General features: G+C 33.7%; 4 protein-coding genes and 4 long non-coding RNA genes across 10 annotated transcripts; 6 read left to right on the top strand and 2 right to left on the bottom strand.

The window, feature by feature from the left end:
* Positions 1-16,154: 16,154 nt before the first annotated feature.
* LOC148176369 (THAP domain-containing protein 2-like) lies at positions 16,155-16,782 on the top strand. Its single transcript, XM_088034685.1, has 3 exons — positions 16,155-16,328; positions 16,382-16,553; positions 16,624-16,782. Exons 1-3 carry the CDS (start codon positions 16,282-16,284, stop codon positions 16,729-16,731), a joined length of 327 nt encoding a protein of 108 aa, XP_087890811.1. The 5' UTR covers positions 16,155-16,281; the 3' UTR covers positions 16,732-16,782.
* Positions 16,783-18,371: 1,589 nt separating this feature from the next.
* Positions 18,372-19,722, top strand: LOC148176368 (uncharacterized). 3 transcript variants are annotated; one of them, XR_015769978.1, is made up of 4 exons: positions 18,372-18,502; positions 18,556-18,788; positions 18,856-18,991; positions 19,045-19,722. It is a non-coding gene; the product is annotated as an uncharacterized LOC148176368 (long non-coding RNA). The 3 variants fall into 3 exon arrangements; XR_015769977.1 differs by having other exon boundaries at positions 18,556-18,871; positions 18,923-18,991; positions 19,045-19,720; XR_015769976.1 differs by having other exon boundaries at positions 18,556-18,991; positions 19,045-19,719.
* A 19,536-nt stretch (positions 19,723-39,258) lies between these two features.
* Positions 39,259-40,155, top strand: LOC148176367 (uncharacterized). The gene is made up of 3 exons (XR_015770067.1): positions 39,259-39,330; positions 39,838-39,994; positions 40,053-40,155. It is a non-coding gene; the product is annotated as an uncharacterized LOC148176367 (long non-coding RNA).
* Positions 40,156-45,539: 5,384 nt separating this feature from the next.
* LOC148176366 (uncharacterized) lies at positions 45,540-47,713 on the top strand. The gene is made up of 3 exons (XR_015769982.1): positions 45,540-45,756; positions 45,803-45,958; positions 46,018-47,713. It is a non-coding gene; the product is annotated as an uncharacterized LOC148176366 (long non-coding RNA).
* A 10,193-nt stretch (positions 47,714-57,906) lies between these two features.
* On the bottom strand, positions 57,907-59,209 carry LOC148176365 (zinc finger MYM-type protein 1-like). The gene is made up of 2 exons (XM_088035064.1): positions 58,004-59,209; positions 57,907-57,933 (listed from the first exon to the last, which is right to left on the bottom strand). Exons 1-2 carry the CDS (start codon positions 59,207-59,209, stop codon positions 57,907-57,909), a joined length of 1,233 nt encoding a protein of 410 aa, XP_087891190.1.
* A 1,275-nt stretch (positions 59,210-60,484) lies between these two features.
* Positions 60,485-61,829, bottom strand: LOC148176364 (uncharacterized). Its single transcript, XM_088035063.1, has 3 exons — positions 61,201-61,829; positions 60,707-61,031; positions 60,485-60,655 (listed from the first exon to the last, which is right to left on the bottom strand). Exons 1-3 carry the CDS (start codon positions 61,827-61,829, stop codon positions 60,485-60,487), a joined length of 1,125 nt encoding a protein of 374 aa, XP_087891189.1.
* Positions 61,830-62,861: 1,032 nt separating this feature from the next.
* LOC148176363 (uncharacterized) lies at positions 62,862-64,699 on the top strand. Its single transcript, XR_015769952.1, has 4 exons — positions 62,862-63,235; positions 63,284-63,472; positions 63,786-64,155; positions 64,205-64,699. It is a non-coding gene; the product is annotated as an uncharacterized LOC148176363 (long non-coding RNA).
* A 588-nt stretch (positions 64,700-65,287) lies between these two features.
* On the top strand, positions 65,288-66,846 carry LOC148176362 (uncharacterized). The gene is made up of 3 exons (XM_088034229.1): positions 65,288-66,183; positions 66,235-66,674; positions 66,762-66,846. The coding sequence occupies exons 1-3, from the start codon at positions 65,389-65,391 to the stop codon at positions 66,829-66,831; spliced, it is 1,305 nt and encodes a 434-aa protein (XP_087890355.1). The 5' UTR covers positions 65,288-65,388; the 3' UTR covers positions 66,832-66,846.
* The last annotated feature ends 5,243 nt before the right edge of the window (positions 66,847-72,089 follow it).

The raw sequence follows: 72,089 nt of genomic DNA, 5'->3' as shown, positions 1-72,089 counted from the left end.
ATTACGTCAAAATTGGGAACTACGTTTACACCGGTCTGTCAACATCTTGTGTCACAAATGACATCTATCCTTTGGCTCGCTTTAGATTGTAACAAAAGTCTTACTTGGTGAAATTGTAGCTTTATCAATGTTAATTAATGATTTCTGGTGTCCATAAAGTGCAACATGCCCGTGTTAATCAAAATTAACTTTTATAAGAGTGAATGAAGTGACTTGTGAAATTTTGGTGTAAACGTAGTTTGCCGCTGCGCTGTCATAATTTTGAAACTAACTTGATAAAACAGCGTTTTTTTCGCAAATTTTAAACACAATTTGCATTAGATTTAAAATAAAAACTCAGATGTTTGTATCACAGTTATGTTGAAAAAAAATTGAATTCGCGAATATTTCCGCAAAAACTCAAAAATTGCTAAAAATTATACTTCTTAGGCGTCGCGACGCCAACCAAACCGTGATAAAAAATAAATTTTTGCGTCAGCTTCTAGAGCTTTGTCAACTATGAGCGTACCCAAATTTTCAAAATTGTAACTTTAAAATTAAAGACGATTTTGGGGGTGGACACAAGTGTTGCCGGACCCTGTATATAGGACACTGAGCGGATTCATGTAGAAACGTTCATTAAATAAATAGAGGTAATATCGTGTGATTCATTAAATTTCCATTCTAGGTAGGCCGTGTATTTTGGACGTGCGTTGACTTCTTGTTCGATAACTAGCAAATCTCGCAAATATTAAGTCAAAACTACTGTAATGGTGTTAGTTACGACATGATTTTTTTTGTCAAAGCCAATTGCAAATGGAAATTTAATGAATCACACAATATATTTTACTGACCAATATAACATGACTCAAAACCTTCTATGTTGAGTTGTATATTATATTTATAACAAAAAGGATTTTTTTCATAAATTTTTCCCTCACCCCTTATGTTAGGTGCAACCCCTAGAATCTGAACTTCATAGTTTCGCAACAATTCTTCGAAAATCAAAAGCGGCAAAAATTTTGTGGGATAGATTATATGTATAAAATTTGTGTATAGATGATTGTTATCATGTTATCATTATTGTGTTATTATCTAACTATTATTTAACTATTTATCTGGTAACCAGTCGTATTGTTCAATCCCTCTCATAATTGGTAAGAATTTTTTTAATACATGATTGGCAATGTCCGGCTTTTTTTCTACTACCTCTAACCTTAAAGGCTTATTTGGAAAAAATTGAGATTAAAAACTTGCTCATTCCATCAAATCGGTGATCATAAGTACCTTTTTGTAACAGCTTATGGTTCTAAGTGTAATAAATTTTAAACTTTTGCGACTCAAAGTTTTTTAAAAAATGTTACGAGTTACATTAGACATTTGGAAGTCTTTTTGATCAACCAGAGTTGATTTTTGCTTTATTTTTATGTCCAAATTTTACCATGTATGTCAATTTCTAGGTTTCCAAGTATATTATATAATCATCCCCCCTCCCCTATGAAGACTATCATCCCCTTTATAGTTAAGAATAAAATTGTTTGCATTGGTAAAGCAATATGTAAAAATTCGACAAGAAAAATATGCGCAGGCATACTTCTGTAAACTTAACGAATCCGCCTCATGAATTTGACATCAAAAAATCACAAATAAATCACTTAGTAATCTCCCATATTGCGTATAGCCCCACCACCCGTCAGAGGGTGGCAATCTCAACCACTCAAACACCGCCTCTGACTGTTTGTAAACATAGGCAATGTAGCCCGATCAAGTACGTCTCGAAAAATCACAAATAAATTACTTAAAGGTCAATTCTAAATCAGTGCCGCAAATCGGTTACGCAGCGGCAAAGTTGCCGCACTGTCAAATGCAAAATAAAATGAAGCACAAGACGCTAAAGCATTGTCGAGCGTCGATATTTTTTAAAACATGGGGTAGACAAGTAGTTGACAAAACGACTTGCATCATCTCATTCTTGTAGTGCTAACCAATTAATCTAGATTTAACTGCAAAATTTGGGTAAAATTAGGCTGAATGACAGATGCCGCAGTATCCATGGTAACCATGGTTTGCGTTAACGCAAAATCGAATTAGAATTAGGCCCTTAGGGGTCAATTTCAAGTCGTTTGCGACGTCGCTATTTAGCGACGTTGCTAAGGTAGCTGTGATGTGATTGACGTTGCTACGTCGCAAACACCTTTAGCGACGTCGCTAAATAACTTGAAAATGACCCCTTAGGGCCTTAGTAATCTCCCATATCGCGTAGCGCTCCCCTACCTTCGAGAGGGTGGCAATCTTAACCCCTTTCCACAACTTTCAACTTTTTTCAAAAAACTTTAATTTAGTCCGATAAGATTGCTATAAAAATGTCTTATATCCAGTTTACACCCTCCAACTGTCGGAGGGTAGAGGTGTACTTGTCTAAACAATATAAATGCAATGCACTTTGTGAAATTGCAGGTTGCATTCTAAAAATTTTTATTAAATTTATGGCCATTGTGTTCTTGACTATGGACCAGTATTTTTTTAAAGTAATTCCTTTATATGAGATTTTTCAGGAGAATACGTTAAATTCGATATTTTATCTGAAACTGCAGAAAGCCCGCTTTTGCCGTTTAACTTTATGCAAAAATTCTCGAGGTTTTCTTTAAATTTTCCTTAGACCCGATTGCAGAAACGCGGATTAAATTTTTGTTTAAGAGTAAAGCTTTAATCTACGATAATACGTCAAATTCGATTGCAGAATAATATTTTTCTATTTCGCGTTCATAATGAAGATATTTCGATACGCGTTTGAGCGTATTTCGGTATCGTAATAGACCAATCCCGTGCCAATATTTCCAGGAACTTATATTTTTCTTAGGTTTGCAGCAGACAAACCGTCAACCTGCCGTCAACGTTGACAATTTAGATTTTGGTTTTGATAAACCATGATAAATCGATCAATACACCATTATTTCTTGTTGTACTTAGCTTAATAATTCATCGGAAAAAAACTCTTTGGATGCAAGAGAACTATTATGATCGTCGTGCCTTAAAAACGTGCGTGCGGCAAAATGTTCATTATGAAACGCGTTTCATAATATACTATTTAAACATTGATAATAAACTTTTTTTCGATTTTTTTTTGCGGAAATTTTTTCAAAAAACATTACAATAACGCATACAAAATTACAGATGCCCACTACAATCGATCTTCATATGAAGCACAAACGCTTTTCAGTTTTCATTAGAAGCCAATTCCACAATTTCAACGAATACTTTCGGGAAAGCTTACAGTTTACCAAACGCTCTAGTGCGGTTATGGCTTTGACTTTTTAAAGCGTTTACAGCCACTTTACCGAAAACCCTCATAAACATAATAACGCTCAAGTGGTTGGATTTCATCTGCCTTGAAATAAACCGTAATAATAGTATATTACGCAACGTGTGGGGTAAGAAGCCAATTACCCACGAGGGGAAAAATTGTGCGCGAGGCGAAGCCGAGCGCAATAATTCCACGAGAGGGTAATTGACCTTACCCCCGAGTCGCGTACTATACTTTTTCTACGACTCCCTTTCCCGCAACCTTCTAATTTTTGTTTCGATATTTTAGTTTTGCTATCAGGTATTTTTACTATAAGGTTTGATTCTGAATCTTCTATATCAGCGAGTCTCATTTTTTTCAGTTCTTGTGTCCTGCAAGCCCCAGTAATTTCAATAATCAGGACTGCTTTTGTAAACAGGTGTTCTAAATCAGGAGCATCCTTCAGAAAAATATTAATTTCTTGAGCCGTTAGAATTTTTGATTTTTTACTCTTGAATCCATCTGATTGTCTCTTTAAGAAATTCCGTAATTTCTGGTAGTTTGCAATATTTACGTCGTGTTTGATGCTTGGTTTGAAATCTTGTTTCAACTTGCCAAAATACGCGAGTAAAATATTTTCGGAGAAAGATGCCACTCCGTTGTCCGCACGCCAGGCGATGAATTTGCTGTACACCGACTCGTACCGCTCTTTTGACTTTTGCGGAATCAGATCATCAGTTGCACTAACTGCTTGTGCTGCAATTTCGGGGGGCGTAGCTTGCAATTCACACTCGGAGTCACTCATCATGATGAAATATACAAACACAAATTGCAAATGTCAATTTTGACAAATTTTTATGACATCCACAGCAACTGCTATTCCTCTGTACTATTATGTAATTATATATATTACCCACTGGTCATTACATTGCAGTGTGTGTAACCATGGATTTACTTAGAAGGACAATCGTTTGTAATTCATAGATTACTATAACAGGAGTAGAAAAATATTTTTACCCAGCTGGTCAGTTTTACAAATCGAAACAATGAAATTAATCAAACTAGCTAGAGTTAATTATTCTGATAGAGCAGTTATTTGAAACTTTAGGTACAATTACAATTATTCTTAATCCTACAAATACAGAAAAAATTCATAAAACGATTCTTTTTGAATAAATCATTATCGACATTAATTTATCTAAAGCGATGAATGATTATCAATTATCATTAATTTTTGAAACTATCTGATTTTAGACGTCTATTTATTGATTGTTATACTTAATCGAGCTGACCGTTGTTTTTTTGGCCGCAAATTTGGACCGTTACAATTTCTTAAAAATAAGTTTGATATTATAAATCTAATTAAATGTACAAACCATGTCACACTTAAATTAGTATTAAACACTAATATTCATTATTATTATTTATATAATTATATTATTATTTGGTGATTTTTCGTAACAACTTCAGGTAACTTTTTAATTAAAATTTCGGTTTAGTCCACAAAGTTACTAGGAAAAAGTCACTTTACGGACCAATCGATATAAAGCTCTCTTTATCCCTCCATTAATTTCAATAAAATTAATTTTTTCACTCAATTTTTGAAATTTCTGAATTCAGGTTTTATATAATTCAACTAGGTGGCTCTCGGAATTCTGTAGATCTCGCTTTTTTCGTGGACCTCGCTTTTCCGTGGTCTTTGATTTTAATTTGGGATTTCTTATTTAGTATACTATAAAACAAATATGGTCACGGAAAATTTCTTCAAATTGACTTTGACGTTTGAAAAAATAGTAGATTTTGTTAGACGGCTGAAAAGTGGTACTTTTTGTCGAGCAATTAAGGTGGCTCGGGAGTAAATCGGAAATTTCAATTTCATCTTACCAGAGCAACCAGCAATACACTGGGACCGACCCAGATGGTCAGGTCAGATGGTCTGTCCTGACCATAATTTAAAATCGCTCATAATGAGGGTCTATTTATGATTTTCTACTGAACTCACATCTTGGAACTAAGCTTTCCCGAAAGTATTCGTTGAAATTGTGAAATTGGCTTTTAATGAGACTAAAGAGTTCTATTCTAATCTAATTTAGTAATTATGGAAGAGTTCTAATAGATACTGAAAAGCGTTTGTGCTTCATATGAAGATCGATTGTAGTGGGGATCTGTAATTTTGTATGTGTTTTTCTAATGTTTTTTGAAAGAATTCCCGCAAAAGAAAATCGAAAAAAAGTTTATTATCAATGTTTAAAAAAATGTTAAAAGTGCGCAAATTTCGAAAACGTTGTAAGTCCATCTACTAATGCGCGTCAAAACATTGTAAGTCCAGCTAAGGTAGACACTTTTTAAAAATCGTCTTTCGACGAAAAATCGAAAAAAAATCGAAAAATCGACTAATATTGTGCCCCGGTATTTCTCGACACTTTTTGAAGAGTTCTTCTACACTTGTCTTGGTTTCTGTTTCGATTTTTACCTTGATTTTTGCTTGGCTTATATTTAGGACGTTTTGACTTTCACACTTGTATAATTTCAAATATAGCAGATGTTTAGCAAAACCACTTGCAGCAAGACATAGATTTAGCATTATACAACCCAAATCCAAAGAAATTCTGTTTTTCCGTAAATTGGCACGTTTTGGAATGGTAGGTCTCAATTATGTTCTTGCACAAATTAATTTGCAATTTAATGTCCATAATTCCCTTCTCCAGTCCAATTTTAAAAAAAGTGGAATCGAGTCTTGTTATATTTTTACATTATGCTATTAAAACAATTTAAATTATTTGGAAGCTTTGGGAATACCTAGGTCATTAGGTGCCTGCCTAGCAATTTTAAAACCTTTAATTGACATTCCCCTACATTTGCCCACCCACCCCCTCCCCGGCTATCATAAATAAATATTATAAATAAGCGAAGGTACGGATTTAGTTCTTTTAAATTTCTGTTTATGACTAGTTCATACTGAATTTACTATTTGCGATTTTTTGTGTTTGGTCCAAAAAGCTCTCTATGATGCAAAAAAAAATTTGTAGCATTTAATAAATTTTATTCCATTTTTGATTTTATTTAAAACTGATTTTTATTTATATTACAAAAAAATATATCACAACTAAATTTGAATGATCAGTAATATGTAGGTACGCCACAAAAAGTATCTTTTTCAAGGGAAAAAATGTGCTATTCGTCTCAGTAAATTAGGAGTTCATAAAACGATTATCGTTATGGTTTTGTGAACCGAAGCAGGTAATATTTTGGGGTCCGTAAACTTCGAAACTTCTCTTGCGCCACCAGCGGTAAAACAGGCAAACTAACTGCTCAAATAACTTCACAAACAATCATTCATAATAAAAAAACGACAGGTTTATAAGAAAAAAATTTTGGTGGATTCAACGTAGATAGTTTTTTCTATTTATTTACCCAAGATTACACGCTTTTAGGTATTTCTTTTGAAGACATTATGCATTTTGTAAAATAATTAATATTTAAACAAATGTTAAAGATTACAATGATTTGTCAAGTTAGCGCGCCCTTTATATTGACATATCAAATGTTCATACCAATTACAAATCAATTTAAGTATTTTGTTTAAAAACCAAAAATTTATGCGTACATACATATATGCCCCATTCATTAACTTAATTCAGTAACTTCGTTATTTTTTAACCGATTTCGTTCGTTTTAATAGCTTTTGAAAAAAAAAAAATCTCTAGACCACTTTTTGACCAAAGTTTTGATAAACGTATTATACAAGACCCTACACTGGAAAACCTATACAAGGTAAAAATTGAAAAACTAACTAATTACATCAAATTCTAGGCATAAATTCTCTGTAATAGTCTGGATACAATTTTAATACGAAATGTACAATTATGTTTCTAACTTTTTTCCTTTATCATAACTTTTTCCTCACCGTTTTAATTAGTTTTTAGAGCACAAACTCGAGAATAAACTTATTCTAAAATAATGTACAGGTTGAGGTAGTAAATTATGAATAATTTTTCAAATAAAAATTCATTTCTATGATTTGAAAGTCTTGTTAGGAAAAATGTTAGAAATATCGCTATTTTTCCAATAATTCGGTAGTTTTTAGTAACCCCCATAACCCCTAAGTCAGGCGTAGATCTCCAAGCAATATAAATCTTCTACTTACAGTAGTGTCACAGTTGGTACATATCCAGTTAAAACGACATTTATAACCTGTATTACAATATTTACAATAGAAATAATTTTAAATGTAGGTAATTTTTTTGTTTTCTAACCTGCAGTACCCATTATTTGGATTAATCCGTGAAGTTACATGTCAAAATGTGGTTCGGTCACAATCAAAAACGTTTCATCCTGGATTACGTAATCCCATTAACCACGTTTCTGCAATAGGATCAAAATATAGTTCAGGACTAAATTTAATCCAGGATTTTATAGTCCGTTGTTTAATCAGCGTTTCTGCAATCGGCCCTAAAAGATCTAAAGTGGTGCTAATGATCGCCTTTATTCCATCGGCTGTAGACCGAGTTAAAAAATATTCCGGTTCTGCACAAGACATCCACAACTCTAAAAAAAAATAAGAAATCTTCTAATTCCCTTTGATTATCTGAATTTAGTTTAAGACCATTCAAAGGCAAATTCGAGTTTAGAATGACGGCCAAATTATTAATTCGTTTGCATAACTGAACTGTTGCGTCAACATCTTTAAAGCCTGGAGTGTTTTAGCATTTCAAAATTGTTAGAGCATCCGTAACAGTGTTGCTGAAAAGCTGAAATGTGAACCGACTTGTCATATTTTCATGATTTTGGGGATCCACATGTTTTACTATCAGTTTGGGGGCTAATTTGAATTCATGGTTTGCATCATACTCCAACAATCTTTCAAAGTGAGCCAATTTGGAACATAAAATTGCTTTTTTGCAACAAGCCTATTTCTGATGCATTTCAATAAATGAACAAAATCAGAACAGATTTTTAATCATCTATGTTCATTGCATGAATGCATGCACCACGGTGAATCAAGGTTTCTTGCCTCCAAATGCTTCCGCATCGACCGGTTCTATGTGGCTCTATCCGACGTTACAACATCCACAAATACTCCTGCTGCTTCACACAGAGTTGTTGCTTCTAGAAGAAGTTTTGAAAGAATATTCTCTGAGATGTTGGCTTTTGTTAAGAAACAACCAAGGGTTCGCATGTGCTTTTCCGCAAGAGACTGGAACATAATCACAAGCACATAATCTCCCAGTTAGTCTCTCATTTCTATTGGCAAAACCCATAACTGGTGTCAATGTGCCGAATGTATCCTGCTAACGTCCTTGTAGCAGGCAATGGCTTTTCGATAGCAATGCTACCATCATCAGTTTAATCATCGCTTTGATGATGGTAGCATTGCTATCGAAACGCACATCAGCATGTTTTGACAAAATTTGGTGTTTGGGAATAAATTGTAATGTTGATAACTAATACATAGGTAATACAAACTCATTGACGGCGGATCGGAATATACAATGGAAAATAATTGAAATGGAAATATAATATAAAAAGTGAAGACTAAAATATTAACATTATGTACATAATTTACCTGTCACGAATTGGCATCGACCTTTGTTTCCTAGAGTCAATTAATTCCGGCAACATGTGATCAAATTAAAACTTAATCAATTTTGGTTCCATTTTTTTTCTTTCCAAAAAGTTGAACACATTTTTTTTCGTGTTATTCTTAACTGCTCTTGGATTTGGTAATACCAATTATGATTTGAATTTATAATGTATGTTCCATTTTTTTCTAGTTTCTAGAAGTCAACCTTTTTATTCTCCACCGCATCTTTAAAGTTTGAATGAAAAACTTTATACGGGCATTTTATTTCAATAATTCCGTCTTCCTCAAAAAGACCGTCAGGCGTGGCTCCCAAAAATTTATATTCTTCTCAAAGGAACAAAATTTAGTGGGTTTTTCAGTAAAAGTTGAACCGGCCGGCGACAAAATGAAAGAAAATGAAAGAAATTGTCATTACCTAGTAAAACCCCGGTCAGTTTCTTCGATAAACCCTAATCCAATATTGCAAACATCAGGTAAATTCCATCCGGTCAGGTCGCTCCATAGAGCCATACCATTCAAAACAATTTTGTTTCGTTCAACATTATTCATTCATTGATGAACTTTTAAATTTTAGTGAAATAAGAAAGACATAAACATAAATAATAAAATATGTAATAAGAAAAATAATAATAAATTACTATTTAATGAAATTTTATTTTATAAATTTTACGTCCAAAAAACGTGAAATAATCGAGAAATTAATTCGTGTGTCATTGAAAGACTTTAGTTTAAAACATGACTGTAAATTGAATGAATGTTCATACTACATAGTTGTTTCTATAATTTCATACATCAAGCATTATGAAACTTCGTTGTGCTTGTATTTATTAGCACTTTTAATAACCCTCTTCTAATTGTAACCATTTTATTATCCTCTGTGCGAAACAGGCAGGTAAAAATTTTAGAAGAAATCCCTTGATTTACAACTTCCAAAGCTGGTCAAGAAACCGCAAATGAGGGTACGCTTATAAATCAGCCTAGTCGTAAATTATCAGCAAAGTTCAGAGCTTCGATTGAAAATTTTTTAGTTTATCTCTTTCATAACTAGACCAATTTTAATGATATCGATTTAAACTTAGCGGGAAAGTGTTTTTGAAAGTGTTCTTTACTAATTCTAAGTTTAAAAATTAACAAAAATCAGACATAAACTTCTATTCGTAAAACTACCCCTAAATTATAGAATTTTCAAGTCATTTAACTTTTAAATTAAATGTTTTTTCCAATGTTTGATACTTAGTTTTAGAAGAAAATGTGAATACAAGCAGTTGAGACTAAGAACAAAACTGATACATCAAAAAATAAGCGAAATATTTAGACGATACATTACATGGCATTCTCCATAAGAAAAATGTCTTGGCACTCGCCTTAAGGGTTTAAATTAATAAAAAAAAAACTCTACTTGGGTTGGCGTTTAAGATGTATTGAAATTCGATACCTTATTGTAATGAAAATTGAAATACAATGAAAACATTCTAATTGATTAAATAATTCAAAATGATACTATGTATAATTTATTTTGATTCTTGTGGCCAAGATACTGAAACTTAAAAAATATCAATTTATTTAGAAACGAGGTAATAAAAAAAGAATACAGCCCTAATAATCAACCATGTGTGGTCATCTCTCTATTTTTTTTTTAAATTGACGAGTAGTAAACCCACATCTTACTTTCAAACTTGATAAAATCAATGTTGTTTAAACAATTATCAGGAACACCTTGTATGTGTGATATTATTTGTCCTTTACAAGGTAATTTTTTTAACAACTCAAATTCTTCTTTATCAGGATTAACTTAAAAAAACTTGCTTATTAATTTTAAATTGAATTGTAGATAATATTCTCCTTTAAATTTAGGGATATAAACTTTTCCAAGCAAACAAACATACATATAGTATAATAATTTTATTTATCATTTATGAAATTATCCAAATTACAACTTCATGGTGCAAAAATAACTAGATACCTCTGTAATTATGGATCGCATACTAGGCTCCTCTGCGACCATATCAAAATCCTGCACATTGTATGCACAACGAGCAAGGGCATAGCTTACTGATGCGTAAACTGTATCAATACTATTTTTTTTCGACCACAAGCATTCCAAAAACCATTTCAGTAATACGACGAAACATTTTTTTTAAATCTTCCTCATTATCTGGAAATGGAAGGCTAATTTCCGTTCTATCCTTGATTTTGTAAACGACTCTATACACAAATGCTGGCTGGCAATTTCTTTTCCAATGTGTGATTTCATGTATCGTCACATCTCTGTATAAGCTACGCAAAAAAAAGTTCTTGACGGCCTCCATGTTTCCCCTATGTGGACAACCAATTATCCACGACAGTTCGTCTAAATTATTTATACATTATAAAAGACAAATAGACACATACAGGTGTACATTATCATAAATTCTTACATTAATACAAATACAAGAAAATTTTGAAAAAAAAATGCATTTTGAGTGATTTGGGGTTCCTGAAGGTCATTGCATCGTACCTCGTATCGTTGTAGAAACAAAATCCCACCAATAGTCCGATGATACAGTATCACGGTGGTGCGCAAAAGTATAAAAAAAAAAAGTTAATTCTGTTACAAGCAAAAATGATAATAATATGGCCTGACATTTTTTTAAATAAATACTTAATAAAATAAAGAACCATATAGTTTTGAATTAGTTAGACATAGGTTTAAAATATTACAAAGTTCTAAGTTGATTCAATTTACTGTTTAGGTTACAAGATCAATAACAATTCATAAAACAATTCGTTTTTTTAATCAAACTTCGCTAACAGAAATTTCATATAATTTTGGTCTTCTTGCGGCATCCATCGGTAGCTAAACTTGATGTCACTCAGCTTTCGTTCATTCAATGTGGCCGTCTGGTAACTTGTAGCAATATTAACAGCATCAGTCTTGCTTCTCGTTTTTGAATCTGGTCTTATATCAATTTTTGTAACAGGCGATAAAGTTGAATGATCTGTTTTATATTTAATGCTCCACAAATCATTCTGTACAAATTGTATTTGTGCGATTTTAGTGTATGGGACTTTATTATACCCCAAACATTTTGCAACATTCTGGTAATTTTTGAGATGATTAGGTTGCAATTCTATGATATAATATGCTTTTGACTTCCTTCTTTCCACCCGTTTTAAAAAATTAATAAAGGATAATGGAGACCAAATATCGCAACTTTTCATGAAACGTTCTATTCTATAGTGTACACTATCCACCTCTTGCACGCATGAGTGACCAGGAACGGAAAACTTCATTGTTATACATTTTATATTGACATGTCTTTTTAAGTCCATCATTGCAACAGAAACCAGAGAATTTCTATTTTGGACCACACAGCTGTCACTCCAAGTAATTGTTTCGTAAATGTTTGGATGTTGCTTTAAAATTTCTTCCAAAATTTGAATAAGAGCGCTTGCCAAATCATTTCCATGAACGTCCAGATATTGCTTCATTCCAAATAGCACAAAAGACTTGTCCTCTGTACCAAGCAGTTAAATTATAAACATTTAATTTTTGCTTATAAAATATAACTGAAACTTCTGATTTTGGTAAGCTGACAACATTTTCCAGATCAAAACAAACTATTGCACAGTTTGGGTTAGTGTTCATTCTGTCATTATCTTTTTCCAACCGCATTGATGTAACTTTAAATCGGTGCTGCTCATAATTATTTTCTAAACAAGGCGTCAAGGTTTTTTCTTTTAGTGCAAGATTTAAAAAAAAAATTTAAATTATATTCATAATTAAAAATATTGCGGTATGAGTGAAGCTTTTGTGGTTTCTTTCCTTTTTTTCGGCAATATTCTACGTAGAGGTCATACATTTTCGGTAGATTTAACTCATTTGATAGATGTTTTTTCTTAGTTTTCTGTCGAGAATAATGGGCTTCAACTAGATTCTTATCTTCATCTTTTATTCACTTTTTGATATGTTTGCCGCGTTGATTGGATTGAGGAATGCCAATGTAATTCTTTTTTAAATGAGTATTATACACTGGTTTTTGACTGATTGCCAACACTCCAAAAAAAAACTTTTTACAAACTCTTTCGAGTTTTGAAAATTTGTCGAAGTAATATTCGAAGCTGAACGATCTATAATTCTTTTTAGTGTCCTGTTTTCTTTTGACGAACATTTTTCGAGTATTATGCAACAAAAAATTATATTTTTGATGTTGATCTAAACTGTAATAAGAAGACTTAATTTTTTCTCTAAATTCAGCGTCAAATTTTTCGGTGCATTTGAATCGGCATGTTCTATTGCAAAGATTTTTTATTCTTCTTTCCGGTGTAAGCATACCTTTAGAGTTAATATGACTTTCTCCTTTTGGGTGCTTTTGTTTTCGCACATTCTTTTCCCATTTCTCTGGACATCTTCTTCGCTTACGAGTGTTCTTAAACTCAATGTCAACTGTTTCATCTTCCATTTCGCTCGAACTGTAAGGTACTAACCGAATATTTCTACAAATTCCCAAAAATTAACATAAACAGTAATTATTTATGTCAAAACATACCTTTTCCTGTTAACACTCAACTTTAGTTTCACATATATTTCACATCCCAGATAAAAATCAAGATAATCCATATACATTTAAATAATTCTTGTAAAGTAATGTTATCATCACTCTCGTCCGTCATTATTATTTATACTCGTATCGTTACAAACTTGCCAAATAAATTTTCGAACTGCACTTGAAACCTTATAGAAATTAAAATTTCTTACAGATTCTACTTGAAACTAAAAACTTTTTGACATATCTTCATAATTACGTCAGATTCAAGAAATTATTTTTGTTTGTTTGGTGATGGTTGCCACGAAAACTTTCGCTACTAGATTAAATCAAATTTAGTGAAAATGTTAGTTAGAACCTTATAGCTCTCAGCTCGCGATGTATTAAAACTTCCTACTACTCAAATTTGGATAATCTCCATATAATTCGTCTTTTTAAAGATTCATTATTATAATGGCGGACACAACAAACTATAAAACATACTAAAGTAAACCCAGTTGACATATACCGTAAATTTTATGACCACATTATGAGAGGGCCGGGCAGTACTAATCCTTGCGATTGGGGACCACAAATGAGCACGAAATGAGTCCGGGCCTATTCAACCATTGGTCAACCCTCCACCTAGAAATTTGTCGGCTGCAGTTTACAAGACCCAGTTTTATTTCTATAGGTGGTTTGACTTAAGCCATAAAATTTTTACTAGGTATATGTCAACTGAGGTTACTATACACTACTGGAACTACTGGACAAGTTCATTTCATTCATCGTTTTTCACGGCAGCTACGCATAGACGCACACGCAGTAGAGAGGATAGAAAGAGGAGCACATTGGTTATTTTTTTCTGTGGGTTATTTTATTATTCAAATAATCTTTTGGTGACATGTTTGTGGGAAATGAATTAATTAAGAAACGATGTTAAACCAATTCATTTAATAAAATTTTTCTATTTCGCGTTCATAATGAAGATATTTCGATACGCGTTTGAGCTTATTTTGGTGTCGTAATAGACCAATCCCGTGCCAATATTTTCAGGAACAAATTTTTTTCTTAGGTTTGCAGCAGACAATCCGTCAACCTGCCGTCAACGTTGACAATTTAGATTTTGGTTTTGATAAACCATGATAAATCGATCAATACACTATTATTTCTTGTTGTACTTGGCTTTATAATTCATCGGAGAAAAACTTTTTTAATGCAAGAGAACCATCATGATCATGATCAACATCTTCGCTCTCTTGCCCCCCGTGCGCTCTGGTAACCTTAAAACATCACACCTGTCAAACTGACTGAAATTGGATTTGGCTACTTCGAATTTTTTTTTCCGAACATTTTGCAAATGCCAATTACCCTAAAATTCCCTAGATTTCGAAATCAAGTTTTTTCGTTTAAAATAAGGCGAAATAGAAAAAATAGCGTATGATACTTGTTCATAATGCATTTTGCCGCACTTACTACTTTATGACACTCCTCGCTGCGCTGGTCGTGTCCTAAAAACGTGCGTGTGGCAAAATGTTCATTATGAAACGCGTTTCATAATATACTATTTCGGTTGTTCCAAACTACCTAAGTATATTAATGAATAAAGTACCAAAATAAAATTTTTCTTCAACAATTAAAAATAAAATTTATTATAATTACAGTTAATTATTTCCGAGATTTATTAGAAAAAATCATCTGAAAATAATCACAGACGATTAATTAGTTTTATTATTTGATCAACAAGACCACATTTAAAACCAGAAACTGTCAAGTTAAATTTATCAGATTTTACTAATGTATTCGAAATATCATCAAATTCATAATACATTTTATCTTTAAAGAAATATAAATTTCTATATCTGAATGCTGATGTGCTTATATTTACTGACACGGAACTGACACGATTAGATTAGGTTCAACTACAACCCGTTTGCTGCTACATTAGGGGTTTCATTACACCCAACCTAAGGTTGCAATATTAAGTACAGGAAAACCTCTTCATGTAACGAACAACATTTGTGTGTTTTTCCCAGATTTATGACTAAACGTTGATATTCTAGTAATCTGTTGGAAAGTTTCTGTAAAATTGTGGTTTTTCTACAGAGAGAAAAACATTTTTTCTCATAAAACGACGTACCCAACCAATACTGGCTTGAAACTGATCTCGAGAGATATTTAAATCCTGAGCAATTCGCAAACCTTTAATTCAAATGGCGTTTCTACATACAGGCATTGCTTTGCTTCTTTATTCTTTATTCCATTGTGCAACTTCTTGGTCGATTCTGTTGAATCGACCACCACGCGGCCCATCAAATGACTTTTTAATTTTGAATACCGCATTTCAAGATCATAATTTGTGAAAATGGTAGAGCTCTACTGCAAATTTGAGAGGATTTATGTATTGACTTGAATCACGAACGGATCTTTGGGTGTTCAAGTAGTCGTTTATGTTCAATCCAATGTATAAATCTTCTCAACTTTGCATTGTTCTTGAATTTAAGGGACTCATATGTTTTATATCAAGTATTCAGCCCAGTCGGAGACAGAAAATCTTAGACGTCAATGTCATCTATTTGTGTAAATAAAACGCCACCATTAATCAAACACTTTAGATGAGAAAGTTCCCCTAAGAGGGCCGAGATTAAATTTGGAAGGTTTGAAACTTTGCTTAAACTTTCCCCCACAATTGTGAGATAGAGCTGCCGTCGCTGCAAATTTACAGTGGCTTTATTTAGAACAGTGGCGACACGCGAATGTGTCATTTTTGATTGGTTGTTACGGTCACGTGGTAAAAATCGCCATTTTGGAGCGAACTCTCGTTGTTTACGTTGAACGCCCGTAAGCTTTCTGTGTGATTTTAAAGCTATTTATTGTTTGTCACGGTGCAAAGTGAGCGAAATTCATTAATTTGAAGACTTATTAATTACATGCGAGTGAGTGTATTTGTGAAAAGTCATCCCTTTCGCTTAAAACGGTAGTATAAAAACGTACTAGAGGTTATGAGTTTGCAACTTCATTTGTTTATAGTCAGTTTAATTGTACGAAAATGCCGCGATGTGCTGCTGTGCGATGTTCCAATTCTGCAAAAAAGAGGTTTATGATGAAACGCTTCCCAACAGACCCAAAAAGGCGAAAAGAATGGGTCATCAAACTGAAGCGAGACAAGTGGATACCAAAGATTAGTTTAAGTTTGTGTGAGGTAAACTTTCTTGTTTTTCTTTATTTAACAACAGCATGTGACAATTTAAACAATGACTAAATAATTGTAGGTTCATTTCGCTCCCGAAATGTGGGAGAAAACACGTGTAGATGGGGCACGAAAACTGAAAGCAAATGCAGTACCTTCAATTATTCAGTTTTACTTCAACTACATCTAGAACACGAAAGCCTCCCTAAATACGTAAAATGAAAACTCCAAGTCATCCACATGAGCAAAATTTGAGAATTGAAGGTGGTTATTGAGTAATTAATATCTAATTGTTATCAAAGTTATGTATTTGTATATTTTACAGATGAACCTGGAATATCAGGTTTCAATTTCAGAACAAGTAGAGACACTTGAAATAGGTCCAATTTTTAGAACTTTCTCAAAGTTCACAATGATCAAACGTTTGAAAGAGAATATTTTTTTTGTAACGAAGCAACGTTTTGTTTTTTTTATAGAAATGGAATCTATCTTCCAAAAGTACATTGATCATATTCAATGTCAAAATGTTGCTATTAAAGATTTTTACATTGAAAAAATGTTACAAAATTTCTTTTAATCTTCCCAATTGTTACAAACTAAAAAATAAATTAATTAGTAGGTTTGTAACAATTAGATATAGATAAACATTTAACTAAAACACATGCTAGCAAATCGGTGGCAGGTCATGTCATAAAGTAGTTTTTTGTAGCTTTACGAAGGTTCAATTTCATACATGTTAAAGGTTTAACACATAAGTTATCTTTACAATACTTATTAATACCAGCAAACTTACTGGTAATAGTAATAGTCTGAAAAAGCTAATCAAAACCAAACAGTATGAAATAACAAGTTTGTTGCAACTTAATAATGTATCTATTTTTGGACCTTAATCCCTAACGATGTTAATGGATATTCACTGCTTAAGTTTGCTAAGATGTAGGTGTCAGGATTTAGTGGGTAGTCCACTACTGGCTTCCCTTCCCAGTGTGCGTAAATGCATTTTTTTTACCTCAAAAAAAAATCACCCCTAATTCAAATATTGAGCGAACCCCTGTTTTGAAGTGAATTTTTTACTTCAAAAATATTAAAATCATGATTCAATCGGTTTCCGCACTTTTATTTTTGTCGGGGGCAAAAGTGACCAAAAAAGTAAAAAGCAAGCCTTACATTCAAAGGAATGTAGCAGAGTAAGTATTACGCCAAATGATTAGCTAATAGCATAATTACACAAGTTCCAATGTTTCCAGTCACAAACTGATCAAATACTCTGCATTTATGGCTTTAAAAATTAATTTGTGCTGTGAACTATCGCTGTTGATCAAATGTTATTTGAGGTTTTATTTTATATATTTATTAAGTTAAGTTGCTATTTTTTTATGTATTTTTAGGAAAACCAATAACCTTTTTATTTCCCTTAGAGGCAGATTTAATTTTGCACTTGTATTGTTGGATATTTTGCATTTAAAGACTACATACATTTAAATTCCCGCCAACAATTAGCTCCATCGTGGCGGATGGGCGGAGCTAAACTGCCTCGTGTCGCCACTGTTCTGAATAAAGTCACTGTATGCAAATTAAGGTCACTAGATCAAATTGTCTGTTTTATAAGGTACCGCTGTTAGTTTTCAGTGCGCAATTCAAGAGAGACAGACATAGTCCATAAATCAATGGGTTAGAACGAGACGCAAGATTCTAGGGAATTGTCATAAAATTGTTGACGTAAAATTTGTCATTGACAAAATGTAAGGTTATCTTAAATTTATTTGTTTAAAATACACTTAAATAAACCGTGGGTACAAAAGAAAATTGGTTCCAACATTATAGCAGACTATGTGAATACGTAAGAGGTGAGCGAACCGACATTAGAACCGATTCCATTTTAGCACGTTAAGGAGGTGCAACACTCAGAAACGGTCTCGGACTTCAAGCACTGTCTTTTCTAATCTCCAACGATTCGACTTGTATGCAGTAACGCCCTAATTAGAATATGCTATTAGCACTTATTATATTGTAGCTTCTCCCGACGATGTAGTAACAATGATGAGATGATGTTAAAGTAACTGAGAGAAAGCATTGCACAAATGGAAGTAGCAAGTACATGAGCAGAAAATGAAGTACATGAGATATTTTAAAGGGGCTATTAAGAAGAAAGAATTTACAAGTTTGAAGAAGTAGACATGTTTAAGATCTTGAATGAGTTTATGCAAAACAACTGCAACAAAATGAATATCAAGAACAAATATTAAGGTTATGTTAAAATTATTTACTTAAATCACCCTGAAATACAAAATTACATCTATTTTTAACTCTACAGGAGACCATTTGAATACGTAAGGAGTAAACTAACATTTCGAAATTGAAGTGCGAATAATGTATTTTAGTGCTTTGTTCGAGTTCTTGAGCCTCCAGCGTTGTATTTGGCAGTGTTTCAACGATTCGACGTGTATACAGTAAGAGCATAAATGTAATTTGTTATGAATACTTTATATATTGTGTACTTTAGCGAGAATGTAGAATTATCATATCTAAAGAAGAACTGAGAGCAATGGAACATGGAAAATAGAAGGGGCACATATAGTGAAGAAATAAATGAGCAGTATATGAAATAGTCAAAAGAAGAATTCTGAAACAACAACCACAAATGCAATCAAGAAGAAGTAAAGAATGTGGAAAGAAATTCAAGAACTTAAGGATGAACAACACTGTATCCAGATTGTTGCAATGAAACCTTGGAATTTTCATATAAAGTAACAAGAACCAAGTGCAAGTTTATAAATGAATAATGAGACTGATATTAGTCATAATTGTGAGTAAAACAATAAGATGGTGTAGAGGAACTGCTCAGTAAGTGAGAAATATATGTATTCACTAAGAACTGGGGTAGCAGTAGTTAAGAGACATCAAAGTTTAATTGGTTAATTTTGGGTGTTTATTTATTCCAACACTTTTTTTGATTGTATCGATATAAAGTGGGATATTAATTCTACGTTTACCGTTCTTGATTAAATGAATAAAATACGATGTAAACTGAAAATGCCCGATAATAAACCTTTTATTAAAAGTAAATTAATTGATGGAATGTTAGAAATGGGATCAAGACATTTCAGGTAAAATGAAGATTCAACGATGTATCCAAAAACGAAAGAAATAGTGCAGCATATAACTTAAATACATTAATTTTAATCAATCTTTTATTCTACATTTTCTCTATGAATGTATAGCTGTGAGTTAGCCCCCATGCGTTTAAGGACCTTCGTGCGCCACATTAAACTATAGAACTAGTTTTGCATATCTTATGTATGCATTTCATGTCCCATTGCATTTTCCCATTCATTATGAGGAAGCGGCTTCAAACAAACCATCTTCTGCCGCTGATGTTGAAAGCGATGGTGTGTCTTCCTCATGAGACTGTGTATCTGCACTGTTCAAGTGATGAGTGCAATGACTGTGTCTTGTCCACCTGCTAGTTTATGAGGCCCCGCTGTTACATTAAGGATAACAGTCAGTTGGTCCTACAACACATTTTGAGAACGTTTACCGTTGAGGCCGATATACTTACACTTTACAATATCATTGCTTGTGTTTTAGGCATTTGAAATAATATTTCTGTCCATAACGCAGGTTTTGTGATGTACCACATGTGAGTGGCCTTTCTTCTTCCATTTTCTTGCCCATAGATTTGATTTTCAACTCATATTAACAATAAGATGAACGAGTTATTCGCCTGAATGCAAGAAGTTCATGTTGGTATTGGGGCTATTGAAACACAAAAGCGATTGAAGACAAATTGGGGGAACATTATTTAAATTTAGTTCACGGAATTCGTAAACTAACAGGTACAAAATTCCATAACCTTATAAGAAGTACTCAAGGGTTCATATACAAAAACCAACTTTAGTATTCCCCAAATACGTACTGCTTAACCAATGTCACAATGATTGTCGGCTTCGATAAGGCTTCCATCTACCTTCTATTTGGAGTTTTCTGAAATTTGTGGAAAGTCGTCGTACATAAAACGTCAAATAGTATTTACTTACGGTGGAGGAAACAAAAACACCATAACGATTCGTGTTGAGAAATCGCACATTCAAACCATTTTATTACAAACGATATTTGACAAGAATTGACAGTTCATAAAGCAATGTGTCCACACAAACAACATTTAAATTTAGTGCGCATGTAGAGATAGACAGAAGATATCGTTGTCTTTCTTTTTGTCACTAACAGCGGTACCTTACAAAACAGACAATTTGATCTAGTGACCTTACTGCAAATGCCACGTGAATGCTTCGAGTGATTCTCATTGGCCGAACTGGTTGCTAGGAGCATTGAGTTGTTATGGTTGTTACAAACATACCTGTGAAACATACCAACTGTGCAGACAAATGTGTGGTGTTGTCACACTATCATTCTCCACAACGTTGAAATCAGTTGTAAATCCCAGCCTAAGAATTGATTTAACACAAATTGAAGCCACAGGACATCAATATTCTACATTACGTACATCAGGTCTAGGTACGATCATCATATACAAAGAATAAACAAACTGAACTGCTTTCATCAGGAATGAACAAAAGATCCTCAAGAAGTATGTCAGGAAAGAAAGGCATACTAAAATAATGATTCCATAAACCGAGTTAACACATTCAATTATCTAGAAATTAACAAGAGATTCTCTTGTCCAGAAGAACAGGCACAAAATGGAAGGATAGACGCTCAAATAAAGGACAATGTAAAGTTTTGAGATGTGGACTTATACATAGATGATAGATCAGAGTTCTAGCGAAAAATCGCCAAGAGGATTGAATAACGAAACCGATAATCAATCAACAGGAAGAAACTGGAAAACGTTATCTGTAAATTGATCACACCGGGTGAAAACTAATCGTTTGCAAGATTGGCTGTTTCCAACATACATAAAAACTGTTCAAGAACATCAGTTAAAGTGAAGTGTACGTACTACTAAAAAATAAAAATTACAACAGCGATTTTTGGGTTATTTGATCTTAAGTGAAAAAATTACTACAATAAAAATGATAGTAATACTAATCGTATCTCAATTTTAATTCTCCCCACGAATACTTTGGCGCTAGTGTTTTCATTCCGCCTACTACACCGCACTAAAGTACTCATCTAAAGTGTTTGATTTATGAACGCCACTTGGAATTTGTAACAATAATAGATCCGGTTACCATATAGAAATTTGGACATACGTTACACAAAACATGTGCAACAATAATTTTTATTTCTGTCTCTACCTATTGCACTGATTCCTATCGCTGATGCAGTATTGTCTCTCTCGTCAGGATGGAACCAATCAGAGATCATGACGTAGATCGTTACTCGAATTTCAAACGGCAAATCCAAATTGTCATAGCTAATGTCAGTAAAGAACTTTGAATGCAAAGTTTTGTGAATTTAAAGGTTTTAGACGTTATTTCTCTTGTATGTTGCTAAATTTTGTGACAAGGCTCTTTCATCACTAGTTTGATTTCGTTTTGCTGTCTTTTAATGTTGAAACTTTTATTCCTTAATAGGCTGAAGCTCTTCTACATCAAGTGGAGACTCCCACAATATGAATGCGGTAAAACCGATCATTTATAGCTCCACAATTAAACGATATTGATACAATTCTCAGTGTGCATATCATAGTTTTCAATAGGTTTAAGGTCAAACACTAATGAGAAAATCAAAATTACCAACGTGTGACTAACACTTTTCTAGTCTGACACCAGAAACCTGGCAAAATGGAGAAGCTAATTCAAACAGCCTAGATTAATTGTAAGAACATAGAAAACTTTACATTAGACTCAGACTTCTAAAGAAGAAAATGCAGAAAGTCTCTTTTAAGATGTATTTGCCACTATTTACATCAATCTGATTTTGTTCCTCGTCCGAGTGTAAGAAAAAAGCGCAGTCTTCTCTCGGTCTGCCACGATCTTCTTTTACTCCTTTCTACTCATTGTCAACCTTTTTACCTTTGTCCAAATCTTAAACAGAATCTTATTTGCTACAATGTCACAGGTTTCCTAGCGTGTTCTCCTTTCTGTTCTTACTTATCGTCAGAGCTGTCCATTATTTTGTTAACCAGTTCTGAGCTTCATATTCTTTTGATGTTCTCAACAATCTACTTGTCCCTTTTTAACGTATTTTTTTACTGCTTTCATGTATTTTTCTTCAATACTTTGAACATTTTTCCATTCATCCAATTTAGTTAGGTACACCTTGGATTTTTATTAACTAGGATATTTCTTTCAATTGAATCTTGATCTTTTCTCTCTTCGTCAAAATCCATGTTTTTCTTCCTCTCCGTATGTTTGGTGACTTCCGTTTCAATTATAAATCATCTGCTAATCGCAATTCACTTTATTTGCACTTTGTAGTCTGTGGTTAATTTTCATATTTTGCTTCTCAATTTCTCCACAGACGACGATTTAGTTCAGAAACATGCCAGTTGTAATATTCCATTGATTTTTATTTCACTAGTTAGCCCTTATTTGTACCATTTCTATTCTACGCTTATTACAAAATCTGTTTCGACAATCTCGCACAAATTTGTTCAAATGCGTCTTAAACCAAAAATTCTTCCTTGAACTCACTTTCTGTCATCTGTAGTATGCGACGTCGGTTTTTTTATGGTGCTGAGAGAACTTGTTGTGTTACAGTACGTTGGATTACTCATTTTGCTGTGAACTGTCACACATTACAATTGTTGTCAAGTTTTAAAATTAGCCAATCAAAAACTCTCCATCCTGGCGAGAGAGATAGGTATACATCGTATCCAGTGAATGCGTGCAACAGACAAGGACGAAAGTTGTAAAGCTAGTCGTAGATATGTTTCTAAGACTTTTGACTATGTCCCCCCATCTATTAATTCCCAAATCTTTGGTTGTAACCTTATTTTTTAAAGTGGCAGTTTTGACAGTTTTTTATTTTTCAATTTCAACAGGTGTCTGTAATGTGGCGTACTACCTTAAAAGGCGTGTAATTAGATGGTCCCCCAAACTACTAAAAAAATGTTAAAAAAAAATCTACCCTCTCTGTTTTCACAGTAGAACCAAAGTAAAATTAGAAAAAATGGCAAATTTTCTGAACTGTTCCCCAATAATTTAAACATCCAGTATTCAAAACCATAGTAACATTGTTGTTGTATTGTTGGCGTTACTCAGGTCGCTTCATGAATGAGTAATGCAACTATGGTTTTATGTGAACGATGCCACGCTGAGCGACATTGTTGATTCAAAAATCTTGTTAACGGTTTTCAGCCATTTTTCACAAGATTTTTCGGAATTTTTTTTGCACTACGTCTTTGCGTCAAATGTCATTTAGGAAACTAATTCACTTGAACGTGAAATTATTGCACAGAAATCGTTAATTTTGGGATTAAACTTTTACTCTTCAATCCATCATATCTCGTAAAATTAAAGACATGTTTTTTTATTACATTTTTTGGTGATCTATGGCAATGTCCGATGATACGGTATCCCGGTGGTGCGTGACTTTCTAAACACTTGTACATACTGTAGTGAGACAACCCCTTTTTCCCGTTGTTGTTCCCTAAAGGGGTACGTTTTAGTCCCCGCCGTGTTGGCGGATGCGCTCGCGTGATCGTCACCGAAGGTAAATCAAACCTTCACTTACCCTACGTTGTGTATTTTGATCAGGGGTAGCTAATTACCCCTTTTCTTTTTATTCCCGACATCGAAGGCTGTTCGGGGTCGAAATTCAGGGTCCTCAGCGTTCCCGCAAAATAGCACCACACACCAAAGGAAGGGGTTCACCCATTTAAAAGCAGCAATGCATATCAAAGCGTTTATTGACACACATCAATTAAATTTACAGGGCCAAATCTTAAGTCCGAAATTCTAGATCCGGAAGACGATAACATGCAACATAACAATACAAATGACAATAATATGGGCCAGAGCAGAGGGGGTTATGTCGCCTAACTCAAGCAACGCTTCCAAGTTAACTCCTGCACTACGCGGGGTGGCGCAAGTAAATTCGTTGGCGGACTTCCTCTTCGGAAGTCTAGAAGAGATTTCCGCTAACTAAACAGAGTTTTGGTCAACTTGACGAGATTTCCCAAAAATAATACCTTTTTCAACTATCCCAAACTTCAGGTCTCTTGATGCGCTTCGATTTCCAGACAAATTTTGATACTTCGAACTTACACCGTACTTAGACATGGGCGCCGCGGATTTTAGGCAATAAGTGTTTAGTTAACGGTTGGTTTACATCGCGGGTTTTTAGATTACGCTCTAGCTAGACGGTCCAAGTCCGGTCTAAGATTGGCAGGAACGCCCCACGCGAGCAAAGTCCAGAATTCGACTCGTAGCAAAATACACCGAATGTACGACAAACGAAGCTCGGAATATGCAAACTGAATTTGCGAACAAATGACCAGTGGATTACAGTTAACTGAGGGATCCGTTTCTTTGCTTGAATGTTCTTGTTTCCTCCCACGATGTTAAAGTAAAGGTGGCTCTCGTAAGAGCGAGGACCCGTACGATTCACGACACGGGCCCCCATATAAATAAGTTTTTTTCATCTCAGAACTGCACTTTCAGGTCCCCCCCCGGACCCCTATTCCAAACAACGTTTGCGTTAGCTAAAACCCGTTCAAGAACGATAACGAAATTCGTTTGCTGGTGGTTTTTGTGCTTTTTCAAATTTTTGGTTTCTCGATATTTTTGTTTAGTGTAAAATTCGTTAAATCGTTAATTACGTTGGGGATTTCGTCAGATCCACGGTCCTGTATATATTCGAATTTTTAGCGTGGTTCCCCGACTTCTCTCGACCGATGTAGTAGTTTCGTTATTTTCTAACCGCGAACCCACACCTCAAGCCCGCGCAATTTGTAATCAAAATCTTACCTTGGCGCTGGGCACCCGGTAACTCCGACTAAGGGATGGGGACACCCACTGCACTCTTTACCACTCGGTAAGGTTAACGCGTTTAAAGTTTGTTACGCACAAAGAAAAAAATTACAAAAAAACTAGAAACGATTAATACAGCACAAACACACAGAAATCTAAATGAAACAATTTAAATTTAAGTGCACGGCACAAGAAAATTCACTAGCACGGAATTACTTCGATAAAACAGATCGTCACCCGAAAGTACGACTGCAGGAATCAAAGACCGTCTGATGACTGACTCTTCTTCCCTAATTTTCGGTTTTTAAGAAACGGCTCAGCCGGATTTGCTCGCGCATTTTAATTTTGACTTGTGTTTCCCTATTGGACGCTTGAGGGTGGTTTCGGTTCGCGCTCATCCCCCACTCTCTTAGCACATATGCAAATTAATTACCCATTATTTAATTATTACGTTCATATCGGTAATTGAAGCCATCGCAAGGCACCTTTATGTTGTATTCAACTTGGCATCACCGATATAAAAAAAGAATGAAAGTTCTACGATGAAGTTGACCCGTTTGCTGTTAAATGTTTTTGTTAATTTGTTGAAAATTATTTAATTATTTTATACCTGACCAAATAAACAACAAACGTGGCCTTCGGCCCTGTTCCGTTTATTACAATTATGCGTAAACCTAATTTAACTCTGATTAAGAAATTGAGATAAGTGTTTCGGCCGTTTCGACCTAGATGGCACTCTCGGGATGATTTGTGAAATCGGAAATCCCTTTTTCTAAATTTCCCTTATCAGATCTATCTTCCTGAAATTTGCATGCTCTAGTTCTACGTTAGTAAAATTTAGCGGTGTCGATTAAGGTAGTTCAGTTTCTAAAGGCTTAACCAGATTTCGAGTAGAACAGTTATTACCTGTTTGATTTAAATCTAAACGTCACTAATTATTCTAAACAATCATTTGCAACAAAGGCCCTAACTAATACTTTTGTAAAGAATTAGCACAAAATTAAAATCTCCTAATTAAATCAATTTATGCTGAATTATGGTTGACTTTCGCTGCTAAAAGGGTTAGTAACTATATCGAAGGTGGTATCAAAATGTAGAGAAACTCTTCGCGAGATTTGTTGGAATCGCGTTGTCCCGATGAATGGTTGATTATGATCTTAATTCGCGAATTTTACAAATTACGGTTTTGGTCACGTAGCCCCTGAAATCAGATACCTCCCGAACACATGTGGTTTCGCTCTGTCCGCGCGGTCTCTTAACCACTTATCTGGTTATCTCATTATCCCCTAGATTAGGCTTGCCAAAGCGTGTGACTTTTTCTTCTTTAAAGTTGGCCAATTAATTGGTGCACTTTGATCACGTTACTTTTCCAATGGTACCGGACGAATTTTCACGGGTTAATTTTGATTGTGCGGCCCCCGGCGCTGCCAGTACTACATATTCCGAACATTTAGTTTTATTAATTTAATTTCCCTTTTAAATGATCCTAATTTCGATGTCAGCTAATCGTGATTACGTCATCTAACGTTCCTGTAACCAAATTTTACTCGGATTGTCTTTATTTCCTGGGAAGCAGGCAAAACCGATTTAAATTTCTTTGTTTGAATAGACGCGGGCTGTTTTTCGGTTTATCACAACTAAAAAGGGCCACTGTAGCAAACGCTTTCAAGGGTTCAGTTCTCGGGAATCTTTAACACGGTTAATAAGTGGATGGCAAATTTATGGTGCTCGACCCGCACCTCCCCCAACACGTGTGGCGTCGGCGGTGGGAACCGTGTTCACCCTACATTCCGATACCGGGTACATAGAATTTAATTCGTTTCGTACAATTTTTTTATTTGAACGCGAGCGCGGTAACTTCTTCTTTTTCCTACGTCGTACCTGTAATCGTTTATTTATTTGGGGCGCTCACCACAGTACTTATTGTTAGATGTTTACTAAAAATTACTTCATTGCTTATGTTGAGTTAAAACTTCTTATAAAAAATATGAAGTTATATACAGTATGTCCCCGGATTGAGTTCACAAGAGGAAAAAAAACGTTATTTTTCATTTTACAAAAACATGATAAAAGAATAATATTTTTTGCTTAATTTAAAATAAATAAATGTTTAATTAAAACTTTAATATTATCAAGCTGTGTTCTTAAAATCGAAAAAAACAAAACATAACGAAGAACTTTTTTATTTTTAATTTTGCAAAAAATGTCAAAGGAATGAAATTTGTTCTTTAACTCAAAACCAATTTACACTATTTGATTGCCCCATTACCAGTTTTAGCACATACAGTAGAGCCTCGGTAATCCGGACTCCTGCTTGTTCGGTGATCGCTGTAATCCGGCCGGGCAATGGGCTTGGCGGGGGCGGGTCAGGTCAGGTCAGGTCAGGTCAGTCAGTAGGTGCGGGCTGCCAAGAGCCAATGCGTCGTCAGTCTTTTGTTTATGTAAAGTCTAATGTTTTATGTAATTTACCTTACTGTTTTTTTACATGAACATTGTCTTTATGCTTTCATTTAAAAATTGATTAAAGAAACTAAAGTTAAACATGTTTTTTATTACCGTTAAATGTGGCATACTATAATCCGGACGCCTCGATAATCCGGAAAGGGTCTTGTTTTTGCCTCTCCGGATTAACGAGGCCCTATTGTAGTTCAAGTTTAACTCGTAATTTTTTAACACTGTTTCAAATTTTCTCAATTATTGTTAAGGATGCAATTGCATTTCTTTTCCAATTTTTTTAATACTCACACATTATTGGGTAAATTTTCCTTTATTTTTTAACACACTATTTGATATTGTGAATCTACAGCCTGCTATTATTTAAATACGATTACAAAATTTATTAAATAAAAATAATGAAAAAATTAATTTTAAGATTACAAACTAATAATTTTGAAATTTTAATTGCAGATTTGAAATAAGTAAAAAATGTTATTTCTTTGTATTTTTTTTGTAAAATGGAAAATAAACTTTTTTTCCCTCCTGTGAACTCAATCCGGGGACATACTGTATGTATAAATAAATTAAAACTGAAAATCAATATACAGGGTGTCCCAGAACTCTCCACAAACTCTATCAAACTTGCGCCCCATAGAGCAAAGGAGGGTGCCGACAGCAATACAGATGGTAGATTTCAAAAAATTGACTAATTTTAATAGTATTCAAGAACTGATAATAAGTTAACAACTAATCCCAAAAGCTTATTTGAGCAGTGGAGTAAAAGGCCATCCCAATTTCCTAGGCAACGAGAGTCTAATGTTCATCTGACCAATGGATGATAGTATGTGTCCATAGTTACCAATTTTCAAATTCTGTTCAGCTTCAGGATTGGCTACAGTTTTTTTGTCTTATCTCGGTTATTTTTTGAGTAAAAAAAATATAGATTCGAAATTTTGGTTCAGAATTGTTGCCTCCATAAGCCCTTTTTCTCTGGGACGCAAGTTCTGGGACACCCAGTATTTGTAAAATTTATAATGAAGTCGGCTAAAAAATCTTGTGGGCACCACGGCCAAAAAGTGTGATTTCGGCCTCCCCTTCTTTCTGGCCTCGGCTATCGCCTCGGCCATTAATCCAAACTCAGCCGAAAATGAAACACTTTTTGGCCTAGGGACACAAATAGCTATTTTAAAATACTTTTTATAACTAAGCTCGGGTGATACTGAGTGATGAGTGAAGTCTGGATCAAGTACGATCGTTGCATAGATAACGGAAACATTTATAATGAGCTCTACTTTCTGTGTCTATACAGTCATTTTTCCAATTATTGTAAATGTTTAATAAGAAATCGCAAGAAATGAGCAAAAGGCATCTGAAGGCATTGACACTTTTTTATTAGCGCCAAGAAATTTGTGAATTGAATAGTTTCTGATTGTTTGAATTGAAAAGATTCATTTTTTTAGGCTGGCTTGTTTATTCACTGTTTCTGGAATCTCTCCTGCCACGTCTGAAAGACTAGTTTTTAGAAATAAAAGAAAGAAAAACCATGAAAGTTTTGAAGCATGTAAGAATCTTGACTTATTTAAGTGGATCAATAAGATTAACACTATTTAGAAGCCTCTAATACCTTTTATAAAAACATTAAAATCTCATTACATTTCCATTATCATTATTATTAAGTATTCTGTTTCCACGACGTTGCAGTTTGCACTTGACCCGACTACAGTTTTGTTCAACAGTCATGAAAGGTATTTTCAAAAACTCTTTTTTCCGTTTTTTAGAATGGAACAGCTTGACAATTTGTCGATTCTTTACAATTGATATCTTTGAGCTAAAATACGTTAAATTATTACTTCCTTGTGTAAAAATCGGAATAGGATTGTCCATTGTGATTCAAGGATGCTTGTTTTTATACTACTTTAACCTTAAATATTTAGTTCAATACAGTACCGTATACGTTTCGATTGTATATGTAAGTCATAGAAACTTTGTTCTCCTTTATTCAGTGCTTTTTAGAGCGAACTGTGCATGCTTTATGTACCACCTGCTCAAGAACTTGTAACGAGATATTTGGAAAATCTACTAATATGGAAATTTGAAGCTGCTCCTATGAAGATTCAAGAGAAAATCAAAAAAACTACTTTTTGGATTATGTGTTACATGATGTTTTTAATCTTGTCTGTGATACTATTCACTGTTGCAATGATTATACCGACTAAAGATGACTACAATGTTATCTATTTCTACCCACTGCTGTCTCCGTTTTTTGGAAAATGGGTATTTATTTAGACATACAGTGTGTTGGTTAACGTTACGGCCATCGCAAAAGGAATGATGTAGGCAACCCTAAAAAATAATGTTTTGAAGTTTTCTTCGTTTTTTTTTTTAACCGATTAAGAGCTGGAAGGCTTTATTTGTAACCAATCAGAGATCAATTTGCAAAGAACCACCGAATTTTGAATCAAAGTCATCCTATCAAATATTTCGCATAATGTCAAACTGACAGTTATAATTTTATACCAGTGGCGTAGTTGGTTTGTAATTGTGAAAATGAGCTTATTTGCTCCACAATACGGCTATCGTTATTACGGCGCCGGCGGTCAGATATTTGTATTATTCAAAGTTATGATAATTTTAAACATTTATTAAATATTTGTTTTTTTTTTCGTTATTTAAACAAAATTGTAGTACTTTTTTTCCTAGTAAAGACTACTTAATTTTCGCAAAATTCAAAATTAGAGGAATTAATCTAAATGCACGATTTTAAAGGCTTGTTGTTTTTGTTAAATTAAACGAAAAAAAATTAAAATAATTGCGAATTCCAAGATAGTTTACCTTCCTTGATTAGCCTTTGTCTATGAGCGTAACATTACCTAACACCTTGTATTATACAGATGTTTCAAAACTCGCTTCTCAAAAAACAGCTATACAGACAGCGAATTAAAAAAAAGGTCTCTGTATATGCAGAGTTTGGGCATACTTGCATAAGTTATGATGTTAACTTCTAATATCTGTATTTCAGACTGACATAATGTTATTGTGTGGCAAAATACCGGTACTACCTATATGTGTTTACATTGGGAACGTAATTCCTGCTTTCAATATTTTTTATTGTATCGCTCAAATGACCTTACAACAAGAAATGTTACTTTATCAAATCCAAGGATTAGCAGATAGATATAAAAATTTCGATAATTCTACAAGCCAAAAAATAATAACGAGAGAACTGGTCCAATTTATTAAGTACCACAGCCATTTTTGCACGTAAGGTGTCCTATCTGTCTATTCGGTGTCTTTTATCTATTTTTATTTCAGACATGCTTACAAGCTTTTACGACGAACAGGGACTTTTGTTTTTCCACTTCAAATTCTCGGAACTGTTCAAATAGCAAACGTGGCTATGTTTTATTTCGCGGTGAGTTATTGTTATTACACCTACGGAGTAAAATCCAAGCAAACGCTAAAAAATAAGTAAAATTATAACAAAAAACACTTCTTAGGTAACTGGCAAAAGAATCAAAGACAATTATTACTTTTTTGAGTTTTTAAACAAGGTTATCAAAATTACAATTTATTCCCAAACACCAAATTTGGTCAAAAAATAGCATTGCTACTGTAAGCGTTTTGAAGCTGCCGTCTTGGATGTTTGTTGATGATGTGGTTGATAGAAGATGATATAAAGTTGGTTAAGACGTTGGTTGAAATGGACCCAAATGTACGTTGTGTTTTTGCTCAGAAAGAAAGAAAAGAAATATTTAGAATCAAATTCTAAATCATTTATGTTGTGTAACCCCAAATTCAGTGAGGCCGCAGTTTACAAGACAAATGAAACACAAAGAAATTCTTTCAATTATTGTTTATTAACAAAATCAAATCAAAATGATTTGAGTTTTGGCCGTCAATTATTTGAACTGTTTCTAATCAAACACTTTGTCGGAGACACCACTCTGTCGCAATTCTTAGAAATTTAGAACGGTTCGGAACTTAAGAATTTTGTATTATTGCTCATTTAGCATTGGTTCTCGTTCTGCGCGTGTTTTCACTCGCAATCGCCTTCTTTGGAATATCAGAGCATGTGACTTGCAATGTTCAATCCTCAAAGTATATGAAGTTAAATTAAAACTTTGAGAAAAAAAAATAGAATTTGGTTTGGTCTCGAATGGAATTAAATCTGCAAATGGATTTGCAAGAGACTCAAACAGAATCGGACTTCGAAAGTCAAAATTAGATTAAATTGAATTAATCACGTGTACAGTCGTGGAAAATTGCCGTGTCAGAAAGACACTTGAAATTGATTATTAATTAGAATCAAATTGAATAAATTTGAAATTGTACTACAATAGAGTTTTGGAAAGTTTCGCATTTTGTGGATGTGCAAAGGAGTTACAGCTTTCGCGTAACATTAAGGTACTGATTATTTGGATGTTCAGTTTTTCGCCTGGCAAAGCGACACGGTGTGGCGGCGGCAATAAGCGGCGGCCAGTAGCGGCAGTCTGAGGCGGCCAGTGGCGGCAATCAGAGGCGGCTAAAGAGTAAACGGTTGGCCAGAAGATACGTAAGGCGGCAATCAGAGGCTCGGACCTGTACGCTCACAACTGTGCAGAACCTTTTAGTGCCATTAGGTTTAGGTGTTGTTTGATTCAGGACCAAAATGCACAAAATAAAGTTGCAGTCAAATATTTTGACTATGAATGCGTTTTAACATGGAGACGATCGGACTTGCTAAGCAGCGCTGATTAGTCCGGTCTCAATTAATGCATCTAGAATTGCACCTTGGTGACAAGTTCTAGGAAAAATTGTCTTTGATTGGAATTACATGGTAATCGATTAATTCTCTCTATTGTAGTTGGTCAGAAGTCAATAGAATCGAGTAAAATTGACGAGCAAGCTCAAGTCAAACGCCTTAGCGTACAATCGTTTGACAAATCAAAATATTCATAGCGTCAGATGCATTGTTAGAAAAAAAACTAGAATCGAAATTCTGGTGAACGCTAGAATAGAATCTAATCATTTATTATTGATCGCCTCGCACTCAGAAGGAGCATAAAATGGAGGGAATCAATGAAAATGAGACAAGAAAAATTAGTCTCAGAATAAATTTTGATTGTGGAATCAAAAAAAAACAGAACTCATAGTTCTGACGACTGCACGAAAATTGTGAAATTAAAATTATTGTGTTAATTAATTTATGAAGTAATTAACGAGAATTAGAACATCACACTGCAAGTACAAAATGGCGCCGAATATTCGTGGCGTCATCATCTCGAGCTGGCGGTACTCGTAAGATAATGCATGGTTCTCCTAGCTAATGAATTTCCCGAAGGCTTCACCCTAATTGACTCAATCCTTCGCGTAGGCTTCACCCTAGCTAATTTATTTATCTTTCCCGAAGGCTTCACCCTAACTAAGGTTTTGTGATCGCCTCGAGGTTTTAGCAAATCTATTGGCTTATTGTTTCGAAGGCTTCACCCTATCTAACGAATTATATTCGCGTTGGCTTCACCCTAACTGATTATTTCATTTCGTCATCGCTTTAAATGGGAGACCCCAAAACAGGTTAAATCTCATCCTCGCGATACATTTACAAACAAAAATCAAAGTAAGGAAGTGTGATCAAACTTACGTGGCAAATTGCACAAACACTTCACAATTACAAATCGAATGAATCGACTCGTGTAGAAGAATCGAATGACCAGTCCGAATTAGAAAACAGAATCGAATTCGTCTCCTGTAGAACTTAGAATCGAATCACCGAATGGAATCGAATTTAAAAAAAATGCCCCGAAATCTTCAGTTTCAGCCCTTTTTAAAAGCTCGGTCGTACCCGACGCTATCTCTCGACCAATCAGCACTACCCTTCCAAAGGGGACGCTGTTCCCTATTGGCTGTTCAAGTTCTCCCGAATTTACTTATGTTTTGTTGGTGTCTCTTTCAAATTGTTCGATTGATTTTTGATTGATTGACGATGATCGACCAATGCTCAAAAATTACAAAAAAAAAAAAAGGTTTAAACTTAATTAGATCTTCTCCGAGTACCACAATGGCAACACGATCAATCTGTGGTTTTTGAATTAACATTTCAACTCAGATCTCCCTGCTTACCTAATTAAATTAATTACAATTAATTTGGTTACAATAATGGTGGTACAGTTGTACCAGACGAAACAATTTGTCGCGAACCTGTAAGAAAGATACATCCTGCAGCAATGGAGCTTTCGAAGCACTCGACGAGAATTAATTACTAATTAATTAATTAGTAATCGCACTACGCTGATGCAATTTATGTCACGCTTAGTACTCTTTGTTTCCATGCTGTTCCTACTGGTTTCAATGCAAGCACTATTAGAACTACTAGAATAAACGATGAAATAATTAATTTAATTAATTAATCGCCAATCCGAAAAAAGAGAAGGTCATGCTATGCTCTACATGCAAGTAGTTCTTCTACGACTCCAATTGCTTTACATGTCTTTGAAAACTTAAATCATTTAATTTGCTCATTTCAATTAACGCGTCATCGAAGCGCGATTGAATAGAAAGTTACCACATCTGGCTGGACGCAAAGAGCGTCTTCCAATTCTACCTGCTCCCGGAAGGGACAAGAGGAATGCAGGCCAAAACAAAAAGGTTCGGACAGCGTCTCCAGATGGGAAACACGTGTAAACTGCAACACTTGTCGTGGTGACAAAATGTACAGTTTGAACAAAATTATGTCCGAAAAAATTCCGTTCGCGATGGCAAAGTCGTACCATTACATACCATCATCAGAGCGATGATTAAATTAAAAACTAACAAAGAATACGTCCTTATATGCTAAAAGCGTGTCGGACCCGTCCCCTTTGGCGCAGGTAGAAGGGAGTAGAAGGGGGAGGAGGGGATGGGGCCGTTGTCTGAGTTAATTATTACATTTTTGTTCCTAAATATTTCTAGACTTCATCAAACTCTAATCTGTTTTTATTTTTAATTACAATTGTGCCTAAAAATGGAAGCTTTCCGTCTTCTTCTATTTCGCAAGTAATTTTTATCGTTGGATAACGGTTATTTATTTTTATTAAAAAGTCATCAATATTTGACTTGTTTGTATCAGAAATATTCAAGCTTAAATTCAAGTTCCTTTTCAAAGCGGCTCATGAAAAGGTCAGCAATGAACGGAGGCAATGAATTACCCATTGCCGTGCCTTCATGGTGGAAAAAGAAATTTCCAGAAAATTGAAAATGTTTTGCTTCATGCAAAGGTCTGTAAGTTGAATATATTCCTTGGCAATCTCCGGGTTGAAATTGTTTTCAACTAGGAGTTCTTCTAATCAGAGAAGTGTTTGTGGAACGGAGACACTTGGAAATAGAGAACTTACATCGAATGAAACGAATAATTCACCCTCTTGCAGCTGTTCGTTTTTGATTTTATTGATGAATTCAAGAGAATTTTTGACTGCAAGGCTAGGCTGCTTTTTGGTTAAATTATTAAATGTATTTGTCAACTATTTTGAAATTTGTGAAGTCGGTGCATTAATGGTCGAAACAATTGGTCGCACTGACTTCCCCGGTTTATGAATTTTTGGCAAACAATACAATTTTGGAACAACCGGGTTGGAAATGTTTAATCTAAACTTAAGCTGGGGGGAGGGGTGATAAGGTTGTTACATTTTTTCAAAGTGTTAGTGACTTCTCTGATCATTTTGGGCAATGGATTTTTCTTTAGTGACTGGTAAGGACCATTAGTGATTAGGTTGTTCACCCTTTCATAATAATCCTTTGTGTCTAAAATAACAACCTTATTACCTTTATCAGTCTTAACATAAAAACAATCTTTCTGTCTCAAGGATTTGATGATTTGGAGGTTTGAATTCTGGACTCTACACTTTGACTGGGTTAAATTACGAGAAATTTTTTGTCTGCACGCCTCTCTGACAAAATGTTTATTCGGTTCATTAAACCGGTGGATAGATGATTTTATTTCGGCAATAACTTCCTCAACATTTGATCTAGAAGGTGGCAAACTAAATTTCAAACCCTTGTTCAACAAATTGATTTGATTTTCATTAAATACTTGAGATGAATGATTTTCAACAATATCAATAGCTTTCATAGGAAAACTTTTTCTTGAAATTTGTGTTTTTAGGTTTTGAAGTTTCTTATTATCTTCTTTTTAATTTACAATCAATTGAAATGAACATTTTCCTTTGAAAGTCAGACCAGTGTTGAAATTCTAAATTATTGAGACCTAATGTTAGTTTTTTCCAAAGTTCGTAAGCTTGAATTTCAAGCATACTCCTTTTGGAGTACTGATATTGAATTTCTGAAGAAAGCCACTTCCGTTTAGCAAGAGAAATTATTCTCTCACTATTTTTACAATTACTGGAAACACTGACTTTAATTTACCCCCTTCTACTCCCTTCTACCTGCGCTAAAGGGGACGGGTCCGACACGCTTTTAGTATACAGGTGTCCCAGAACTCGCGCCCCAGAGAGAAACGGCTTATGGAGGCAACAATTCTGAACCAAAATTTTGAAACCATAATTTTTTAACTCAATAAATAACCGAGATAAGACAAAAAAAAAACGGTAGCCAATCCCGAAGCTAAACAGAATTAGAAAATTGGTAACTATGGACACATACTATCATCCATTGGTCAGTTAAACATTAGACGCTCGTTGCCTAGGAAATTGAGATGGTCATTTACTCCACTTCTCAAGTAAGCTTTCGGGATTGGTTGTTAACTTTTTATCAGTTCTCGAATACTATTAAACTTAGTTAATTTTTGTTTTAAAATTTACCGTCTGCATTGTTGTCGGCACCTTCCTTTGCTCTCTGGGGTGCGAGTTCTAGGACATCCTGTATAAGGACAAATTATTTTTCAGTTTTTAGTTTAATCATCGCTCTGATGATGGTTTGCTATCGAAACGCGCGTCAGAATTTTTTGACAAAATTTGGTATTTAAGAATAAATTGTAATTTTGATCATTTTTGTTAACACCAAGAATTGATCCAATAAATTTTCTTTTATACAAGGTGTTTATAAATGTTTCTAGCATCAAGAGTGGCTATGAAATGTTAAAGAAATTTGCCGCTTATTACAAATGTGATTTTCAATATTTCAACTGACATTTGCAGTTAACCTCAAACATGAAGTAAGTTTACAGACATAAACTGTTGTGATTTAAAACCTGAAAATGAAAAACTTGGACACAAAACCGTAACTGAAACGTCATTGACGTAAGTAACATTATAAAAAAATTTCAAGATAGTTATATTCACTATGAAAACAAAGCGGCAAAATAGTGCACGACAAAAATTCTAGAGTCACCTTTGATGCTAGAAACATTTATAAACACCTTGTAGAAGTCCGTTGTGAATAAAACGTACGCTCTTCTGTTTAAAAAAATCGATTACGTCTTTCATCGGCGGGTGTGTTTTTTCTTTACATTTACATTTACATGTCATTTAGATATTGGTGTGATTTTGGGAATACAAGGTGATGAAAAAAAGGCGTCTATGACTGGAAGTACCATGTCCTTTTCTGTTCAACCATCTTAGAAATGAAAGCAAAATTAATCTAAACCAATTTCTTCTTACAATATGGATTTTTTTCAAAACAAAAACTTGACAATCTTACTCAACACTTTTTAATACAATTTTACATTCGGCATGCTCTGGACCTAAGCAACTAATACTAAACTTTTTTTCATTATCCTGTAGAAAAAAGCATTTTTAACCATCAGCTTATGAACATGCTATTTTGTGTTTTGGTTTTAAACTGTGAAATTAAATTTCGTTTATACAAGCACATAAAGTAACGCGTATTTTGGGTTCCCCAATTTGTTAAATATTTTGTGGGGATGGATCGCTACCTTGGTAACACTGATAGTAACCTCCAAAATCGTTTTTAATTTCGAAGATAAAAATTTCCAATTTTGCATACACTTAGCCAAGTAGCACAGTTTCGTAAGAAAAACGTTTTATAGACATGTTGAAGGTCTAAATATGGGAGTAGTGTTTGGTATACTAAACATAGACTGTTTTATTTTGGAATATAATATTCCATTCAAATAGGCCTCGTCTATAAGACGTATTCTATATACCTAACTTCATTCTAGTGTAGGATAGACGTCTATGTATCATGACAATCTTTTTAATTTGCGGCTAAAGTCGAGAATCCACTGACTTTTGCGAACATTCGCAAACGTTTTGTGCCTTCGGTAGGTTCCCGTCTTAATATACTTGATAATTATAGTATACAGGGTCCGGCAACACTTGTGTCCACCCCCAAAATCGTCTTTAATTTGAAAGTTACAATTGCATACGCCTGTAGTTGACAAAGCTCTAGAAACTGACGCAAAAATTTGTTTTTTATCCCGGTTTGGTTGGCGTCGCGAAGCCTAAGAAGTATAATTTTTAGCGATTTTTGCGTTCTTGCGGAAATATTCGCGATTTTATTTTTTTTTCAACATAACTGTGATACAAATATCTGAGTTTTTATTTTAAATCTAATGCAAATTGTGTTTAAAATTTGCGAAAAAAACGCTGCTTTATATATCAAGTTAGTTTTCAAAATTATGACGGCGCAGTGGCAAACTACGTTTACACCAAAATTTCACAAGTCACTTTATTCACTTTTATAAAGGTTAATTTTGATGAACACGGGCATGTTGCACTTTATGGACACCAGAAATCGTTAATTAACATCGACAAAGCGAGAATTTCACCAAGTAAGACTTTTGTTACAATCTAAAGCGAGCCAAAGGATAGATGTCATTTGTGACACAAGATGTTGACAGATGGGTGTAAACGTAGTTCCCAATTTTGACGTAATGAAATTGGAAACTAACTTGATAAAACCGCATTTTTTTCTCAAATTTTGAAGACAATTTGCATTGAATCTAAAATAACAGTTGAGATATTTTTAACGCATTTATATTGAAAAAAAATTAAATTAGGGGTTGATATCACAAACCCTTACAATTAACTAAAAATTACATTTTTAAGGCGTCGCGACGCCAAAACTATTAGTGATAAAAAACAAATTTTTGCGTCAGCTTCTAGAGCTTTGTCAACTGTTGAGCGAATGCAAATTTTCAAAATTTTATCTTTAAAATTAAAGACGATTTTGGGGGTGGACACAAGTGTTGCCGGACCCTGTATATTATTTTGGCGTGTACTGATATTTTGTTATTGACTTTACATTAACTAAACGGTATAAGAATCAACTCTAAAAATATAAATTATTATACAAACGCATTATAACATGTTTGAAAAAATAAAAATTGAGGAAGTCGATTTAATGTTTGTCCACAAAAAATTTTAAGGAACAAATTTGAATTTTACAGTTGTGCGCGCGGTCGTGTATAACACGCCATTGGTGAACAAATAGACAGCCGCGCAAGGCACACGAGAACTCTGCGCCGGCCGTTACCCGCCATTAACGTGTGCGTTGCATGCTGTCTTTGCTGTGTTGTGTGGTGCAGTTATCACCCTAAAAAGGTAAGACTTTTTATTAATAATTCATTATATTTAGACATAAAATGTTCTGGAGGTTTTGCTGATTCTTTTAATGTACAATTTAAGGCATGCCAGTCTTTAATTTAGTTCAAAATTACACTTTTAACAATACTGGCGTAGGTATCCAAAGCATGCATGTTGGCTTTGTTTTATGGTATACGTGGTACGGCTTGTTCTGTAGATTACCAATGGAGTCTAGTCAGCTTTCGAACAACCTTACTAAAGAATAAATCAAACTCTGATTATTTTTTTATTTATTTATTTTATTTCTACTGTAATTATTATTTATTATCTATCACAATAAATTTTAACTTCCACAAGACAGAAATGTAAAAGATAAAGAAGCCATAAAGCATCAGTGTTTTGAGATTAAAAAATGATAAGACAACAATGACAAAATAATTTTCGATTTTCGAGTTTTAAACCGCGTTTTAACCGAAAGCATTGTAAAAACGTGGTTAAAATTATTATTATAAACATAATTTTCAGTGACCAAAGGATTTTCCAACTTTTCCCACCTTGAATACGAGAAGGTATTGAGAAAGCGATGATCTGGGCCTCTGAGGAAACAATCCAACTACTGTTGTACACAGATCCAATGAAAAAAAAAGAATTTTTTAAAACTGATGTACATTTTACATATCTGGTAAGATCTGTCTGTTTGTGTAATAAGTGTAAAATGTATTTAAATAAACATGTTCTAGGTGAATCGCCTTTCAGTTGTTGGAGGGACGACTGTCCGAAACGTGGTACAAAATATTACGAGATTCATCTTATCCAATAGAATGGTGTCAAAAATAAACTGGGCGGAGCTCAACAAGTTACCATTTATGAAAACAAAAAAAAAACAAAAATTTGTATATTTTATGTAGAAAATAAACGTCTTTAATAAACGTGTATTATATCCCGAAAATAAACGCGTTAGAAGGCGTTAATTATATACCAAAAGTAGACGTGTTTGAAAGACGTTGTGGATATACGTCATCTAGACGACTATCAGACTGTCACCTCGACGTATTTTTGAAGTCTAGGCTATTCCATACACAGACTTAATTCAATACGTGATTAAAACGTTTTTTTATACCATTTGTGTTACTTGGATAATGGTTGATTAAGGTTTAGAATATTTCGCAAAAATTTGTTTTTACCATCGTTTGATTGGCATCGGAACGTTTGATTTTTGAGTTTTTGTGAAAACTCTGTCGAATTCAAGTTCTTTTTAACATGACTGTAATAAAAATATTTCAATTTTTTTAATCTTACGCAAGATGTGTTCAAAGGCCAAAATAAAATTTTAAAATATCTTCAGTGAAATGTACCATTATTCGCCGTTTTAGGAGCGAATGTAGCACATTCGCTCCGGTTTCAGAAAAACAGCACTTTTTTTCTCATTTTAAACACAATTTGCATAAAATCTAAAATAATAACTGCCATATTTTTAATACATTCCACAAACTCTATTAAACCGCTAAAAATTACATTTTTAAGGCGTCACGACGCAAAAACTACCAGTGGTAAAAACAAAATTTTGAGCTATTTCAACTTTTTTAAAATTTAAAATTAAAGACAATTTTGAGGATAATCACAAGTGTTGCTGCACCCTGTTAACAAATTTGAACTCGTCAAGTTTGAGCATCATACATCGCAAAAGAGCTTAAGTGATATGCCATAATTTTGTGCTAATTCTGTGCTGATTGATGGTGCCATTTCTAAATTCTGTGCTCTTTCCGTTTTTGAGATGTTTTCAAAAATGTACAAAAAATTGTAGGCAAATTTGTTTATTAGAATAATTCAAAAACGAAAAGAGCACAGAATTTAGAAATTGCACCTTCAATCAGCACAGAATTAGCACAAAATTATGGTTTATTACTTAAGCTCCATCGTGATGCATGATGCTCAAACTTGACGCTTCTTCAAAGAAAATTCGTTAAAATCTGTATTTTGGGTTGCCTACAATTTTTTGTACATTTTTTAAAATATCTCAAAAACGGAAAGAGCACAGAATTTAGAAATAGCACCATCAATCAGCACAGAATTAGCTCAAAATTATGGCATATCACTTAAGCTCTTTTGCGATGTATGATGCTCAAACTTGACGATTGTTCAAATTTGTTTATTAGAATATCTCAAAAACGAAAAGAGCACAAAATTTAGAAATTGCACCATTAGTTAGCACAGAATTAGCACAAAATTATCGCATATTATTTAAGCTGTTTCGTGATGCATGATGCTTCTTGAAAGAAAAATTGTTAAAATCTGTATTTCGGGTTGCCTACTATTTTTTGTACGTTTTTTGGAATAACTCAAAAACCAAAAGAGCACAGAATTTAAAACTTGCAGCACAAATTAGCACAGAATTAACACAAAAATATAAGACCAATTTGATCAATTTTTGTGAGTCATGATGCTAGGCGTCAAATTTAAGCATCATTTTTGTTTTGGTAATAACTCAAAAACCAAAAGAGCACAAAATTTAAAAATTACAGCACAAATTAGCACAGAATTAGCACAAAATTATAAGATTAGTTTGATTCATTTTGATGACATATGATGCTAGGCGTCAAGTTTGAGCATCATTTTTGTTTCTTGAATAACTCGAAAACGAAAAGAGCACAGAATTTAAAAATTGCAGCACAAATTGGCACAGAATTAGCACAAAATTATGGCATATGTTTGAATTTATTTTGCGATGTGTGATGCTCAAACTTGACGGACCTTCTAGGAAATCGATGGATTAGTATTAGGAAATCAGGGAAATCGTTGGGAAATCAAAAAAAATCATGAAAGGTTAAACAAAATCATTGGAAAATTAAGGGGAACCATGGTCAATCAATAGAAAATTTGGGAGCCCATTGTTTGAGAACGACCTGCTTGTTTAAGTTTATTCATTTATAAATTGGTATTCACCAGATGTTTAATGGTTTTCAAAAATGACATACACCTGAGTTCAACTGATTTCCTCGCTGATTGTCTTGTGATTTTGTCAAACTTTTCCTAATTTCCTTGTGATTTCGTCTAACTTCAGCAGATTTTATATTGATGTCGTCTAACTCCAGCTTTTCAAGTAATATTCTCTGATTTTCTATTGATTGCCCCAGATATCTTAATAGTTTTCTCTATTATATTGATTTCTTATTAATGACATAACTTGTCAGAGGTTAATACTTCTCGTTTTATTTCCTCGATAATTTCCCAAGATTTTCTTTTGATTTTGTCTAACTTTCCTTGATTTCTTTGTAATTTTGTCTGATTTTTCCTAACTTCCTATTGATTGCTTCTGATGTTCTAATGATTTTCCAGTGATTTCGTCTAACTTTCTTTGATTTTTTTTATTTCGTCGAAGTTTACTTAATTTCGTAACAATTTCCCTAATTTCCTAACGAATTCCTCTGATTTCTTGGGAAGATTAATCCCAGAAGTTAATATTTTTTTCCTTGTGTTTTCGTCTAACTTTCTCGGATTTTTTTGTATAGTTTTGTCCAAACTTCCCAGATTTTCTTGTGATTTCGTCTGAATTTCTCTGATTTCCTAGTAATACCCTCTGATTTCCTATTGGTTGCCCCTTATGTTTTTAAGATTTCAACTAATTTTCTAGTGATTTCCTATTGATTTCCTTGATTTCCTCGTAATTTTTTAAGACTAATACACCGATTTTTCGTGCTTAAGTGCTTAACCTCTCGGGTATTAATAAGCAGATCCACTGTTTGCAAAAAAGGTTTATTTGCGTTCTTTTTTGAACTCATGCAATCACACAATAATAGATTCTCAGTTTATGAAGAAAGACTGCGGTTGATAATTTTTGTGAGTTTTTTGACTACAGCTCAATTCATGGAATTCCAGAGTTACCTTCCAAAACATTCTTTTTTTACTCAAATAGGAACCTACAAAACTCATTTAGCATACCCAATGCAAATACTTATATGATATCCCAAACATGCATGAAAAATCGTATTTACGATTTACGACTTACGTCTTGAGGGTAGATTTACGACTGTACCCTCATTACCACAGATTACACCATTTGGGGACTCAACCATCTGACCATAGCACAGACATAGCACAGGATGCGCAAATTACGGCCACCCCTCCTTAACTTGAGAGATAAAAAATTGTAATATTGCATACGCTTAATGGTTGATCAAGTTCCACAACCTAACGCAAAAATTTGTTTTCACCACGGTTCGATTGGCGTCGCGACGCCTATGAAGTGTAATTTTTACCGATTTTTGAGTTTTTGCGGATTTCAATTTTTTTTTTGAAAATAAATGTGACAAAAATATCTGTTTTTATTTAAAATTTAATGCAAATTGTGTTTACAATCAGAGAAAAAAACGGTGGTTTATCAAGTTACTTTTTAAAATAATGACGAGCAGTGAGTGTGAGAAACTAGGTTTACACCAAATTTTCACAAGTCACTTGATTCATTTGTATGAAGGTCAATTTTGACGCGAACGTATTGCTAGACGAAGTGATAAGTGACAAAAAAAATACAAATTTCAAATGCAACAGACAAAGACGGCTATATTTTATCACTGCCGCATGCCGATTTATTTATCGTTTTGAGAAACAAAATCGCACCCATAGTTTCAAACCTTGACGTTATGAATTTGAAAATTAACTTAATAAAATAACATTTTTCTTTAATTTATAATTTCAATTTTTTTTCTTTTAAATTGAAAACGATTTTGGGGGTGACCACAAGATGACTGTAACCCCTAAACCTTGAATCATACATAAAATTCACAAACTTTTACTCATTATAATTCATATTATACAAGGATGTTTGGTAAGTAAAGCACCAAACTGTAACAGCAATAGAAAGTGAGTAGAAAGAGGTCTGTGGGCAAAAACCGTCGTGCTGAACCGACAGTTTTACCCACAGACCTCGGTTTTTCCGACCGTTTCGTTCCAACAGTCGAAACCGTCGTTCAAACACGTCGTGCAAGAACGAGGTTTGTGGGGCCCTTTAACGCGGCAAAAGGAGCGAAAAAAGTACGGTTCGGACGTGAAAACATCCTTAAATTTGTATCTTGTCGAACTCGAACATCTCAACTTCAGAAAGAGGCTCACCCAGCGCGATTTAGTATAGAGTTTATTAGATTTGCATACATAACACAGAACTGCAATGCCAAGAACAATCAAGACTCTAGATGGAATACGGCGTTTTTTGAAAAAATTATTCATTTTCTGGAAAAACTCAAAAAAAATCCGAATTACTACCGCGGAATCAAAATTTCAAACATCAAATTGATTGATGTTTAAAAATTGTACACTGTCCTTTGTCTTTATAACCTTAAAATTTATAAACGACACAGCAAGTGTCAGAAATTTATTTTGTATGTCAGTCACAATGACAATAAAGCTTGCTTCAATTGTCATGTCAAAAAGTGATGTTCGAAATTTTGATTCCGCGATAGTAGATCGGATAGCGCGGAAGAATTCAAAACCAGAGGTTGCTCGGATAACAAGGAGGCTCGAGTAACCGGGACTCGGATAATCGAGAGTCTACTGTATTAAAATGTTAAAATGTCATAAAGTTTTTTGACTCAGCCATTTTTTTTATATGTACACCCTGTATGTATAATAAATTTAATTATCGAGGATATTAAAATGCAATGTTTATTTGTGAATTAACGAATTTATTCCTAGAAACCCACCGATTTAGAAAAATTTGCGAGATTTTGCTATATCTTTTTCCTTGGTATGAACTTGGGGTTCAACTTAGAGAATGCATCGTGCGTCTGATATATTTTCTACTTTCATTGACAGTAGAATTTGCAATGGGCTCAGAAACCATGAAAGGCGCAGCCTGTCTGATTTATGAATTTTCCGCGTAACTGTTAAATTTTTAACAGCGAAGCCCGTTGGTTCTTTAATTTATTTTCTTTTGAACATTTTATTCTTTTTTTTCTTTCTAATTTTTCTAATTTTTTAGGAAAAACTACATTTTGACATGCACAATTATTTCTATTAGTTTCAAAATTCGAAAAACAAAAAATATGAAGTTATCTTAGAACTATTTTTGCTAAATATTAAATGACAAAATACAATTAACTAAATGGCCCTCGGAATTTTGAAGGCCTTTTTTGTTTCATGATATAACAAATAAGCAATCTCAAATTAAAGTCCAACGCCACGGAAATGCGAGGTCTACGAAAAGAGCGAGAATCCACACAATTCCGAGAGCCACCTAATATAATTACTATTAAGTAACGGAAACCTATAATAAGTAATAAATTTTTTTTGAAAAATTAATTAGGAATAAAAACATTTCAAGTTTTTTTAATCAAATATTTTTAGTCTGAAGGTTCATTATCTTCGCAATACTTTCGCATAATAAGTTTGGGCTTCGGAGCTTTCTCAACTCTAGGGGGACTTGCAGCTGGCGGCCAAAGAATCGAGGACATTGTACGGTTACAAAGAACCTGTTTTTTTTTACTTTATTTTTTCAAAGTCTGTCAACATTTTAGAAGCACTACAAGCAGTTAAGTGGTACAATTGGAATGAAACAAATAAAAAGTTGTACTTGATTTGTTTAATGAATGCAGCCCCTATATTTAAAATTAAATGTTCTGAGAATATGACTTTGAACTATAACATGGCAATAAACGTAAGTTTTATGTATTATAAATTAAATTGTTTTGTATTTATTGGGTTCTTTAGTTTTAGCTTGTACGAGTGTTTTTCTCAGCAATTTCAATCTTAAATAGTCTGATAAAAAACTAAAAGAATTAAGTAAGAATCTTGCTGTAAAAGTTAGTTGTTTCTTCTGATGAACTATATCGACGACCATTAAATATGACTCTTTCTACAAATTTTAGCAATTAACGATACCTTGTACTATTTTATGTTAAGTAACATTACATCAATCATTACTGATGATTATTAGTATTATTACTATCTAGAAAAGTCCTGGCTTTGCTAAGATTTGAATCAGGACGTCGAGGATTTCACTCAAATGTGAGAACACCTCTGCTATGACTGGCTTTGCTAACGTTGTTTCTAAACTACGTTTTGAAGCTAGAAATAAAAGTTATTATTTAATTGTAGATAAAATAGTGTCTATTACTCGCATGTGATGGGCAATTACATTATTACACTCAGATGAATTACTATGGTGGCTTCTCTCGTATTCTAATTTTTTCATTCTTATGTAATAGCCTTCATAACATGCGCGTTGCAGAATATATTATTATATGTTTAAGGTGTTTATAAATGTTTCTAGCATCAAGCGTGTCTTTGGAATTGGTGTCGTACACTATTTTGCCGCTTTGTTTTCATAGTGAATATAACTATCTTGAAAATTATTTATAAGGTTACTTACTTCAATGACGTTTTAGTTACGGTTTTGTGCCCAAGTTTTCGATACTCAGGTTTTAAACTACAACTACAACAGTTTGTTTCTCAAAATTTACTTTGTTTCATGTTTGAGGTTAACTGCAAATGTCAGTTGACAAATCGAAACCCACATTTGTAATGACCGGCACATTTCTTTAACATTTCACAGCCACCCTTGATGCTAAAAACATTTATAAACACGTTATAATAAGGTCGCCTCAAAATTGTCTTTAATTCAAAAGAAACAAATTTAATTTGCAAATTTATATTCTTCGTTGATTGGTCGATCAAGCTCCAGAATCTGATGCGACGCCAAAGAAGGGTAATTTTTAGCGATTTTTGAGTATTTGTGGAAACATTCGCTAATTCTAAAAGCGTGAGTTTTTGTCGGACAGTGCTGTTCCTAATGTAACTACCGCTGCAAGTTGACTCTCTTAAACTCACGAAAGCGATTTTCTCTCCTGTGTATACAAGCATTTTTGATTTTGCCTAAGTTGTCGCTACTCTTCCAAATTAAAGAGTCTGTGAGAAATTGCAAAAGACAGTCTAGCATAGTCTAGTATAGAGTTTTTATCAGGCTTTATTCGGATTAACATAAGCTGTGATAAAAAATCTTAGTTTTTTCAAGTTTTTTCAAGTTTAATCAAAACGGGACAGTTGCAAACTACATTTTCACTAAATTTTTACAAGGCACACTTCATTCATTTGTATGATGATCAATTTTGATAAATGCAGACGTGTTTCTATTTTTGAACACTAAAAACATCAACATATAAGAAGCGACAATTTTACCAAGTAAAATGATATTTGTGACACAAAACGTTGACAGTTTGTTGCAGACGTAGATATCTTTAAAATTAAAGACGACTTCAAGGGCGATCATGTATTGTGTAATGAAAAAAAGCGTATAATATATTCACTATGCTGGGTCCGGCAACCCTTGTGTCCACCCCCAAAATCATCTTTAATTTGAAAGATAAAATTTTCAAAGTTTCATTTTCACAGTTATCAAAGCTCTAGAAGCTGACGCAAAAATTTGTTTTTTATCACTGATAGTTTTGGCGTCGCGACGCCTTAAAAATGTAATTTTTAGGTAATTCTGAAGGTTTGTGATATCAACCCCTATTAATTTTTTTTCAATATAAATATGTTTACAATATCTCAGTTGTTATTTTAGATACAATGCAAATTGTCTTCAAAATTTGAGAAAAAAATGTTAGTTAGTTTCCAATTTCATTACGTCAAAGTTGGGAACTACGTTTACACCCATCTGTCAGCATCTTGTGTCACAAATGACATCTATTCTTTGGCTCGCTTTAGATTGTAACAAAAGTCTTACTTGATGAAATTGTCGCTTTGTCGATGTTAATTAACGATTTCTGGTGTCCATATAGTGCAACATGCCCGTGTTAATCAAAATTAACCTTTATAAGAGTGAATGAAGTGACTTGTGAAATTTTGGTGTAAACGTAGTTTGCCACTGCGCCGTTATAATTTTGAAAACTATCTTGATAAAGCAGCGTTTTTTTCGCAAATTTTAAACACAATTTGTATTTGATTTAAAACAAAAACTCAAATATTTGTGTTACAGTTATGTGGAAAAAAATTTGAATTCGCGAATATTTCCGCAAAAACTCAAAGATCGCTAAAAATTATACTTCTTGGGCGTCGCGACGCCAAAAAACCGTGATAAAAAACAATTTTTTTTGTCAGCTTCTTAGAGCTTCGTCAACTGTGGGCGTATGGAAATTTTCAAAATTTTGTCTTTAAAATTAAAAACGATTTTGGGGGTGGACACGTGTTGCCGGACCCTGTACAATTGATATAATAATGTTGTCACATTTCATCATCAATTTTTATTATACAATTTTGGTGACAAAATGATGTAGTGCACTTGTCAAGCCTGACAAATTGTAACAAACTTTTGCATTATTTATAATCTACTTTTATTAAAGTATCACCTTGTGTACTTTTGAAGATAACCTTGCATATTAAAACGAATAAGATACGCAAATCTATTTCCGCCTTTAGATTCAGTTCCGGATTTGAATTCTCAATTCTTTCTTTAGACTGTTCTGTTGGTCTTTCTTTCAGTTCAGTTTTGAGTTCTTTTGTCGATTTTTAATTCGTTTTACGTTTGGTTTCTCTTCGGACCTTCAATGGGATTTTATTTTGGTTCCGTTGATTTTCTTTCGGGTGTTTTGTTGGTTTTTCGTTTGTTTGTTCTGTTGGTTTTAGGTACTTTGAATTCAACATCGGTTTTTAATTATTTTTTTGAATTCTCCCGAACTTTAAAACGAAATTTAAAAATCTGCTAAGCTGAAAAAATTGACGAAATTAAATGGTACTGGATAACTTGAAGATGCAAAATAGTATACAGAGTGTTGTAGGTAAAAGTCTTTTTGTTTTAGAGATAAAATTGATCGAATATTTGGTCAAAAATTCCAGTTCGTCACTGGATTAAAAAGTATAATCTTGATTGCTGAGCAACAATCTGAGGTTTGTTCTTTTAGGTGGATATTTCATCAGTTACAAGTAAGTAGTAAAAAATGTTTTTATCGTTTTGATTGCTAGTCAAATCTAATAATTGAACTGATCTGACGATAGGAAGTCCAAAAAACGTTAAAGAACTTTTGTCGCTTTGGAGGAAGGCGAAGGATTTTTATCCGATTCGACATCGCATTGAAAAACTGCAGAACTGGTAAATTTACAGTAGTTTCCGGATTTAACATCTCAAACTCGTTCCTACAAAGCTGAAGTTCAGTCAGCTTGGTCAAGTTAACTAAAGCTTCTTTATCTAGGACTTTTATTTTGTTCTCTTCTAAGTTAATCTTTGTCAGATTGAGGGCACAAAAAGTGTTTCTTTCAACCGCCCCAATGTCATTTAATCGTATTACCAATGTATTTTTGTTATGGTTAAATTTTTCCGACAAGCATTCAATTTGCCTTGACAATTTTCAATATAAAGATTGCGAATCTCAGTAGTTCTGAAAATGTTGCAACACAGTTTTGTTATGTTTTGGTCACGAATGGCAAAGTCTGTGAAGTTTGGAGCAATAATCACGGTTTTTGATCCCCAAAATGCTAACGTTTTTTGACTAACCACCAAAATCAATCAACTCTAAAATCGACAAGGATGTCGTTACAACAGAAATTGTGTTGAAATGTGCTACAGATGGTTAATATCGCCGTAAGAATGATGAAAATTTCCCTGGAAATGCAAGGAATTGATTTATAATTAAAGATCCTTTTGAGCAACGCATGAAGAATATTACCGAATGTCGTGTTATATGATGTTTTTCTCGCTTTTCCGTGTCTTTGGCTTATTGTTGGCCGTCTTTTTAGTCCTTGGAGTAATTTTTATTTGAATTCTTCCAAACTTTCTCTAGATTTTTAAAACCATCGTATCCTCAGAAATTGAAAAAAAAAACCTAAGAACTAAAATAAAAAATCTGAGAAAACACTTTCTAAACATATTTTAAAAATCCCAAGAATTAAAAAAAAGTATGTTAAAATATCCGTTCTATAAAAACAACTAAGAAAGTGAACAGCTAGAAGCACAAGTGCACCAAATGTTTTTTTTTATTTTTTCTACTGAAGCAGTAATTTTAAAAAGTCAAAAAGTCCTAAACTTTTGGGTGGGTCTTAGTGACAACATAAAACATTTTGATATTTTTTTAAAGAAAATTTACGAATGGAAATTTCGTAAGTTAAATAATTTTGCTGTTATAATTGTATAATCACCAGCAAAAAAGTAATTTTGTCAGATTTTTAAATTTTTATTTACTTTCATGCTTGTTTCTTTCAATTATGTTTCTAGATCTTTTTTCTGTTTCTTCAATTTCTTTTGTGGTTTATTTTAAAATTTATATATTTATAATAGTTTTGTTCTTTTCGAGTTTTTTCATTTTTTTGTACTCTTAGTTTCGCTTTTACTTTTTCCGTTCGGATCTAATTTCTTGTTTCGAAATTACGTTCAGTTTTTTTCGAATCCTTTGTTCTTTCTTTGTGTTGTTCTGTTGATTTTTCTTTCAGTTTTATTTTGAGTTCTGCCAATTTTTTATTTAGTTCTACGTTCGGCCAATCTTCAATGATATATTTTTTTGGTTAGGTCTATTGTCCTTCAAGTGTACTATTAGTTTTCTTTTTGTTTGTTCTATCTGTTCGTCTGTCGGTTTTACATTTGGTTCGACGTTCGGTTTTTCAATATTTTTTTTTTGGTTCTGCCGGTTGTTCTTTCAGGTCTTCTTTTTTTTATTGTTCTGGTGGTTCTTCTAAAACTGTGGGTTCTTCTGGCGGTTTTTTATTCAATTCTACTCGCAGGTTCTTCTCCACGTCTTCATTTAAATTTTCTTTCAGTTTTACGAAAGCCGGTTTTGTATTAGGTTCTAGGTTCAGTTATTTTTTCAGGCTTTTTTTTGATTTATTTTTTGGTGGTTCAATCGGTTCTTCTGTCAGTCTTGTATTTGGTTTTACCTTTGGTTCTCCTTTCGGATTTTTCACTGATTTTCTTTTTAGTTCTGTCGGTTCTTCTTTAACATCTTCTTTTTGTTTTTTTTAGATCGTGTTGTCAGTTTTTCTGCCAGTTTTATATGTAGGTTTACTTTTGGTTGTCCTTTCAGATCTTTATTTAATTTTTTTTTTGGTTTTGCATTCAAGTCGTTTTTATTTTTTCGTCGGTGTTTGTTCTGTTCTTTTTTTTTGATTTAATACCCCTTTCTTTTTGAATTTTTCCTACTATTTTTCTTTTAATCTGATTTTTGCTTTTTTCTTAGTACTTTGAGTCAGATCCACGTACAAAAATGGTTCCTTACAACTCCAACTAAGGTTAAAAATCAAGTTGAAACGACATTTCCAATTTCCAGGACAATCGTGAAAAGCACACTTTTCCGTTGGCCATAGGGCAACGGTAGCCACACTTTTGAGCAACAGTGTGGAAAAGTTGTAAGAGTATTTCCACCTTAAAAGGCAAAATAAAAATTATATTAAGGCTACTATATCTTAATTAATTTTTCGACTAAAACTATGTAAATCTACATCCTACGGTCGATTTCTCGTTTTTTTTTTTAATACGAGTTATAAGGTACTTATTTTACGCAAAATTTCACTCGAATTCTAAATTTGTGCTCAAAATTTACGTACTACAACACATAACTGAGTTATAGCTAATTAATTTTCAATGCTCAATATCTGCGAAACTGCAACAGAAGCGTTCTTTAATATCGTTTTTCTTGAGCTTTTGTTGATAGTTGTTAGGATCTGCTCTTAGACAATCAAAATTTGGTAGTGCATTTTCTTGTAAAAAAAATTTTTTTTACTCAAACGATGAAAGAATTTGAATAGTTTTTTTTGACCACTTTTTGTACACTACTTGTTTTACCGATCAGAAGTTTACTCAGACGATAAACGTCAAGCTGATCCTCCGATTGATATGAAACTCAAAGGCATTAAAGGTCGTTTTTGCCTTGAAAAAGCCCTTTGAAAATCATCCCAAAAAGACTTCTTGAAAATCTATTTCTGTCAATGTCTAGTTAATTTGTAAAATAAATTTACGTTATTGGGGATCATTTTACGCAGAATTTGACGCTGAATCCAAATTCATGCTCAAAATTTCAGGTTGTAGTTAGATCTCGACATCTACGACATCTACAGGGTGTTCCAGAACTCGCGCAGGGTGTCCCAGAACTCGCGCCCCAGAGAGCAAGGAAGAGTGCCGGCCGCAATACAGATGGTAAATTTCAAAACAAAAATTGATTAAGTTTAATAGTATTCGAGAAAGGAAAAAAATTAACAACCAATCCCGAAACCGTATTCTAGAAGTAGAGTAAAAGGCTATCCAAATTTCCTAGGCAACGAGAGTATAATGTTCATCTGACCAATGGATGATATAATGTGTCCATAGTTACCAATTTTCAAATTCTGTTTAGCTTCAGGATTGGCTACAGTTTTTTTGTCTTATCTCGGTTATTTTTTGAGTTAAAAGATTATGGTTTCAAAATTTTCGATTAGAATTGTTGCCTCTATAAGTCCTTTCTCTCTGGGGCACGAGTTCTGGGACACCTGTATAAATAATAACGAATATCTCTACTACTCTGATTTCACCATGAATAAATGAATGAACGAATAAAATTTGAGAAACATAAATTCAAAATATTGAAAGAATTAAAAAAAACAGATCTCAAAAATACGCAAACCAGAAAACTTACACGGAAATGTCTGAAATGACTAACACTGAAAACTTATTGGAAAAAAAAATAGTACATTTTGTAACTAATTAGTCCATATACTCTGTAGGAGTAGATGATTTGCCCCACGAGTGTAGAATTGCTATTCTAAACAAGTTATCAAACTATACTTTTTCTACGACAAACAATAAAAAAATCCGTTACAGAATCTCAATAATCTGTAGTAGTGCAAAAACAAACTTTATTGCTTAAAATATAGTTTTAGGTACTAAAAACAATTAGACAGACAACACCTAAAATCACATAAAGTACACTCCTTAAATTTGATCCAACTCTGCAAGGTTCTGGTTTAAACGCAGTGCGATCAGTAGCTTTAAACTGAGAACAAATTCAATATTGTCTTTGATTCCGCCCATTGGAAAATAAAATTAGATTCCATACTATCACACTCAATTTGAAAAAACTGGATCTTGTAATTCTTGGAACAGAAATCGTACGAAATATAAATTAACGGATTATCAACTAGACTAATTGATTCAAAATAATGATTATTAAAAACTCCACGTGGCAACATTTCGATGTAATTACTAGTCAAATCCAAAAATTTAGCTGTTGATTGGAAGTCCATCAATGGCACGACTATCAACTGCTGATATTTTGTGACAACCGAAAGTTAATAAAACACTTTTGTTGGCTTGAAGGCTCATTGTTGGCGAGATCAAGAAGACTCAACTTGGTCAAGTTAGCAAAAGCTACTTTTTCCAATGCTTTTATATTATTTTCGTGTAGGTCAATCATATATCGAAAATATGCTTAAATTTTTCAGACAAGCATGACAGTTTTCAATGTCAATGCTCGACATCTCAGTGGTATTGAAAATATTACAGCAAAGTTTTGGTATTCTTTGGTCTCGAATGACGAAGTGTCTGAAGCTTGGATCATCATTGACTATTCGAAAGTGCAAAAGTGTCAACTCTGCACCGTTGATGGAAATTACTGTAAAATCGACGAAGATGTCACAACGGAAATTTTGTTGAAAAATGCAGAATATGGTTAATACCAGTAGACTGAGGGAGGCCATTGTGGCTTGAACTGGCCGCAAAAATGATAAAAAGTTTCCTGAAAATGCAAAGAATTGATTAATAATTAAGGTGGAGTTTTTCTTATTTTGTGCAACGCTTCGAAAATTTTATTCATCGTTGTGTCATACGTGTTTTTCTCGCTTTCCCCTGTATTGCTGGCTTTGACCTTTTGTTTGTCTGCTCCCGATGATCCTACCAAAATATTGCACGAAAGACGACACTCAAAGGGACTGGCAGCTCTGTAACATGAACAACCGAGGGTCCAAGTCCTTTGAAACTTTTGCACTTCTTGATCAGATGTTCCTTTGTCGCCTGGTTAAACCACCATTCTTTTACTCTTTTATCTTTCCGTTCGCATGTTAAAGACAATAGATAATAAACTAAAACTAACGACTTTTTCAGTCACCACTGCTGGTTTCACTCCTGGATTTGTGGAGTGAAACCAGCACTACTTTACTACTAATAATTCTCCTAGTAGGTTTCTGAAAAATCGTCATAAATGAGCGTAAAATATATATTTGAGAAACAGATCAAAAAAATTTTAAAACTAAATCTCAAAAATCAACAGAACTGAGAAATTAGACGAAATTCAATGATTCAGAAGGATTTGATGAAGCAAAATAGTTTATTTGGGAACAAGTTTGGAATGATCCATATTCTAATGGTGTGCATTCTCAACAAGTTTAAAAAATATACTTTTTCTACGGCAAACAACAAAAATTGTCATAGAATGTTAATATTCTGAAATGGCGCAAAAATAAACTTTACTTCTTAAAATATTGTTTTAGTAACTAAAAACAAATAGAAAAACAACTAAGACAACAAAAAAAGAACTTTTTGGATTAGATCCAACTTTGCAAGCTTTTGGAGCCAACGCAAACTGACCAATCGTATTAAACTGAGGACACTCTCCAGTCATCAACCTTGTCTTTGAAACCGCCCACTGGAAAATAAAATCGGATTCCAAACCATCACACTCAATTTGAAGCAAATAAATACTGCAATTCTCGGAGCAAAAACCATGAGAAGTATACATTAACGGATTATTAATCAGACTAATTACCCCAAAATTATGATTATCAAAAACTCCACGTGGTAACATTCCTATTTGGTTACCAGTTAAATCTGGTAAATTAATTGATCTGTTGATAGAAACACCATCAAAGGCACCACTATCAATTGTTGATATTTCGTTACAAATGCAGGTTAAGATACTGATTTCGTTTTGGAGGAAGGCGAATACTCCCTGTTGGAGAAACTTTAGATGGTTCGACATTACTTTAAAAACCGTAAAAACCGGTAAATTGACAAAAGCTCTCGGATTTAACATTACCAGTTCGTTCTTGCTTAGCTCAAGAGAAGTCAGCTTGGTCAAGTTAACAAAAGCTTCATTTTCTAGAACTTTCATATTGTTCTCTTTTAAGTCAATCGTAGTCAGTTGAAGGTCACAAAAAGTACCTCTTCTAATTGTCCCAATGTCATTGAATTGTATTACCAAATCTTTTTCGATATGTTTAAATTTTTCCGACAAGCATTCACTTTCCAGCTCCTTTACTTGACAATTTTCAATATAAATACTGGAAATCTCAGTGGTCCTGAAAATGTTGCAACACAGTTTGGGTATGTTTTGGTCTTGGATGGCAAAGACTGAAAAATTTGGAGCAATATTGACTATTTTTGATCTCCAAACTACCAATGTGTTTTTCTCGTACAAGGAATTTACTGTAAAGTCGACGATGATGTCGTTACAACAGAAATGGTGTTGAAATGTGCTACAAATAGTTAAAATCAATAGACTGAACGAGACCATTGTGGCACAAACTTGCCGTAAGAATGATGAAAATTTTCTAGGAAATGCAAGGAATTGATTTGTAATTAAAGGCTCTTTGTGCAATATGTGGAAAATATTACCGAATGTCGTGTTATGTGATGTTTTTCATGTAGTTAAAGTTAGCTTGGGATTGGCTTTGTGTTTGCGCCACAACAAAGGCAACACAACGTGTACTCGACTGCTTTTACAGTAGACCAGACGAACACTGAAATTTTAAGGGGAATTTTCATGTTTTCGCGTACTCTTTTTACAATTTTATGGCAATTTGACTTTGGAATAATAACCTCCCATAGTGACAATCAATACTTTGGTGTAAAATGTACAGAAAGGGGATGATCAAAAGGTTGCGCTCTTTTTTATCACTGTTATCGTAAAAATCTAGCATCTACCCCGGTGGCAGTAGTGTCAAAAAATAGAGATAAATCTCCCATATCAAGTTTGCCCTTACCAGCCGTCACAGAGTTGTAATCTCGCCCCATTGTAATTCACTTTCTGTAAATGTGAAAAATCGAAAATATACTTTAGTGGCATTAGTCCCAAAAAAATAAAAAAAAATCACTGATAAATTTTCCATATCAAGTTTGCTTCCACCAACCGTCAGAGGGTTGTAATCTCGCCCCATTTTTATTCACCCTCTGTAAATGTAGAAAATTGGAAATGTACCTCAATGGCATTAGTCCCAAAAAATAGAGAAAAATTCACTGATAAATCTCCCATATCAACTTTGCACCCACCACCCGTCAGAGGGTTGCAAATTTACAAAATAAAGAAAAAACATTTTTTTAATTTTTTAAATTTTTAAAATTTGAAAATTATTAATTTTGGTATTAAAACGACGTGATTGTTTTTTTGCTAATCAAATGTGGGCAATTATCAAATTAAATACGCGATTAAGTGAATCTCAATGTAAACTGGCTCATAATTTATGAAATTTCTAAAACATTTAAACAGAACACCTGCAGAAACCCATACAAAACCAAAATGTCAAAACAAAAAATGTTTAACGAAGAAAGACGAAGATAGGGTAGCCAATCGCGATCGTTGAACCGATAAAAATTGCTCACTCATTGAACACTGAATTTTGGTTAATTATACAAGGTGTTAGGTAACGTTACGGGCCATAGACTAATGGGTAATTATGGGCAGCAAACTGTCTCGGAATCTGCAATTAATTTTATTTTTTTCGTTTTGGTTAGAAAGCTACAAGGCAATAGAATGGCTTCAAATAATTTTTCAATTTTACAGAAATCCAAGTAGCTTTCGAACCAAACGAATAATTTGTCACTTTCCCGTCACATTTGAAGTTTTAAATCAGTGGCATCAATAAAAGGGCAAAACAATAACGCAATTTTATTAAAAACAGACAATAAAGCAACACTACGCTAGATGTTCAAAATAGCCACCATCTTGTTGAACACATAATTGTAAATGACACAACAATGTTTCCTTTATTGTACCCAACACATTTTCGTTTTGACGAACTTGATTTGTGATGTCCACAAAAATGGAACAAGTACGCCACTGATAAAAAATAGGAACTGTCAGTTTGACATCAAACAAAAAATTTCCTTCAGTAACTCTGATTCAAATTTTTGTAACCTTATGCAAATTGTTCCCTGATTGGTCACATTCAAAGCCTTCCAGCTCTTAAACGGTTCAAGAAAACCCGAAAAAAACTTCGAAACATTACTTTTCACGGCTGCCTCCATCACCCCTTTTTCTATGGCCGTAACGTTACCTAACACCCTGTATACATCAAAAAATTCATCGTCATTGTTTTGCATTTTTAAAAATGTTGCTTCCATGGAATCTATTAACATGTTCGCCTCGATTAAATTTGATGTAATTTTTTGAAAAAAATCACTTGTTGCTTTAATTATTCTCAAAATCTTATGGTACATACACAGATTAAAAACGAATGTAAAATCAATTTGGTGCAGGAAACCGATTGCCTCCGTTGCTCGGTTGCTATTTTGTGAAATCAAGACTTGAAAAAATGCAAGTATTTCTGGGAGTAGGCTTTTCAGAGCTGAACACGCATAAACCGGCGCCGTCCATCTGGTGTAACAAATTTGTTTTAGTTCAATAGGTGTTTTGTTGGGATTTATTTTCTTTTGGGTGTCTATAAAATTACTATGGATTGCAGAGCCTAACAAGAATATGTACAAAGACTCTATTAAATCAAAAAACATTTTTCCAGAATCCAAGCTTTTACATACGTCAACAGTAATTAAATTCAGCCGGTGATTGTAGCAATGTACGTAGATTGCTTTTGGTACTTGATCTCGGAAAAGTTTCTGGACCCCATTTGACTTCCCACTCATCACATTTGCTCCGTCATATGTCTGTGCAATGCACTTACTGATATCAACATCACATTTGGCCAGAACACTTTTTACATACGAAAATAAGGATTGAGCATCAAGTTTATGAGCAGCAGAAAATCCTATAAACCGTTTGTAAATTGTTCCTCCAAAATAGTAACGCAAAACCACTGATAATTGTTCCGTTTTTCCAATATCCTTTGTCTCATTACACATGATGGCAAAACAGTGCGACTGATTAATTTCCGAACTTATTTGGTTTAAAATCATTCGTGAGCAAATAAACAAAATTTCATTTTGTATTTGAGGACTTGTATATTTTGCATTCTTCTGAACTTCTTCAAGCAATTTCTTCTTAAGAACAGGATGGTGTTTAGCAAACATATTCAACAATTCTAAAAAATTCTCGCGATTACTGCTATCTTCATTCTCATTGTGTCCTTTTTGTGCAATATTCTGAGTTGCTGTATAAATTAGTATATCTATTATTATTTCAATATAAGTTCGATTTTCTTTTATCAAAGCTAAATGGGCTTCGTTGACCTGCGACACAACTGACAGTTCCGGATGTACTTTAGTTTTTGAATAGTTAATCCACCGAGTTAAACAATTTTTGTGTTCAATGCTGTCAGCGTGTTTATATCCTCTTACCACAAATGAGTCACTTTGGTTCCCAATAGAAAAATGTCTGCAGACGAAACAAAAAGCACTATCACTTATTACACTATATTCCAACCATATTGGAAACAGTTTGAACCACGCACTACTAAATTGTCTAAATTTTTTGCCAAATTTTGTTCTCGGAAACAATTTCAATTCAGGTTGTTTGGGACCATCCGCTGGACTTTGCGAAATATCTGTCGGAGCAGCAGGTGTCTTGACAACTTTTAATAAAGGTGCTTCGGTGTTCTTTTCAGTCATCCATTTCTGGAAGTCAGAGTAATCCCCTGCATCGTCTTCCGAAGTTTCGAAGCTTCTCTCACTCTCATCAGTTTCGTTTTCTTCGAGGAAACTCGATGATGTAGATGGTTCATTTTCATCCTTTTGTCTTTTGGGTGTCAATTGACTAAAGTAGTCCTGTATTTTGCGTTTAGCACTCATTATCAGTAAAGTTTTGTTCGATTAGAATGATTACACGAGCACGGCCTGCGAAGAGCTAAGTGAGAAGAAGGTATTCTGGACATATTTTTTTTCTTTTAGTCATAACAAATTCGTATTTTAATACCAATTCCTTGAAGAAATTCAGTCGGTAGTATTTAGTTACGCTGTGTTTCCAAAATGTATCGCCTATTAATTCGAGCAGACGTTACCGGATATCGTGCTGATAATAATACGTACGTAATATTCATCAAACTCCTTGAGGCAATGCGAAAATCAAATATTTTTTTCAAGTACTCTTTAGTATTTTTTTCTAAATTGATATGTTCAGTTTTATTAGGTGGGCCCACAGGTGGGCACCAAAATTTCAAGGTGGGCCTAGCCCACCCTGGCCCACCCCTAGCTCCGCCACTGCCTGTAACATTCACAAAAAACAAATCTCCGACGTAACCGCTGCCTTTTTCAGTTTGCCCGACGATTTTGAATTCAAAACTTTTCAAGTTATCTTTGAAACTTGTTTCCAGCCATGATCTGACTTTATTTTCACTCGCACCGTGCATTTTGAGAAGATACAAATTCAATGTGTGATTCGCGAATGGTGTTGCACAATAACTATGAAAACTGACAAGTTTGTAATTTTTATAGATTTCTTATTTTATCTTTTTCACATAGATACGTGTCAGTCCAGAATATATTTTTTTAAATCATCAGCGCCTACATCACTATAACCTACACCTATAACCTACACCTATAACACAGATAATTTAATTTAATTTGATCTTTCAAAACCAAAGTGTTAATACGCGAGATAGATAAAATGAGATAGCAGCAACACCAAAAAGATGTATTTGAATGTGTAGGGGAAACCGGTATCAATTGTAACAGGTGTCACTTGTAACAAAGCCCATTACAACGCCATCTTTTTGAAATTTTAAACATTGTTCAGAAATAAAGTTTAGATATACCTACTTTTGCAGATTGAAATTGGTTTTTATGGCAGGGAAATAAAAATTATCTGGTCATTACCACAACCCTCCGAGAGCTGACCGTACCCACAATAAATCATATTCTTCTGCCATTGCACAGGGCCGGGATTGTTTACCCGCTATAAGTACTACCTGCAAGCGACGTTGTAATAGTAAGAGTTTCTGCCATCATTCGACAGATAAAAGTGAGAAGGCAAAAATTTGTTAAAATAAATTCTGCCGCAGAATAACCCATAATGCTAATTTCAAAATACTTTAAAATTAAACTATGTTTTACAGATTGCAAAAAAATTTATTCATCATCGTCATCACTCTCCAATAATTCATCTTCGTCACTTTCCCCAACATGAATAATAAATTGTTGTACATTGGGTGAAACATACGAATTTTCCACGTCGATGACATGCCTGACACAATTTCGCCATAATTCTATATCAATTGTGGCAACTTCTTGCCTAATTAGCTAAACCACAGAAGAAGAACTTAAGGTAGGCGATGTATTTTTCCTCCGAACTCCCCTTTTCAATGAACTCCAAACCATTTCTATTGGATTCAGAACGCAATGGTACGGAGGAAGACGGAGAACCACATGGCCGCTGGCAGTTGCTAGTTTGTCCAGCACATATTCCTTTGGCACTTCCACATTCTTAATTGCATCCAGCAACACAATTTTTGTTAACTTTCCTTCGGGGATAGGAATTCCATTATTATTCATAAATAATATAATGTTTTCCTTACGCGTTGCCATCGATGGTTTTTTGGTAACTAATCGGGAATGATAGCTCGCGTTGTCCATGACTATCACCGTATTTGGCAGAATTGATGGTAGTAGCTGATTCCTAAACCAAGATTCAAAAAGCTCTGAATTCATGTCCGAATGGTAATCAGCTGAGCTGTCCTTTATAAGTTTCGCCGATAAAAGTAGTCCATTTTCTACCCAACCATTTTCACCACCACAATGAAGGATTATAATTCTTTTACCTTTATGTGTTGTATTTTGTAGCGTACAATTCTTGGTCCCATCCTTTTTTGACGACATCATGAGTGTCATACCAAGTTTCATCTAGGTAGATGATGTTTTTTCCTTCTTCTCGGTATCTTCTAATTTGATTAATATATTCCCATCTCCAGTTTCTAAGGCGTGGTGTCTCCATTATGGCCATTTTCCTGTCGAGGGTTTTATATTCAAATCCGATGTGTCGCAAATACGATCGAAAAGTCTCGTCACAATAATTTATTTCAAAACCCAACTCTTGCAATTTTTTCTTGAGGGAGGCTGTAGTTGGCACCACATTACTTTTATACATATTATATATAACTTCCTTAATTTCTGTTTCGAGTTCATTGGAAATCTTTGAAAATTGTTGTCTGTGAACTCTTTTTCGTTCTAAATCTTTACTATTAATAATTCTTCTGACCGTTGTATAAGGAATTTCAGTTAATTCACTCGTTACTTTGATTGCCGCCACACATTCTTTCTTCAACAAATTTTGATAAACCCTCTTGACGATGAGTTTGGCGTCTCCCGAAAGGTGAACATATCGAAACCGTTCTTCAATGTCTTCTTGATCCGCATTTTCTAAAACTTCTTCAACTTCTAAACTTTGTTCTTCAGCAACTTCCCACGGACGGAACATTTTAAATGGCCACGGCACGATTAAATACAGGACAACACAACACTTTTTGAGTTCAGTGACGAAATCAATCTAAGGTAAATTCTTTTCTGACAAAACTATTTATGTGTTTTCCTAGCATAGTAATGATACTTTAATTAGTTAATAATTGGCGAAACAAAAATGTTTAGGCAATCAGGGGAAGTATTAGAAACCGATTATTGTGACGACAATATTTGCGTTGATATTACGCTTCACGACACAATACGGACCTGGACAAGACCAGCAGCATATTATTTATGACAGGGTAATATTTGCGGTATTGCTCCATTGTTGGCATACTTAACTGCGGCACAATGGGACCCTACCATAAAAACTAATTTCTATCTGCAAAAGTTTACATTATCTAGCTTAAGACTATGCGGTATGCACGCATGCTGTGTACATACCATGTGTGCTAGAGCCAAATGTCTAAAAAATGAGTAAAAAGTAAATAAACAGTGTCACATTAATTCCACTTAACTGGGGAAAATAACCAAGAAGGAGATATTGCAAGATAAGGATCATTTTTTGTATTGTCTTTTCTTTGATTTCTTGTTGATTTGTGTTTGGGCTATGGCCAAACACATTAAATAAAATCAATAATGTTTGTATTAGTTATTCGGTGTCAATTGTAACACATGGTCTGGTTTGACAGTAACAAGTTATAATTTGTAGAAAGTAGAATAATTATTACTATAGACATAAGATGGTGGAAACGTGCTTCAAAGAAAGTTTGCAAAGTTGTCAATTTCAAATAACTGGACAGACTGAAAAAGGCAGTGGTTACGCTTCAGATGTGTTCTTTGTGCAGCTAACAGGCATCGATAAACAAGGAGCAAAGAAAAACTTTGATTTTGTACTAAAATGTGACAAACTTGGTGTTCTAACGGAAAAATCAACCACTTTGTATGAATTTTGTATGAGAAAATTTTCCTATATTTTCAACAATTTCAACGTGAAAAAAGTGTAGAATGATAGTAAACCAAGATGTTATGGTGTGTACGGTGAATCTCGATTTATCATTGTCATGGATAATTTAAAGAAACTTGGATATGATCTAAACGACTTTAAAAAACCGTTGACACAAAAACATATTAGTTTAGTAGTAAAAGAGTACGCAAAATTTCATGCAATTTCAATCGCACTGAAGGAGCAGCAACCTGAGTTTCAACGCTTGGTTCAAGATTTTCGTACAGATCTTTTTGCAAAAGATTGCTTGTGAAGTACAAGAGTTGATAAAGGATGAACTAGCTGAACAAACTGTAAGCGAATAGATGAATTTTAAAGATAAAGTCCCTTTAGTGTTGGATGAAGTATCTATAAATGATGACGTCTTTCAAGTTCTTGTGCATGGGGTTTGTTGGAATAATAATTTCATGTTCTATCAGGTAAAAATTAGAAAACATTTTTTTACTTTACTAACAATTTGTTTTCAGAACAATGACAATTTTAGTCTCAGAAGTTGCAATTTTAGATTGGCAGACGGCTAGAATTTTTTCACCAATTTTACCAAGAGTGGAAAAAACATGCTAAATTCGGAATTATGATGTGCCTTTTACCAATCAAAGTTTCATACGCGGAAAAACAAGAAATGCCTGATGTAGCTGAAAATACAGCAAAAGAAGGTGTTGGAGCATCTTTTAATTTTTCCATCAAAAATACAAACGGTTTTAAACATTGGATGCTGCCTATTATAAAATACGCTGTTGACACTGAAATAATATAATCATAAATAAAAATTTGAAATATTTAGATACAAATGCAAATTAGATTTTCCTTCCTATTTTTCAAACTTTATAATTTCTATGAGTAAAAGTTAAATAAATAGAATCCTTGACAATACCTCTACCAATAACTTAAACAATTATTATTGATAAATGTTTTAGACATCTAATCAACAGGCACGTTTTGTATTGTTTAAATGACGTTTTGTTGTAGATGCTTATCTTCAAACATTCGATCAAAACTTAATCGCAAACACCCGTTGACTAGAAAACATGTTGATTTAGTGGTTTGACAGTACGCCAAATTCCATTCAATTTCTATCGCACTGAAGGAGCAGAAGCCTGAAGAATTTAAACGTTTGACTCAAAATTTTCAATCAGATCCTATGAGCAACTTTTTTAGCGAAACAGGTTTTGTAACCATTTTGCAAAAAGTCGTCTGCGAATTACACAACTTGTTAAAAAACGACCTGCCGAAACAAACTTTGAGCAAATAGTTAAGTTTCAAAGATAAACTTCCTTCAATGCTAGATGAAGAATGATAGATGAAGTCGGAATGGATGACGACGTCTTGCAAATAGGAAGTAAAAATCATGCAACAATCTTTCTAATTTACTTATTTTTTTATTTCAGGATGATGAAAAGTCCAATGTCTCAGAACTTGCAATCTTGGACTGGCAAATAGCCAAACTTGCGTCACCAATACTAGATTTGTCTTATTTCCTGTTTGCATGCATAAATCCAGCGGATGTCGCAGATCTAAAAACGATTTTGAAGGATTATTACGATGCATTTTGTGATTCCTTATCAGAAATGGGCAGTACGTTTCCAAAAACGTATTCTTTTGAAAGATTTTACAACGAATGGATAAGTCGGGCCAAGTTCGGAATCGTAATGTGTCTTTTACCCATCAAAGTCGCATTCGCAGAAACACAAGATTTGCCTGACATGGGTGAGAGTGCAGAAAAAGGTGAAGATGTTATTGCGTCCTTTGATTTTTCCATAAAAAATACAAACACTTATAAAAATAAGATTTGGCCTATTATCCAATACGATGTTGAAAATGGATTGATATAGTAATATGTAATTTGAAAGTGTTGAAGCTAATAAATTTAATTCCAAAAGTTATGTATGATCTCATAGATTTTTTAATCAACTTCCCTTTACTTAAAATAACTCCCAATTTCTCTAAATAAGCAGAGAAGAAACGTGGTGGCATTTTGTTAGAGACAAACAAATGTAGGTACTGTTAAAACGTTTTGTATTTAAATGGCGATTTGTTGTAGATGCTTATCTACAAATATCTGATCAAAATTTAATGGATCGATTTCATTCGATATCGTCTGTTTAAATGAAAGTGATAACATAAGATAGCTAGCAACAGTAATCAAATCGATAAAACTTAAGTACTTGACAGTTTCTTTCCATGATTATTACTCTACAAACCTTCTTTTATCTCACATTGAAATTTGATCTTTCCAAAATGAACAGTGCAAGTCCAAAAATTCGATCCTACCTTTTGACGGATAATAATGAACTTTACTATGTGTTAACTCAAAAGAAGACTAGCAAGCAAAATAATTCGATTACATAACATTACATCAAGTTAACAATACACGCAGCCAAAATCGATTGCACAATATTAAACCAAGTTGATAATATCGCTCGGCAATGATCGAATCTCCAGTTCGGACTTCGGTCGGTGCCAGTACACTATCTCCTTCTCATATAAATGTGAAAAAGCAACACTTTCACTCACACGTTTATATACATCAAGTGAAGTTGCATTTAGTGTTGTGGTGTTTCTTCCTGTAAAAATGAATAATCTGAATGAAAAGCAAGTTAGAACTTGGCTAGAAACCGCCCTAAACAACGAAGACTTGGCAACATTTTTGTTTAATTTAACTGGAAATACAGAAAAAGGCAGTGGCTATTGGGGAGATGTGATATTCGTGGATGTGTTGGGCACAACCAAACAAGGAGTGAAAAAAGAATACAGTCTCGTTCTAAAATGTGATAAGTCTAGTGAAGCCTTTAAAAAATTATCCCCAGTTTTTCGCGAACCATTCAAACGTGAAATTTACTTCTATCAAGAAGTTGTTTCCTGTTTCCAACAACTTCAGCGGGAACTAAGTATAGGCAACCCATTCAACAATTTAGCAAAGTGTTACGGAGTGCACACTGATGCATCCAGAAAAGTTATCATAATGGATAATTTAAAGAGTTTTGGTTATGAAATGAACAACATGAAAAATCCGCTGACTAGAACTCATATTAATTTATTAGTGAGAACATATGCTAAATTTCACGCAATTTCAGTGGTATTGCGAGAACGCCAACCTGAGAAGTTCCAAGAGCTAGCGAACAACACGCATGTGAATGTCCTAAGAGGCTTCTTTAAGGAAACTGACTTCGTGACGATTATCAAAAAAATTGCCTCCGAGCTATACAATTTGTTTAAAGACGATCTCGAGAAAGAGGTATTAACCAAATGGCTTGCCCTCAAAGACGAAATGGATTTTGTTTTTTACGAGATGGTTCCAGACGCCCACGATTTGCACGTGTTAACTCACGGAGACTGTTGGAATAACAATTTCATGTTTAAATACGTCGTAAGTGCGAATTCTTGTGAAAATTAACGATGTTTGACAGTGCAATTTCAGGATAATGAGAAGAAAATTATTTCCGATGTAAAAATTCTGGATTGGCAGTTAACCAGCGTCACTTCTCCAGTCCTAGATTTGTCGTATTTTCTCTTTTCTTGTACAGGTCCACAGGATGTTGCAGATCTAAACACTATTCTTGAAGAGTACTATAGTGCGTTTAGTGAAGCGTTAACTAAAATGGGAAGCACCTTTTCGAAAACGTACTCTTTGGAAACGTTTTTCCAAGAATGGAAAAAATATGCGAAGTTCGGTCTTGGAATGTGTCAATTGTTAGTCAAAACTGCCTTCATGGAAAAAAGTGATGTGCCTGATATGGTTGAGACTGCCGAAAAAGGTGGCGAGATTAAATCATCCTTTGACTTCGAGATTAACAATACAAATGGATTTAAAAATAGAATGCGGCCCATAATTGAATACGCATTTAAAAATGGTTTAATGTAAATAAATATTTATTATTGTAATAAAAATTACACTAAATTATTTTCAACAATATATTTGACCACAGGTTTTATTCTTGATTTCAGAAGTTTCCTAATTCCGAATCTCAAATCTGAAGGTTTCTGTAAAATTTCCCTGTTCTTCTGCTTCGCCTAAATCAATCACAATATCGTCCTCGCGAAGACAAATCTTTAAAGTAATGAGATGACAAAACTCCACGTCAATTACAACATCTTTATAAACTTCGTGAAGAACTTGCTCAGCGCATTAATCGAGGCGAAAACAACATAACTATAAAATATATAAATCACGTCCTACAAATTGTTGATAAATCAAAAAACTAACTGTTGTTAATTACAATATTTCGGTTTTTTACACAAACATCTGTTCGCTATGTTCAAAGTTTAACGATTTGGTTTTAGAAATAAACAATACATTACCTGGGATTATCGCATTATTCGAAACTTGGTTAACAAATAATATTTCAGACTCGTTAATTAATATCGATGGTTATTTATTATTTCGAGACGATCGTGAATCACACAGAGGCGGTGGCGTCTGTATTTATTTAAGGGGATTCTTCCGGGGTAGGCGAAACGTTTTTTCCATATTTTGGCCACATTTTTTTGTACTCTGTCTTGAATTTTTAATATGGTGTCCTTAAAATACACTTAATTGGAGTTACAAGAAGAAACGTTTAAAAAAATGAATCTAACTATTTTAAAATATTTTTTTATTAAAATGGAAATACAAAATTATTGCTTTTTGTAAATTTTGGCTCTGCTACCCGAAAGAACTTTTTTTTTTAAAGGTTTTTATAAATCGAGTTAAACAAAATTTGTATAAATAAATGAAAGAAATGGAAAATAAATTAAATCAATATCTCCCAAGTTTACGGAATTAAATTCTGGTATGGTACAACACGACTTGTGTCGGGCGGAGCATAACGGCACATGTGTCCATCAGCATCCTTGTCTTTTTGCTTGCTATTCTCTTTGCATTTGGGTCTCTTTTATTTAGAGATGAAAGAAATAGTCTATAACACTCAACCCTGAGTCATAAGGTAATAACACTACTGTACCGGGCCAAAATCGCTATTAATTATGAAGCTACAAATTATTTTTTTTTGTACATGTAGAGAAAACGGGGCGCTTTAAATTGAGGTAACCAGTTTTAATCTAGTGCTAACCATATGTTATTTAAACGCCAAAAATGACGTTTTTTTTAAAATAAAAATTGACAAATCGGTGGCAAACTTAACCTATTATGTTTCTTTTATTGCCAAAACTATGAAAATGAAATCAAAATGTGAATTAAAGATGTAACGAGATATTTAATAATTCTTAAAAATATTTTTAATTTGCGACAATTGTGGTAAATTAAAATTATTTTTAAGAATTATTAAATGTCTCGTTACCACATCTTTTAATTCATATTTTGATTTCATTTTATTTCAATCATTTTAGCTTCATAATTAATACCGATTTGGGGTCGTTACATGAGTGTTGTCGGATCCTGAATGTGCAATCAAACTGTAACACAGGACAAAGAACAACCGCTAGATTTATGAGTGAAAAAAAGTTTCTCTAATAATAATAATTGAACCGGAACAGGGTATTAACAGGACTGCAGTTGTAAATACGTTTCCGTGAATAGAGAAGAATATTGTTCCATTTTGTTCCTTACATGGAACTAATACCTAAATGAAATCCTTAGAAAAAGGGTTGGAAAGCAGACACAAAAAAGTTTGGAGCACAATTTTGTTTTAACGAAACTACATTTATTTTAAACTGTCATAAAAGAAAGGGTAAAAGTAACAGTAAATTCAAAGTCTTCGGGTGAGGGTGTCGCACTGTTCATTTCTTTCGTATCATCATTTGATCTTGTGTTAGTGTCGTCATTTGATCTGGTATCAGTGCGCGTGTTATAGAAGTGAAATAAAGTTTTAATTTTTGTTGTGCGAGAAAATAAACCACAATGAATAGAAAGGACAAAACTCCCTATAAACAACTTAGTGTTAAAAACAAGATGAAACGGTAAGCTTTCGCAATTAAATTAATTAAATGAACTAAATCAATTCAATTATAACCTAACAGGCTTCGTGATTTGAAGCAGAGGAATTCTTCAGAATCTCTTTTCGTAGAAAATAAAGAGAATGCAGTACCTTCTTCCTCGCAAAGTGAAGCAGAAAACCTGTAAGTGTAAATAAAAAAATGAAATAAATATGAGTACATTCAACGAAACTCAGTAATCTCATTGACTAAATTAAATAATGTCTATTTAACAGATCTGACAAAAATGAATTTATTGTCGAACCTTTCGTGGAAGAAGAAGATATAAGTATTTCTGGAAGGCGAATTGTGGACATAGAATACTTTTTAAAGAACATATTAGACATTAATGACCATAAACCTTTTGATTGCAACATAAGCCATATGAAAATAATTTCAGAGAAAAGAGTTGCATTCTTCAGTGAATTTACCTTACAATGTGAAATGTGCAATATTAAACGAAAACTTTGTACAGAAGAGAATAACATTGACGAAAAAATAAACATCAATTCTGCGGCAGTATTAGCTACTTTGAGCACAGGAATTGGTCATTCTGCGATAAATCAAATTAGTGGAGCGTTGAATTTACCTCCAATGTCTTATCGTCAATATGCTAAACACCATAGCATTTTATCTGAGGTGATATTAGAAACCGCATGGTCTTCGATGGAAGAAGCAGGAATGGAGGAATCAGAACTAGCAAGAGAAGTTGGAGACGTGGATTCACAAGGTGTACCTATGATAACCGTCATCGCAGATGGAGCATGGTCAAAACGATCATATAAAGTCAATTACGACGCTCTTTCGGGTGTTGTAAGTGCTAAATGAATATTTTTTCATAGTTTATTTAATATTTGAAATATTACAGGCCTGCATAGTGGGGGCAAGAACTGGAAAACTTCTTTTCATTGGCGTTAGAAATAAATATTGTCCCGTTTGTGACCGATCAACAGTAAAAAACATTCCAACTCCAATCCACAACTGTTTCAAAAATTGGACTGCTTCTTCTACGGGGATGGAATCAGACATAATACTTGAAGGTTTTAGACAAAGTATGGCAATGCATGGACTTATGTATACACAACTTGTGGGAGACGGAGACAGCAGCGTTTTTAAAAAACTTTGTGTTGCGAGACCATATGGCGATTAAAAAAATTGAGTGTGTTAATCATTTACTTAGAAATTACTGCTCTAAACTTAGGGATCTGTGTAAGCTAAGATTCAGTTCGAAAAAGACTTTAGTACCTCCAACTCTGCGTAAATGTCTCAACAATAACATATTGAGACTAAGAACTGCTGTGAAGAAGGCAATTTCGTATAGAAGAACAGAAAAAATTTCTTTGGAAAACCAAGTGGCTCTTCTGACAAAAGACATCATCAATAGTCCAAAACATGTTTTTGGATTACACGATTGCTGTGATAGTTACTTTTGTCAAGGAAAGAAAGACAACGAAGTAAATTTAGTTCCACAGATGATAGAGTCTGGAATCTTCGAAGACATAGAAGCCTGCGGGAAAAGACTGGTTCAAAATGCCCACAGCTTAATTTTGAATATGAAAAATAATGAAAAATAATGAATGTTACAATGCAATAATTTGTAAATTCACAGGAGGAAAAAGGATAAATTTTTCTATAAAAAATAGTTATACAATAAGATGCAATGCAGCAGCTATTGCTTATAATAAAAAAAGTAACTATTATTCGACTATTTCAAAAAACATGACCGGACGAAGCCCAGGAAAGTACGCAAAAATGTACATTGCGAGCGTGAAAAGAAAATCTGCTTACAATAAAGCTAGGAGGCAGTTGTTTCCCCGATATAAAAAGAAAAAAACTGTTGCACCACCTGACGAAGATTACGGGATTCAAATGGACGAAGAAGAATTTTTAAAAAAACGGCAGGATTTATTGACAAGTTTGGAAAAGGACGCTGAACAAATAAAGTTTATTGAAAAAGAGACACGAGGACAAACCGCTAATACTAGGTGGAAGGAAGAAAGAAGATACCGATTGACTGCCTCTAATTTCGGCACTGTGTGCAAATTACGAAATTCAACAGACCCAAAAAAATTATGCCAAAACATTTTGTCGAGTGAATTTAGAAAGAGCGCCGCCATCAAATGGGGATCCGAAAACGAGAGTACTGCGAAATTATTATTCCAAAGACAGTTTGGGGTTACCGTTTCAGATTGCGGACTTTTTATTGACAAAGACAATAACTTTCTTGGTGCTAGCCCGGATGGAATTATTGACAAAGACAACATTTTAGAAATCAAGTGCCCTTGGTCAATAAAGAACACAACCCCTCAAGAAGCAAGCCAGGAAAAAAAATTAAATTACTTGGTACGAAATGATGGAAATCTCCAGCTGAAACGAAACCATCAATATTTTTACCAAGTACAAGGACAGCTGGCCATCACAGGAGCGAAATATTGCCACTTTATGGTTTGGACTCCTTGTGGATTTTTTGTTGAAAAGGTAAAATGTAAACATTAATTAACTAACGATATTTATGTATTCATTTATTGTTCCAGATCGAATATGAGCAATCATTTTGGGATACAATGCTGCCTAAACTAAAAAAATTTTACCTAGAATCAATGGCCCGTGAAATTTTAAAATAAACAATTGAAAAATACTATGTAACAATTTTGTTCAATATATGTATTTTTTATGCTTATTATTCTATTTACCATAGACCTACACACCAGCATCGTAAACTCCCATTCATCCCTCAATGCTCATCTGGCTAATTTGTTATGGTCAGGTCAGAACCATTTTTCGACCAATAACAGGGAACTTGAAAGTGTCGAATTTCAGTTCTCTAAATGTTTGTATTACTTTCTTTTTCTTACATACTGGTTGCACCATTGCTTATTCACAACTTAAGTGATTTCTGCCAAATTACAGTGCCCTGCCCACAAAAAATCTGAATACTGTTCGACTGCGAAGATCCCCTTAAGTAAAACTCTTTTAGATGAACACTTTGTTATGTCCAAACTCGATATTTCAACTAAACCATACGACTCTTTGTGGATCAAGTTTGAAAATACCAATTTTAGTTTTGTTTTTGCTTGTATCTACCGTCCACCTGTCAATACGCATATGATATTAATGACGAACAATGTATTGCTGGATTAAAATCTGCTTTAGAAAAATATCCTAACCTAATTATTGTTGGAGATTTTAATTACTCAAAAATAAATTGGTTAAAAAATTTTTCAAATGCATCCTCGAAAAGTGGACAAATATTTCTTGATTTTGTTGTCGAAAATAATCTAACTTAACTAATCTTTGATTCTACAAGACATAGAGCTGGTGAACGATCATCGTTACTAGACTTAGTGCTAACAACTGACTCGA

This window comes from Gnatocerus cornutus, chromosome 4 (assembly GCF_029298725.1).
Source record: "Gnatocerus cornutus isolate USDA-ARS CGAHR chromosome 4, icGnaCorn1.1, whole genome shotgun sequence".
Classification (NCBI taxonomy): Eukaryota; Metazoa; Arthropoda; class Insecta; order Coleoptera; family Tenebrionidae; genus Gnatocerus; species Gnatocerus cornutus.
The sequence above is the reverse complement of the archived record's forward strand: the minus strand, read 5'-3'. Positions and strand labels throughout refer to the sequence as shown.

Coding starts and splice junctions, on each gene's coding strand:
- LOC148176364 (XM_088035063.1), bottom strand. CDS start 61,829: ATGTTCCGTCCGTGGGAAGTTGCTGAAGAACAAAGTTTAGAAGTTGAA. Junction 61,032..61,200: donor AAAGGATGGGACCAAGAATT/GTACGCTACAAA, acceptor ATCTTGGTTTAG/GAATCAGCTACTACCATCAA. Junction 60,656..60,706: donor GGAGTTCATTGAAAAGGGGA/GTTCGGAGGAAA, acceptor TCTGTGGTTTAG/CTAATTAGGCAAGAAGTTGC.
- LOC148176362 (XM_088034229.1), top strand. CDS start 65,389: ATGAATAATCTGAATGAAAAGCAAGTTAGAACTTGGCTAGAAACCGCC. Junction 66,184..66,234: donor ATTTCATGTTTAAATACGTC/GTAAGTGCGAAT, acceptor GTGCAATTTCAG/GATAATGAGAAGAAAATTAT. Junction 66,675..66,761: donor GCATTTAAAAATGGTTTAAT/GTAAATAAATAT, acceptor TCTTGATTTCAG/AAGTTTCCTAATTCCGAATC.
- LOC148176365 (XM_088035064.1), bottom strand. CDS start 59,209: ATGAGTGCTAAACGCAAAATACAGGACTACTTTAGTCAATTGACACCC. Junction 57,934..58,003: donor TGAATTTAATTACTGTTGAC/GTATGTAAAAGC, acceptor TATTCTTGTTAG/GCTCTGCAATCCATAGTAAT.
- LOC148176369 (XM_088034685.1), top strand. CDS start 16,282: ATGCGAGTGAGTGTATTTGTGAAAAGTCATCCCTTTCGCTTAAAACG. Junction 16,329..16,381: donor CATCCCTTTCGCTTAAAACG/GTAGTATAAAAA, acceptor ATTTGTTTATAG/TCAGTTTAATTGTACGAAAA. Junction 16,554..16,623: donor TTAGTTTAAGTTTGTGTGAG/GTAAACTTTCTT, acceptor AAATAATTGTAG/GTTCATTTCGCTCCCGAAAT.